General features: G+C 34.3%; 4 protein-coding genes and 1 pseudogene across 6 annotated transcripts in view; 2 read left to right on the forward strand and 3 right to left on the reverse strand.

Annotated features, from left to right (window-relative positions):
* Positions 1-10,342: 10,342 nt before the first annotated feature.
* Positions 10,343-22,810, forward strand: KLRF1 (killer cell lectin like receptor F1). 2 transcript variants are annotated; one of them, XM_066361192.1, is made up of 6 exons: positions 10,343-10,421; positions 12,925-13,023; positions 18,183-18,338; positions 19,960-20,099; positions 20,476-20,588; positions 22,654-22,810. In XM_066361192.1, the coding sequence occupies exons 1-6, from the start codon at positions 10,343-10,345 to the stop codon at positions 22,760-22,762; spliced, it is 696 nt and encodes a 231-aa protein (XP_066217289.1). In that variant the 3' UTR covers positions 22,763-22,810. The 2 variants fall into 2 exon arrangements, with proteins under 2 accessions (XP_066217289.1, XP_066217290.1); XM_066361193.1 differs by lacking the exon at positions 18,183-18,338.
* A 5,934-nt stretch (positions 22,811-28,744) lies between these two features.
* CLEC2B (C-type lectin domain family 2 member B) lies at positions 28,745-43,581 on the reverse strand. 2 transcript variants are annotated; one of them, XM_066361195.1, is made up of 7 exons: positions 43,539-43,581; positions 43,311-43,428; positions 39,337-39,408; positions 35,620-35,783; positions 31,928-32,031; positions 29,971-30,112; positions 28,745-28,873 (listed from the first exon to the last, which is right to left on the reverse strand). In XM_066361195.1, exons 2-6 carry the CDS (start codon positions 43,396-43,398, stop codon positions 29,977-29,979), a joined length of 564 nt encoding a protein of 187 aa, XP_066217292.1. In that variant the 5' UTR covers positions 43,399-43,428; positions 43,539-43,581; the 3' UTR covers positions 28,745-28,873; positions 29,971-29,976. The 2 variants fall into 2 exon arrangements, with proteins under 2 accessions (XP_066217292.1, XP_066217291.1); XM_066361194.1 differs by having other exon boundaries at positions 43,311-43,561.
* Positions 43,582-43,830: 249 nt separating this feature from the next.
* Positions 43,831-45,125, reverse strand: LOC136389391 (ATP synthase subunit O, mitochondrial-like; annotated as a pseudogene).
* A 2,243-nt stretch (positions 45,126-47,368) lies between these two features.
* On the forward strand, positions 47,369-62,866 carry KLRF2 (killer cell lectin like receptor F2). Its single transcript, XM_066360259.1, is given in 7 exon segments — positions 47,369-47,404; positions 47,406-47,460; positions 52,613-52,711; positions 55,358-55,405; positions 60,183-60,331; positions 60,962-61,077; positions 62,725-62,866. Coding segments are annotated over 7 exon segments (645 nt in total).
* A 3,588-nt stretch (positions 62,867-66,454) lies between these two features.
* The window catches only part of CLEC2A (C-type lectin domain family 2 member A), an 8,664-nt gene continuing 3,029 nt past the window's right edge, over positions 66,455-72,089 (reverse strand). The window contains 3 exon segments of the mRNA XM_066360260.1: positions 66,455-66,557; positions 67,993-68,084; positions 69,450-69,625. Of these exon segments, the coding sequence (XP_066216357.1) occupies positions 66,455-66,557; positions 67,993-68,084; positions 69,450-69,625 (371 nt within the window).

The following is a 72,089-nucleotide window of genomic DNA, read 5'->3' on the forward strand; positions in this document are numbered from 1 at the left end:
CTTGGAGGAAACTCTCACTCACTATCTGCACGCGCAGACCAGGATGTTAGACCGGAAGTCTCGCCCTCTGAGTGAAACCCCCCGCCCGCACTGAAAAGTTTCAGTGTTGGAATCGGCTCTCGCTCCGTCCCCGTGTGCGGCATTTTCAAGGCGCTGGGGCGGCCTGTGACTATGCCCTCAGCCCACACAAAGGCCCCCGACTCTGCCCCTCCATGGGACAACACGGGCTCCCACTCTCGAGGTGCTGGGAGGAGTCTCCTGCCCACTCTCCGTGCGCGCAGACCAGGATGTGAGGCCGTAGACTTGCCCTCTGAGTGAAACCTCCTGCCCGCACTGAAAAGTTCCAGTGTTGGAATTAGCTCTTGCTCCCTCCCCGTGTGCGGCTCTCCCAGGTTGCTGGGTCAGCCCGGAGACTTTCGGCCCACACAAAGGCCTCTGACTCTGCCTCTCTGTGGAGTAACACGGGCGCACCCTCCAGGGGCTTTGGAAGGAATCTCTTGCCCACTATGCACCGACCAGGGGATCAGGTAAAATGGCTGCCCCGCTTGTCTTTCTTTGTCTGGGTTTGGCGCGAGTGTTAGCTGTATTGCCCGGGTTGTCACAGGAACAGTTTTTCCTCGGCTTGGATCTCCAAGCCACAGCTTGGTTCGGCCGTTTATGCTGCGGCCTGGATCTATTCACCCCCTTTGCCAGCCTTAGTTTCTATATTCTCAGTTTCCAGTGAAAATCACCCTGTTTAGGTTAGTGAGGAAGGCGGAGCATTTCTTACTCCCTATTTCCTTCGGGGTTTGGTTATATATTTAGCCAATTTTTCACTTGATCATACCTTTGGGTGTATTGCAAAACATCTGGAGGCTCCAAGGATAGGTTTTTCTGTTTCTGGTTGAAGATCTTGTTGAGGTTTGGGGGAGATTTATCGGTATCGCTTCCTATCCTGCCATTACTCTGACGTCATCTATATGTCCTCTTTTAAGAAGTGTCTATTCATTTCTTTTGCCTATTTTTTGACTGGATTGTTTATCTTCCTGCTGTTGAGTTTTTCAAGTTCTTATATATCATATTTTGGTTAATAACCCCTTATCAGACGTAATGTCAAATATGTTCTCCAATTGTGTGGCTTCTCTTTTTATTTTGTTATTGTCTTTAGCTGTGCAAACGTTTTTTAGTGTGATATAGTCCTACTTGTTCATCCTGTCCTTTGTTTCCCTTGCCCATGAGATAAATCAGCAAATATATTGCTCCGAGAGATGTCAGAGACCTTACTGCCTATGTTTCTTCCAAGATGATTATGGTCTCATGACTTACATTTAAGTCTTTTATCCATTTTTGTTTATTTTTGTGAATGGTGTAAGTTGGTGGTCTAGTTTCATTTTTTTGCAGGTAGCTGTCCAATTTTCCCAATATCATTTGGTAAAGAGACTGTCTTTACTCCAGTGTATGCTCTTATCTCCACTGTCAAGTATCAATTGTCCATAAAGATGTAGATTTATTTCTGGGTTATCTGTTCTGTTCAATTGATCTATATTTCTGATCTTATGCCAGTACAAAGCTGTTTTGAGTACAATGGCCTTGTAGTATAACTTGATATCAGGAAGTGTGATACCTCCCACTTTATCCTTTATTTTCAAGATTGCAGAGGATATATGTGTTCTTTTTTGGTTCCATATAAGTTTTTGGAATATTAGTTCTATATTTTTGAAGTATACCATTGGTATTTTAATAGGAATTACATTGAATTTATAAATTTCTTTGGGTAATATAGACATTTTAATGATGTTTATTATTCCTATCCATGAACATGGTATATGCTTCCACTTGTATGTATCTTCCTTGATTTCTTTTATCAGTATTTTATAATTTTCCAAGTACAGGTCTTTAACCTCCATGGTTAAATTTACTCCTAGGTACTTTATTTTTCTGTTGCAATGGTGAAGGTGATTGTTTTCTAAATTTCTCTTTCAGACAGTTCATTGTTGGTATATAACAATGCCTCTGATTTCTGAATATTACTTTTATATTTTGCCACCTAGCTGAATTGATTTATCAGGTCCAGTAATTTTTTAACTGAGACTTTAGGGTTTTCTATATACAGTATTCTATCATCTGCAAATAATGATAGGTTTACTTCTTCTTTTCCAATTTGGATGCCTTTTATTTCTTCTTGTCTGATTGCTATAGCTAGGACTTCCAGAACTATGTTGAATAAGAGCAGTAAAAGGGGGCACCCCTGCCTTGTTCCTGATCTTAAGGGGATTGCTTTTATTTTTTGTTCATTGCTTATGATGTTGGCTGTGGATTTGTCATAGGTGACCTTTGTCATGTTAATGTACGTTCCCTCTATTCCCACTTTGTTAAGAGTTTTGATCATAAATGGGTGCTGGATTTAATCAAATGTTTTTTCTGCATCTATTGATGTAATTATGTAATTTTTCTCCATCCTTTTGATTATTTAATGAACCACATTAATTGATTTACAAATGTTGTACCAGCCTTGCCTCCCCAGAATAAATCCCACTTGATCATGATGTATAACTTTTTTCATGTATTGCTGGATCTGGTTTGCTAATATTTTGTTGAGAATTTTAGCATCTAAGTTCATCAGGGATATTGGCCTATAGTTTTTTCTATTTATTGTCTTTGCCTAGTTTTGGAATGAAGATTATGGTCACCTCATAAAAGAAGCTTGGAAGTCTTCCCTCTTCTTAAATTTTTTGAAATAGCTTGAGAAGGATAAAAGTTAGTTCTCTTTGAATATTTTGTAGAATTCACCTGTGAAGTCATCTGGCCCAGGGCTTTTGTTTGTTGGAAATATTTTGATAACTGTTTTGATGTCATGTGTTGTAATTGGTCTCTTTAGGTTTTCTGATTCTTCCAGATTGATTTTTGAGAAATTATATGTTTAAGGAATTTTTTCATTTCACCTAGGTTGTCTAATTTTTTGGCATACAGTTCTTCATATATTTTCTTACAATCATTTCTATTTCTGCTGTGTCAGTTGTTACTTCTTCACTCTCGTTTTTGATTTTATTTATTTGAATCCTCTCTTTTTTAAAGGTTTATGAATCTTGTTTACCTTTTCAAAGAACCAGCTCTTGGTTTCATTGATTTTATGCAATATTTTTTATCCTTTATGTCATTTATTTCCACTCTGATTTTTATTATTTTCTTTCTTCTATTTTCTCTGGCTTTACTTGCTGTTCTTTTTCTAGTTCTTTTAGATACGGGGTTAAGTTGTTTATTTGAACTTTTTCTTTGTTCTTAAGGTATGCCTGTAATGCTATTAACTTCCCTCTCAGGACTGCTTTTGCTGTGTCCCATAAATTTTGAATTGTTGTATGCTCACTGTCATTCGTTTCTAGGAATTTTTTTATTTCTTTCTTGATCTCATTGTTAACCCATTCATTATTTAATAACATGCTTTTTAATTTCCAAGTGTTTGAGTGTTTTTCAGTTTTTCTAGTAGAGTTGATTTCTAGATTCATGCCATTATGATCCAAGAAGATGCTTGATATGATTTCAATCTTCTTAAATTTATTGAGACTCATTTTGTGTCCTAACATGTGGTCTATCCTACAGAATGTACCATGAGCACTTGAAAAGAATGTATATTCTGCTGCTTTAGGGTGAAAGGTTCTGAAGATATCTGTTAAATCCAGTTGATCTAGTGTGTTTTTTAAGGCTGCTGTTTCTTTGTCAATTTTCTTACTTGAGGATTGATGTCAGTGGGGTTTTGAAATCCTCTACTATTATAGTATTGCTATTAATCTGTCCCTTTATGTTCATCAAAATATTCTTTGTATATTTAGGTGCTCCTATATTAGGTGCATAGATATTTATAATGGTTATATCTTCCTGTTGGATTGTTCCCTTTATCATTATTTACTGAACTTCTTTATCCCTTACTATATATAGCCTTCATTTTAAAGTTTATTTTGTCAGATATAAATATTGCTACCCCAGTTTTTTTTTATTTCTATTTGCATGATATATTTTTTCCATTCTTTCATTTTCTGTCTATATGTATCTTTTGTATTGAGGTGGGTCTCTTGTAGACAACATATGTATGGGTCCTGTTTTCTTATCCATGCAGCTACCCTATGTCCTTTGATTGGAGCATTTAATCCTTTTACATTTAAGGTTATTATTGATATGTAGTTGTTTATTGCAATTTTTTTTCTATAAATCTACATTCCTTTTATTAGATTTTCCCCCCTTTGTTCTGTTTACAACAGGTTCCTTAACATTTCTTGCAGCATTGGTTTGGTGTAATGAATTCCTTGAGGTTTGGGGGGTTTTTTTTTGTTTTTTGTTTTTTTTTTTGGTCTTGGAAGCTTTTTATTTCTTCTTTAATTTTAAATGATAGCCTTGCTGAATAAAGAAGTCTTTGTTGTAGGCTCTTGTTTTGCATTACTTTGAATATTTCTTGCCATTCCCTTCTGGCCTCAAGTGTTTCTGTTGAAAAGTTGGATGTCATCCTTATGGGACTCTTTTGTAGGTGATTGACTTCTTTTCTCTTCCAGCTTTTAGTATTCTTTCTTTATCTCTTAGCTTTGGTATTTTAATTATGATGGTTCTTGGTGTAAGTGTCTTTGGGTTCCTCTTTAATGGGATTCTTTGTGCTTTTTGAACTTGTGTGACTTTTTCCTTCATCAATTTAGGGAAGTTTTCAGCTATGATTTCTTCAAACAGGTTCTCCATCCCTTCTTCTTTCTCTTCTTCAGGAATTTCTATTATGTGGATGTTGTTTCTCTTCATGTTGTCATAGAGTTTCCTCAAACTTTTTGATCCTGTTTTCTTTTTGTTGTTCTGCTTCTGTGCTTTTGTTTAATTTGTCTTCTAAATCTCTGATTCATTTAACCTGTTTTTATTTCCTTCTAGTATAATCTTCATTTCTGATATTGTATTTGTCATTTCTGACTGGTTCTTTTTTATAATTTTAATGTCCTTGTTGATGCTTGCTATCTCTTTATTTAGGTGCTCATTATGTCCATCCATTGTTGCTCTAAGATCCTTGAGCATCCTAACAATCATTATTCTAAACTCTGCCTCTGGTATCTTGGTTATTTCCATCTTATTTAGTTCTTTTTCTGGGATTTTTCTTGTTGATTCATTTGGATTGCATTTCTCTGTCTTCCCATTTTGTCTCTGTATAGGATGCTACTTTGGATGTGCTGTCTGTGTAGCTAGCTGAGTATGGGGTTGGTGTTGTCTGCCTCCAGCTTTCAGTTTTGTTCTTTCTAGATCTTCTTGGGTTTGTCTCAGCTGTTGCTTGTAACTTGTGTGGGCTACTTGTCTGCTGCTACTGCTTTTTTTGCTACTGTGTCAGAATTTTCTATGCCTTAGCTGGGTCAGGTGTGAGGAGCCCTTTCTTAAGATAACACTCTAACTAGGGTTGTTAGGTCTTGAGCTAATGCTCTTTATATCTGGCCACTGGATATACCAGCCCTGGATCTCTCTGGCTGGAACCTGGCACAGGCAAGTGGGGTTACTTCTTATTACTTGCCCTTAGCAACCTTCTAGGAGCTGCAGGTGATCCAGAATTTGTGGCTGCCTCTGCTGGGCCCAGATGCCATTGTAAATATCAGCTGCACTCCTATGCTGGCTTTTATCTACTCTTGGCTTTTATCTAGTCTCTATTCTTGAGGTGTGGTCTGTCCGCCAGCCTGCCACTGCCACTTCCGCCTCCTTGGGCAATCGGTCACTGGCACTGCCAGGAACATGGACTCATGGTCTGCAGGTTGGGCTGCTCCATGGGTGCACAGGACACCTCACCAGGCTCCACCCCCTTTGGGCGTGGGGGGCACCTTGCCATGCCAGGCTCCACCTCTCACAGGCTCTAAGTTACCTCACTGAGCTCCGCCTCTCACTGTTGCCACACTGGCAAAGTGCCAGGGCCACCGCCTTCTACCCTTTGGATGGTGTTCAGCAATTTGGGGGGCAGTGTAGGCCAGACCTCAGCACTCAAAACCTGTGTCCTTGATGTGCCCCCTACTTCTAAGTGACTCTTTGCACTGACTAGAGCAGGAGAGCCTCCGGTGGACAGGGTAATTGCTTCCTTTTGCTGGCTTGGTTCTCCCAGGAAATATGGCCACTTTAAGTGTGGGGAGTGAACCAGTACAGGGGTCAGGGTAGCTTTCCCCCACAGTATCTCCCTGTGCCCCCGAGACTACATTTTCCTCTTGCAACTCCAGTCTCCCGGCTCTTCTCTCAGCTACATACTCTCCATACACCTTTTCTAGGCTCTGGGGCTCTAGGATGGGGTTCTGGTCCTGGAGCTGAGGACCCACAATTCTCTGGAAAACCCATCTCGCTGTGAGAGAACCGCCAGGCTGCCTCTTGCTCCTGAGAGTGGGGCAGCCATCTCTGCCCTTCCTATCAGTTTATGTGGTTTCTTTGGTGATGCTTGGTTATAGATTCCTCTCAATTTAGTCCAAAGTTGGTTTTTCAAGATGATTGTTCCTAGGTTAAGTTGTAATCTACTTTGATTCTGGAAGGTGGGAGTTGTAATGTCCGCCTACTCCATCTCCATCTTTTCTTCTCAAAGTGTACCACTAAGTATTCCGCTCAGCTATACTTTCTGATTATATCCCTGACTCTTTTCAAAGTCAGTGCTTTCAAGATTTTTCTTATCTTTGCCATAGAAGAATGATGAAATCTCAAGAAGCAGTAGCATGCAGACTGCTGTCACTGTGACGATGAACATGTTGGTTTTTACATGGGTTTTAAACACATCCACCTCATCCACAATGATGGTCTTCATATCCAGTGAAACTATTGAAAACTTTAAAATTGAGCTGAAACCTAGATGGTGACTGCTCTTTAGTTTGGGAAGACATTAATATTTTTATTGTTGCTTTTTTAAAATTTAATATCTGATAGTTGAAGACACCACAGTATTTTTTCTTTAGAGGGAAAGAAATCTTGGTTCTTCTGCTGTATTCTGAATAAATATTAAAATCTTTTTTTTGGCATTGTCAAGGTCAATATTGCCCTATTGCTATATTCCATATTCAGTACTCAATTTTCTTTTCAATGGACGTCTAAGAAGAATTTTACACAATTGATATTTTTGCTTTCCTTTATAACCCTTCTTCTTTTGGCTGTTAGAACAACAGTATGAGTAATACAGTTAATATTGAAATTACCATCTTCACTACACGACTCTAGCACTTCCACTGACTCTACAACTTATAAATCTTCTCCTGTGAATTATACAGAAAGGTGTTCTTTGTTTCATATTAACTCTCATGGGTGTTTATTTAAAATTAACCATATTTGTAACTATAATATGTAGTTTCTTATGTGATCTAATTTGACAGTGGGGGATTTACGTAAAATGTTATTTTCATACTGACTGGTGAAATTTCTTTTGTTAATTTTCTGCCATAAATGTGTGTGTGTGTGTATGTGTGTGCGTGTGCATGTGCACACACACACACACACATATATATATGTATACTAAATATATATATTTAGTATATTGCCAGAATTATGTCTTCATTCACTGGGATAGTCTTAATTTTATTTCTTTTTAAACAAGAGATGAAAATTTCAAATTCCATGATACTCAGTAAATTAGAGCTAGACATAAATTAGTTTTATTTTTTCACTGTTCCTTTTAGTTTAATTCAAAGCAATATAAAACATTCAGATATTACCTGGACTGGTTAATGTTATACTTTGTTTTCTCTGTGAAATATGAAATATGAAGTCAGCATCATTTAGGACAATGACTTCTCAGAAATAAAGAAAATATCACATGTTTTTATTTGTTGTAATTTTGAAATGTACTTTTAAACAAAGCTTTATACAGATCTTAGTGTGACTTACTTTGACAAAATACCTAACACATAATTCATTAATTCCATTTTTAACTTCTCAAAAAAAATCACTGTACTCCCCCATGAATAAGATGCACATTTTTTCAAAAAATTTGGGGTCTAAAAACTGGGTGCATCTTACACAGTGGTTGTCAAGTCATTTAAGAAGTGTTGCATTTCAAATGCCATAGATGAAACTGAAGACAAGGCAATATATGAAGACAGTGATTTGTCATCAGACACAGTTGAGGACAAGCTAATGGATGAGAGTTTTGACAATGATGAGTTATATGAATTTTATGAGAAATAAAACTTTAGTTAAATAACTTTATGTAATACATATTTTGTCAAATTTCAGGTCCCAAAGATAAGATGTGTCTTAAACATGGAAGTATTTTACACATGGGGAAATATGGTAATTTTACAGTAATATTAGAGTGTTCAGGCCTGTTAAAAGTTATTTGACATAGGGTCTTCAGAACACATTGGCACTGAGAGTATTTCAACCTAAACCTTTAAAGTTATTTTAGCTTAGAATTCTTATGAGGAAGTATGTTTATAAAGTAATAAAATTTGTTAATTTTTGTCATATGTATTTTTCATATAGCAACATTAAAAATACTTTAGTTTTATTATTAGTTTCGGGGGAGTTGACTTTACTTTACTACAATGAAATTACAAATCAATAGCATAAATGTTTATTACTTTTGGCCATAAGCATGAAATAAGTATTCCATTATCCATATAATATTTAATAATACAGAAAATTTCTAAACCTAAATTATGTAGTTGAATTTATTTTACTTTAAGAATTTAAATTTTTTGGGGGGGAATTTATCAATATCTAAACTTTAAAAGATTGATTCATACATTATCCCTGCAAAACAGCCTTAGTGGGTAAAGGCAGATATGATATTAAGAGGTAGCATGCGTTAGTACTGAGCACAATGACCAGATCAGTGTAGATGATTACTAAACATTTAACAAACACAACTAGATTAATTGTTTTTGCATGTTTCATGAAAAAAATTTGATTGATTCCTAGCTGCCATGGAGTCAGTGAGTTAAAGCACACCACTTGATGATTTTGTGTTCGAATACTGGCTAACGTAAGTGAAACTGGCAGGCTGATTTCTGACACAAGGCTGCCTTTCAGCCTGCTTTTTCTGCATTACAGCAAGGACTCCCACAGGCACACCTTGTTTCGCTTGTGAACTGGTGCACTCTAGCGGTAGTGAGGGGCATTAAAGAAACAGCTGGCTGATATGTGATTGTGAGATGGACAAATCTCTGCAGAGAATAAAATGCGAGACTCTCCTGCTGCTCTCCCTGCAGGCATCTTCGTTTCCCAACTGAATACCTTCACCAGATTTTCCTTCATACTCAGTTTTTAGCCAAACACTAGTGACCACTCATGGCTATGGTCTTTGGGGTTCCATTCTAGACTTGTTACAATTACCAGAGATTTGGGATCTAGTTGCCTAAATTTTAAACTACTTTATCTCAAAATATAAAGTTAATATTTCTAGAACTGTGTTACCTTTTTTCATTTGGGCCTAAGGGAACTTTTTACAGCTATAGAAAAGTTCTAAACTAGATTTGGTGATGATTGCACACTATATACATTTGCTAAAATTCATCCAGTCATAAATATGCGAGAAGTGAACATGACTTGTAAGTTAGACCTCACTAATGCTAAAAGAAAAAAAAAAAAACACCACAAATTTTTTCTCTGCATGATGAACATTGGGCAATCTCTTCAAATATCTGAAAAAAATTATTGGCAGTATGGTTTATTTACCAAATTCTTTCTAATTTTTAAAATACAGAGGTGGGCAAATGTAGGTTTACAGTTGTTTATATGAAAAAGGATACAATAGTTAACAAGTAATAACGCAAGAATAAATTGTTTTTATACTCACAACTGTGAGCCTACTTTTGCCCACCCTTGTATATTTAGGATGTCTTTAGAATGCCAAAAATTGCCAGTATATTTTTTCAAATTATATAAATATATCATTGGTACAATTTACAATGTGTTTTAGGGTTGGAAATTAATTTTACTGTTAGATAATTGCAAACTATTATATTAAATTATATATTAATGTATTAGGGACTGTAAAACTGAAAATTTACATGTTTAGGCTAAAAAAGGCAGCTATATATATCAACAATTCAACTCTGAAAGAAGTATAATTTGCTGTGTTATCAAAAAAAATTAAAAAAACAAATATGATATTAAATTCGATGTGTGGTTGGAAGTTGAGAAATTGTTGTATGTAGGTCATGGGAAAAATAAAACAAAGCATTTCCTCTGAGGTTTTCACCAACGATCAAACTGTGAATGCTTGTATGTGCCCTGAGTGGACAATTTGAAGACAAATTAGTAGTTTGAGGACCAACCTCTGATTAGCATCAAGTTTATTATTTTCTTATTACATATCATCCTTAGAGAGAAAAAACATACACATACATATCATCTTTAGAAAGACAAAACATATACATATATACTCACCTTAAAGATGTATGAGGAAGAAAGATACATGAAATTGAATATGCAGTTGAAGAAAAGGAGTTCTACCCAAACATCCCAACCTCAAGGTACAGAATTCACTTTTTTTTTCAAATGGTGTGGATCAATATGGGTATGGATTTAACAGGGGTTAATATGAACATAAATATTAATGTGAATAGTAATTCTAATATTCTGTTCTTTTCTGTTCTTGAACTGTTATTATTTGGTGCTTCTCTTTGTCTTTTGGTCTCTGTTCCTGTCTTCTCTCTCTCTAATTTGTCAATGTAATACAGTTATTTGCTTTTAAAATAATATTTTGTCTCATAATTTCTGAAGATACACAACAAATATATACATCAAACTAAAATTAATAATTAAAAAATGAATATTTGTTGTCAGTCATCACCTCTTTATTATTCATAAATTATGGTATTTTTACCACCAAATTTTAATTCAGTTTGTCAAAACTTAAAATATGTTTTTCACCAGGTGAAAACTTTTGTTTTGGCAAATAGAGATATTAACCTTAAAGATCACAAAATATTGTGACTCCTCTGAGCAAACTCTTTCCGCATTCATTTTGTAGATGTCGCTCGGAAACCCAAATGTGTTTTGGTGTAAAAAAGAAACTCAGGAAGCCGCAAATAACAAGTTTGCAACTTTTAGTTAATTAAGAAATATATGCTAATATTTATATATTCTACTATGGATCTTTTGCTAATATTTAGTAAAGATTGTTAAAATTGAATATAGCTTAGGGCAAAACAGTACATTTAAATCTAATTGACAATTTAAGACTTACTATACACAAGGTTTTTCTTAACTTTGTGATGTGAATTTGTATACCTTTTCTCATATCTTGGCACTAATGATAATAAGAAATTCCATTTTTTCCATATATATAAAGTTTCAGAATCATTATTGATAGTATTACTAATAATATAATTGCTTAAAACAGATGAAAATGTTTTAGAGTGATTTGTTTTGTTTTGTTTTTTTGTCCTCAGTGTATACTCCATTGGACTTGCACAGTTAAATTATATTTTAGAATTACTTGAAATAATTTCTTTCCCTCCAGTTAAACTACTAATTTAATAACTAGTTAGGGTCTTTTACTTCATATTCTGTTTTATTGGTAGGAATCATTTTTAAAAATTTTTCACTTATCTTATTTTGTAATTATGTATGAATAAACATTGTGCAAATATAATTATGGAATACATGTTACACAATAAATTATAATTATTTTACAATTATGTAAAACATTTATATATTTCAAAGTTAAATCTATATAGAAAGATAATTCCAGAAATTTCCAACTCCTATAAATTCATCTCCTATCTTGTACCTTTCATCCTATTCAACTAGTCTCTCTACTTTTGAACATTTATAATATTTATATTCTTTTTTTATTTGATTCCTATTGTAAGGCTTCTCATATATATGTCTTTTCATACTTTTTCAAAATGTCACTTTGATTTCTAGATAAGAGATTGTTGGGTGACAAAGTAAATGGCTATAGAATTTTTCTAGTTTTTTTCTAAATATCTCTCCCCCACATACACATTTATTCACTGCAATATTACTCCACTGTGAAAAAAGAAGGAAATGTCATCTTTTGCGACAGCATGGGTGGACCTAGGCAGTATTATTACCAGAGGGAAAAAGGTGGAGTAAGGTAGAAGAAGGTAAAGGGAAGATAAATAAAGATGGAAGGAGACTTGACTCTTGGTGGTGAACACACAATATAATATACAGATGATTTTGTACACTTGAAACCTATATAATTTATTTACCAATGTCACCCTAATAAATTCAATAAAAATTAAAAAAAAATTAATACACAGAGGTTATATATATTGTACTTTAAAGTCAGCTTCCCCCTAAGGAATCTTCTTGCAACAATATAGTTCAATATCACCAAGATATATGGATCAAGTCAAGATACATAACATTCCCCATCCTTCATGTTGCCCTTTTAAAGTCACATCCCGTTCCCTCTTACCCTCACACTGTCTTTAATCACTGGCAATCACTCTGGCCATCTGTTCTACACTTTTGTAGTTCTGTCGTTTCAAGAATGTTGTATCGATATAAATGGAATCATATAGTATATTGTTACCTTTGAAATTTGGCCTTTTTTTTATTCAGCACAATGTTCTTAAGATTCAGCTATATTGTTGCATGAATCAGTAGTAATATTCCACGGTATGGGTCCACAGTTTGCATAATCATTTATTGAAGGACATTGGGATTATTTCCAGTTTATGGTTATTATAAATAAGGCTGCTATGTTTATTAAAGAAAGCAAATAATTAATTAGAAAAATTTTATTTGTGTGCAATTGTAAATTATGCAAAATATTAGAAATCATTAAAGATTTTAAATAACATATATCACAGCTTCTGATCATTCAGAATATTATTGTTATTAAATAAAGATATTTCTATTTACTTAGGTTTTATGTTTTTGATTATTTAATATCCTTTGAAATTCAAAGTCAGTATTATGTACAATTCTATGATAACAATTACTAGCACTTCTTGGAAATGTACTTTTCTAAACTAATTCATGTGATTAATCTCTCAGATTGTTCTGTGATGTTGCACCGGTATAAAATTTTATTGGGAATATCTGGAACAGTAAATGGTATTCTGGTATTGATGCTTATCTCCCTTAGTCTGCTGAGTAAGTTAAAAGTTCTTTAATTAAATAAATATCAGAAAATGTGTACTTTTTATGTCTCTTCATATTGTCTCAATTCATATTTATTCTTTCTGACATTAACTAAGATTTCATAAAGAGTTACTATGTATAAAGAAGTATAATATACTCCATAATAATGTATTTGATATGTAGTCAAATCAGATAAGCATTTGTCCTCAAATGGCATACAGTCTAATGAGAGAAATGTGTAGGCGTGTTTGTGTGCGTGTATGTGTCTGTGTCTGTGTGTTATGTTTAAGGTGAATATTTGGAAACCACATATTTTTAATTTTTTAGCTTTTTATAAATATAATTCCCTAATTTTCTTATACATTTTATGTAATATTGTATTTAGTGGTCTCTTGTTTTTTTTTCCAACAGATATTTATTGAGGAACTACTATACCACAAATATTACTACCAATTCTCAAAGTTAAAGAAAAGAATAATCATGTTGAGAAACCTCATCTAGGAAAAATATAAATTTTAGATTAATAATTATGGTAGAATAGGTTAAACACTGTTTCCTAAGTGTCAGCAAACATAAGAAAGCATGAAAAGAGCATGTGTATTCTCTATAGCAAGAAGTTTGTTTTATTTACTACTGTATCACCAATTTTTAGAACAATGCCTAGCACAGAATAAATCTTCAACAACTATATGTTGTATAAATAAATTAATTGTATAATATTTGAAATAATTTTTCATAAGACGTGAAAATAATTTTTTTATTTATCCCTTAAGTGATATCTTATTCTGATCTTCAGAATTATTCTAAAGAATTTGCATCTGAGATATTACCCAGAGAAGATATTTAACAAACCTAAAAATAAAACTGTTTTCTTTTAAAAAAAAAACAACTTATGAATTGTTTATTTCTGAAATTTTTAGACCATGGTTGATTGCAATAACTGAAACTGAAAGTGAAACAATGAATAAGTGGGGACTCAATATATAGGTTTCCTTTGAACTTTATTTTGAAGATAGACGTGTTAACTTAAATGGAAAATTCTTCATCAAATGTATTTATCATGTTGCCCAGAGGCATGTGGGTAAAATCTACCCAGTAGTAAGCATCACAGATTGTATCAGTCAGTCCTCTCTATTGTCATCTTTGAGACCGATGCTACAACATGAATGCCAATTCATTTTTAAAATTATTTATTGAATTTATTGGAATGACATTGGTTACTAAAATTATACACGCTTCCAATGCACAATTTTTCAGTACATCATCTGTGTATTATATTGTGTCTTCACCACCCCAAGTCAAGTCTTCCTCTATCACCATCTATCCCCCTCACCTTTCTCCACTTCCCCTCACTTCCCTTTCCTTTCTTGCAATCCCTGCACTTGTTGTCTGTGTCTATAAGATTTTTCCCCTTTTTAAATGTTTTTTTCTTTGCTTAATCCATTCACCTTTTTTCACCTAGTCCTCCAGCCCCCATCCCCTCTGACAGCTGTCAGTCTGTTCTATCTATGAGTCTCTTTCTTTTTTGTTACTTTATTTTGTTCATTAGATTCCACATGTAAGTGAAATCATATGATACTTGTCTTTTCCCGACTGGCTTATTTCACTTAACATAACACTGTCCAAGTCCATCTGTGCTGTCATAAAAGGAAAGATTTATTTTATTTTATTTATTTTTTTGCTATGGTCAAGTAGTATTCCATTGTATAAATGTACTACAGCATTTTCTATCCACTCATTCACTGATGGGCACTTACGCTGCTTTCAAATCTTGGCTATTGTAAATAATGCTGCAATGAATATAGAGGTGCATATATTCTTCAGAACTTCTGTTTTGGGTTTCCTTGGATATATTTTCAGAAGTAGAATTGCTGAGTCATAAGGAAGTTCATTTTTAATTTTTTGAGGTAATTATTTACTGCCTTCTACAGTGGCCACACCAATCTGCATTCCCACCAACAGTTCAGGAGGGTTTTCTTTTCTCACATTCTTGCCAACACTCACTGCTTGTTGCTTTATTGATAATAGCCATTCTGACAAATGTGAGGTAATAACTCATTGTGGTCCTAATTTGCATTTTCTGATGACTAGTGATGTTGAACATTTTTTCATATGTCTATGGGCTATCTGTATGTCCTCTTTAAAAAAGTATTTATTCAGGTCTTTTACCCATTTCTTAATTGGATTTTTTGTTTCTTTGGTGTTGAGTTTTATAAGTTTCTTGTAAATTTTGGGTATAAGCCCTTATCAGATATATGTTCTGCAAATATGTTCTGCCATTCAGTGGGTTATCTTTGTAGTTTGATGTAGTCCCATTTTTTTTACATCCCTTGTTCAAGGTAATATATCAGAAACAATATTGCTACAAGACATATGTGAAACTTGACTGCCTGTTTCCTTCTAGAATTTTTATGATTTCAAGTCTCACATTTAAATCTTTAATCTATTTTGAGTTTATTCCTGTGTATGATGTAGAAGGTGGTTTTGCACATATCTGCCTGTTTTCTCAACACCAGTTATTGAATAGATTATCTTTACCCCATTGTGTGTTCTCATGTCTTTTGTCAAATATTAATTGACCATAAAGGTATGGGTTTATTCCTGGACTCTATATTCTGTTCCATTGATGTATATGTCTATTGTTTTATTTTTATGCCAGTACCATGCTGTTTTGACTGTTTTGATGGTCTTGTAGTATAGTTTGATATCAGGTAGTATAATTCTTTCAAATTTGTTCTTTTTTTCTCAAGATCACTATTGCTATTTAGGGTCTTTTATGGTTCCATATACATTTTTTCATATTTGCTCTAGTTCTGTGAAATATGCTGTTGGTATTTTGATAAGAATTGCATTGAATCTATAGATTTCTCTGGGTAGTATAGCCATTTTAATGATGTAAATTCTTCCTATGAACATGGTGTATATTTCCATTTATTTGTATCTTCTTCAGTTTCTTTATTCAGTGTCTTACAATTTTCTGAGTACAAGTATTTTACATCCTTGTTTAAATTTATTTCTAAGTATTTTATTCTTTTTGCAGCAATTGTGAATGGGCTTGTTTACTTAGTTTCCCTTTCCAATAGTTTATTATTGGTGTTTAAATATGTAACTAATTTCTGAATATTTATTTTGTATCCTGCTACTTTATTGAGTTCATTTATCAGTTCTGGGGTTTTTGTTTTTTGTTTTTTTTTTTTGTTTTTTTTTTGTTTTTTTTTTTGGTGGAGTCTACAGGGTTCTTTATGTACAACATCATGTCATTTGCAAATAATAACAGTTGTATTTATTTATTTCTAATTTAGATGCCTTTTATTTGTTTTTCTTGTCTGGTTTGTGTGGCTAGGACTTCCAGTACTATGGTAAATAAAAGTGGTGAATGTGGGCATCCCTGTCTTGTTCTTGATCTTAAGGGAAGTGCTTGAAATTTTTGCCCATTGAGTATGATGTTGGCTGTGGGTTTGTCATATATGACCTAAATTATATAGAGGCATTTCTCTCTATTCCCACTATGCTAAAAGATTTTATCATAAATGGGTGCTGGATTTTATCAAATACATTTTCTGCATCTATGATATAATTATCTGGCATATATCCTTCATTTTGTTTTTGTGATATATCACATAATTGATTTGCAGATTTGTACCAATCTTGCATCCCAGGAATAATTTTGAGTTGATCATGGTGTATGAACTTTTTAATATATTCCTGGATCTGGTTTGTTAAAATTTTGTTTAGGATTTTGCATCTATATCGGCTTATACTTTCTTTTTTATCTGGTTTTGGAATTAAGATAATTTTGGTTTCATAAAATTAGCTTGGGAGTTTTGTTTCTCTAAATTTTTTTAGAAAAGTTTAAAAAGGACTGATGATAGTTCTTCTTTGAATGCTTTGTAAAATTCACCTGTGAAACTGGTCCAGAACTTTTGTTTGTTGGGAAACTTTTGATTACTGCTTCAGTATCACTGGTTGTAGTTTGTCTATTCAGAATCTCTGATATTTTCTGATTTGGGTTTGGAAGATTGTATGTTTCTAGGAATTTATCCATTTCTTCCAGATTTTCCAATTCATTGGCAAATAGTCATTCATAATTTTTTATTTATAATTTTTTGTATTTCTTTAAAATCAGTTGTTACTTCTCTATTTCATTTCTGATTTTATTTAGTTAAGTCCTCTCTCTTTCATTTTTGATGAGTTTGGTTAAAGGTTTGTCACTTTTGTTTATCTTTTCGAAGAACCAGCTCTTGGTTTCATTGATCTTTTGTATTTTTTATTTTATTTTACTTTATTTTAATTTTTTATTTTGTTTTTGCTTATTTTTTCTCTATCTTTATAGTTTCTTACCTCCTGCTCACTTTAGACTTTTTTTTTTTTTAACTTTTGTCCATGTTACTTTAAGTTTAAATTGTTTATTTGAGATTTTTCTTGTATCTTGAGGTAGGCCTGTAATACTATGAATTTCCCTCTTAGGGCTGCTTTTACTGTGTCTCATAGACTTTTTCATTGCTGTGTTCTCACTTTCATTTGTTTTAAGGTATATTTTTTTATTTGTTCCTTGATCTGTTTTTTAATTCATTCATTGTTCAGTAACATGTAATTTAGCCTCCATATCTTTGTGTTTTGAGGGTTTTTATTTTTGTGATTGATTTTTAGTTTCATACCATTATGAACAGAGAAGATGCTTGATATGATTTCAATTTTCTTAAATTTCTTGTCTTGTTTTTGTGTCCTAATATGTGGTCTGTCCTAGAAAATGTTGCAGTGCACTTTAAAACAATGTATATTCTGCTTTGTGGTGAAATGCTTTGAAAATGTCAATTAAATCCAGCTGATTTAGCATGTCATTTAAGGTTGCCATTTTGTTGTTGTTGGTTTTCTGTCTATAAGATTATTCCATTGATGTTAATAGGGTGTTAAAATCTCCTACTATTACTGTATTGCTGTCAATCTCTCCCTTTATGTCCATAAAGCTTTTTTTTTACATATTTAGGTGTTCCTATGTTGGGCACATAAATGTTAACAAGGGTTATAGCCTTTTGTTGGATTGCTCCCTTTATCATTATGTAGTGTCCTTTGTTCTTATTATAGCCTTTGTTTTAAAATCTATTTTGTCAGATATAAGTATTGCTACTCCAACATTTTTCAATTTCCATTAAATTAATTCTGTTTTCAAGTTTCTCAAGGAGTGTTGCTAAAATACCAGAATAGAAATAATGCAAATATCACTCAACATGATGATATTGGAAACTTGAAAATGACAAGTGACACAAGAGGAAATATAAGTAATAAAGGCGTGGATCACTTTGTTTCAAGTGCTACAGACCATAGAGGTATTTTTCAAGGCTTTGGCTTATGTTTGTTTTAATCTTTTGGACCTTCTAAGTTTGAAAACTTTTTGAACACATATATAACAAACTAAATAAAGATTTAGTATAAATCTACTTTTCAGTCAAAACTTTATTCATATATATATATATATATATATATATATATATATATATATATATATATGTATGTACAGACACATACATTTTTTGCAATGGAAAGAGAGCTGTAAAATAAAATTTTAAAAAATAGGCTCTTTCCTCTAAAATTTAAAATCAAGTTTAGGTCCTGGTCAGGTATTTCAGTTAAAGCACTGACCCAATATGCCAAAGTTGAGGGTTTGATCCTGGACAAGACACACACAAAAAGCAACTAAAGAATATACAACTAAGTCAAACAACAAATCAATTTTTTTATTTCTCTCAATCTTTCTTTCAAATTAATAAATAAACTTGAAATATAAAATAAAATCAAGTTGAGACATATAAATATGAAAACTTTTTTATAATAAGGTTATATATAAATGATTACTTTTATTGCTTATTCTTTTTTGAAATTCAAAATAGATAAGAGCTGTTATAGCTAATAAATTATTCATTATGATAAGCTTAGAACTTCAATTATTCAGAATTTTAGAAAATTTTTCTACTTTTAATTTTTTAATTTAATTTTTAACACAACTTTTTGAACCTTGGACATTTATTTTATAATATATGTGATAAGCTACAGATTAATTTATTTTATAACTATTTATCAAAGGATTTTTTTCTTATCCCTTCATTTGTGTAGTTCTATTTATCACATATCACATGTAAAATATCATGGTTTACTCTTTTCCTTTGAATTATCTGTATGTTTCTTATTTACATGTCCCAAACCAATTAAAATATTGTAACTCTACTACGTATTTCACACCCTGATTAGCTAATTTCTCATTGTGTTGGGTATTATAATGGAATATTTTCAAAGGTAAGGAACCTTTGATAGGTAAATATAGAATCATGTAACCACCATTACAGATTCATTAAAGTCAGTCTAAATACTATGTATTACCTTAAGATAGCAATTTCCTATTATATATACTTTATGGCCTATCATTATTATGCTAAAATGTCTCAGATATTTTCAATTTCAGACTTCAATATAATTTTAATTTAAGAAAATCAAAGGACTTCATGAAGTTATAATTACAGAGGTTGAAAATTGATCTCAATGTTATTTAATGTCAAAAGGAAGAAATTGCACACATTAAATAAGGATAGAGTTTCTAAAACTTTATATGGATAAATTCTAAAAGAATGGTATAGATTATTATATTATATCTTATATCTCAAATAGCATTAATATAATATGTATTATAATTCATTCCTGTTATTTTAATAATTATATTAGATCATAGTATTAAAAAATCTTTTATATATAGGTTTTGCTTTATTTTACTAAAATAATGTTCTTAAATTCAAGAATTATTAGTTGTATTTTGACACTGTAAGTCTGAACACAGTGATGAGTGATTTTATAATAGCTTCAATCTTATTCATATTACACTCTTATTTATGTAAGTATTCTTGCTGCAAAAGATACACATGATTTTAATTTTTCTTTGTTTTTCCCATTTCTTTATAGGATTATGCCCATCAGAATGGCTCAAATATCAAGAAAAGTGTTATTGGTTCTCTAATGAGTTAAAAAGTTGGAATGACAGTTATGGGTACTGTTCTGGAAGAAAATCTCACCTACTAATCATTCAGGACCAACTTGAAATGGTAAATGGTCTAGCATCATGGTTATAGCATTAACTTCTTTACAGTTCAAAATGGCTTTCTTCAAATTTCTTCCCAACTTTCCATTAAACTATCATTTATCTTGATTACTGAATTTTTGGGAGCCCTCTTAAATTTTGTGCTCAAAGCAAGTGCCTCACTTTCACTTATGCTTGTCCCGATGTGAATCCTTGTATTAAAGTTGCAAGTAGAATATGTGTACGTATATATTATGTGACGTGTATAAATAAGAAGTAAATTAGTTAAGCTAAGAAACCTCATGCCAAGTGTTAGTAGTTTAATAAAATTCTAAAGTATTTAGTATGTCTGAATTATTAAAATATTCTGTTCATTTAGTTATTCATTACTTGCTTTTTAGGATTTTATACAGAAAAACCTAAAACAATCAAACTATGTGTGGATTGGGCTGAACTTTACCTCCCAGAAAAGGACGTGGAAATGGGTAGATGGTTCTCCATTAGCTTCAGAGATGTGAGTCTTTATTAAAACACAGTTTGATTTATTGTCTTTTGTAAAAATTATCTTTATAAAACATTTCTAAGTCCATCATAATTCTGAAATAATTCTTGATACTAAAAATTTGAAATGATAAAAATAATGTTTACTGGAACAATGATAAACATTTTAGTTTTCAAAGCAAAAGTACTGAAAAAAATAATGTTTGCACATTTGTTGTTTTAAAAACTACTCATAATTTATATGGATAGATGGACTAAACCAGTGATAAGCAAACTTTTGAGCTTAGTGTGTAAAACTTTGCCAAAAAACCGAACATAACTTGAGTGGTGTGTCACTTTGAGAAAAAACTCATAATTTTGTGATATTTATAGTTTACATAACAAAAATGTATAATTGTAATATATAACTGTATTTAATAAACCAAAACCTAATTATTTAACTTACCTGCTTAGTGACTTCTTTGTTCATCTGTCAGTCAGTTTCTTTTGTTGGTCTTGATATTATTTAACTTGTGTGGGGTGCTGTGAACTAAGATAAGTGAGGGGGAGGGGTAATTCTTTAACTAATCTGCTATTAGTGACTTTTTTGTTGCTGAATTTCACTGGCTAAATCTTTAACTGAAGGTTGGTATTTTGTACACTTCAAGCCTAAGCAAGTGCTACTAACTTCATCTGTTAATCCGTTTCTTTGTTGGCTTTGATATTATTTAACGCTGAGAATAAGGTCTCACAAAACTACATAGAAGGAAAAATTGTGAGTAAAGCCATTGCTATATTATTTAGGGTGCTAAAAGTGTCTGGTAATCAGTTCCAGGCACTCCAAATTTCCTGTTTGTAGTGGCACTCCTCTTGATTCTCCAAGTGGTACCTTTCCAGATTCTCAAGTTTTGACCTCAAGTCGACAAACACCTAAACCCAGATGCTGTCTTGAAATTCTGCAAGTTGCATCTTATGTAAATTAAGATGGCTGCCGCTATTTCTAGTGGTGGGAAACAGCACCCATAGCACAGGCCCTCGACTCTCCCAGCCTCCCCTTCACATATCTCAGTAATGATGGTCAATTAGAAATCCACAACACCCCAGAACAGTAGATTGGATGATGGTTGCTGTGGTTATGTAGTTGCTGGTAATGGCAATCACAGGGTCCCCAGAGATGTGTCTCCTGCGGCATTCCACTCCTTCCTGCTCCACCGGCCAGAATGTGAGGTCAAAGATCCCCTAACGACCTAACCAGAAGTCCCAGAACTAGATGCTCTGTGCTGGAGTTCTGTTGTTTTGGTCTATAGACCTCCGGCACAGAGTGTCTACACCACAGCAAATATTTCATCCTCAGCTACTGCACCTGGTTGTGCAGTAGCTGAGGTTGAAATGTCCTTCTCAGCATGCGGCCCCATACTTCTCTGGTAAGCGGCCGCGTGTCATCGAAAATGGCTGACTACGCATGTCAGTGCTGACACGCATGTCATAGGTTTACCATCACGGGACTAAACCAAAGTACTCCTATTTTCAAAATTCTCAGTGTTTACTTCAGCCATCTTTACTAATTAAAAAAATTGTACATTTTTTGTATTATTTTTGGATTATAGTGATTATAACAAAATTAAGACATGAGAAATACAAGGCAGAACAAAACAATACAATTTTTTCAGCAATTGTATGAAATTATTGAGGTTTTTAAAAAACTGTATCAACATTTTTGTGTGCTTATATTAATTTTATAACACAATATTTAATTAGAGATATAAATAGTAAAATCAGTAAATTAAAATCTTATCCCTATGTTGGTAAACAGAGTAATGGTTCCAAAGATTTCCATATTGTAATTTTTAAATTCTATGAATGTATTACCTTGCATGGCAATAAAGACTTCAAAGGTGTGGTTCAATTAATAATCTTGGGATAAGGTCATTACCCTGGATTATTCAGGTGGGAGAAAATAAGGGTAGAGCCAAAGAAGAAGCTGTAAAGATAAACACAGAGTTCCAAATGATATAATCATGACAGCCTCTAGCTACAAATACAAATAGATTTCTTCAACAACAGTGATTAACAATGAGTTTATATTCTCTCTTCTGTAGATTCTCTATAAAAGGACCAGCCAAAGAAAACAGCTGTGCTGCCATCAAAGGAAATAAAATTTACTCTGAAACCTGCAGTGGTGTTCTGAAATGGATTTGCCAATGTTAGAATTTTAAAAAAATTAATAGTGGAATAATCAATGATTACAATTTTTGGCTTATTGTATTCTAATATTAATCTTCAAGAATAAAAATTTAAAGCTGCAATTAAAGACCATTTTCCCTCATTTTTCTTTCATCATCTATATTGATCCTTGTCTCAGAATAATTCCTGTTAACAATCTAAGATACGCCTTCTCAATATTTTAATGCGATAATAAAATCTAGTGTAAATCCATGTGTTTATATTCAGGATTTTCAATTTTTTCACTTATAGAAAATGATATTAAGTTATGTTGGCTTTTCTGTATTTTGCTTTATTATTATTAAGATTTGACAAAGGAGGTAAGAGCATACAATGGAGTAAAAACAGTCTCTTTAATAAATAATGTTGGAAAAATTGGACAGGTACATGCAAAAAAAATGAAACTAGATCACCCACTTACACCATTCACAAAAATAAACTCAAAGTGAATAAAAGACTTAAATATAAATCATGAAACCATAAACATATTGGAAGAAAACATAGGCAGTAAACTTGCTGATATCTCTCATAGCAATATTTTTGCCAATTTATCTTCATGCGCAAGTGAAATAAAGGACAAAATAAACAAATGGGACTATATCAAACTAAATAGCTTTTGCACAGCAAAAGACACCATGAACAAAATAAAAGGACAACCCACACAATGGGAGAACATATTCACCAATACGATAAGGGGTTAATAACCAAAATTTATAAAGAACTTCTAACACTCAACACCAAGAAGGTAAACAATCCAATTAAAAAATGGGCAAAGGAACTGAATAGACCCTTCTCCAAAGAGGACATACAGATGGCCAACAGGCATATGAAAAAATGTTTAATGTCACTAATCATCAGAGAAATGCAAATTAAAACCACAATAAGATACCACCTCATACCTGTCAGAATGGTGCTCATTAACAAAACAGCACAAAATAAGTGTTGGCGAGGTGTGGAGAAAAAGGAAACCTCTTGCATTGCTGGTGAGAATGCAGACTGGTACAGCCACTGTGGAAAACAGTATAGAGATTCCTCAAAAAACTAAAAATGAAACTGCCTTTTGACCCAGCTATCTCACTTTTAGGAACATATATTAAGAATACCAAGTCACTGATTCAAAAGAAGATATGCATGCCCATGTTTATTGCAGCATTGTTTACAATAGCCAAGATTTTGAAACAGCCCAAGTGTCCATCAGTGGATGAATGGATTAAAAAGCAGCGGTACATATATACATGATGGAATACTATGCAGTCGTGAAAAAGAAGGAACTCTTACCTTTAGTGATGACATGGATGGACCTAGAGATTATTATGCTAAGTGAAGTAAGCCAGGCAGAGAAAGACAAATATCATATGATCTCACATATATGTGGAATGTACTGAACAAAATGAACTGAGGAACAAAATAGAGGCAGAGGCAGGGTCACAGGGAGCAGAGGGACAGCTGTCAGAGGGAAAGGGGATGAGGGAATGGGATCAGAAAAGGTAAAGGAATTAATGAAATTATATATACATAACACAGAGATACAGATAACAGGACCACAAATCCCAGAAGGAAGGGGGGAGGGCATAAGGGAGAAGGGCACAAAAGGTGTATAAATAGGAACACAAGAGTGGGGGGTGAGGGTGTTATATTCAGTGGGACATGAATCTATGTAAATACAATAAATTAAAATTAATAAAAATAAAAAAATAATATCCTATACAAATTTTATGTAATTCTGAGTTGCTTTATAGTGTGGATTTATAGATTTTTTTTGTTTCTTTGTTGATAAGTATTAACTTTGTTTCTAGGATTTTGCTTCTATGAATTTGCTTCAATAAACATTCCAAATATTTTCTTAAATACTAACACTTTATTTCTATGATATAAACCTTAAAATTGGAAATTCCTGGTAAAAGTGTTAAACATGTTGATTGTTTACTTTAGATTTTATAAAATTTTATCTAAACTTAGAAACTATTACAGACTTTTAAGATTATGGGTACAGAAAAAGAACTTAAACTTTTTTCCTGAACTCTTAAGAATTAGTTGCCAAATTGATATATTTCATTATAAAATTTCAAGTATCATTAAATAATGTGCACATTTCCTACAATAATATGCTATTTAATTACAATACAATGGTCAAAATCAATATTCCCATTGCCACAATACTGCCAATTAATTCTCATTATCTTCAGGGTTTGCCACTTATCAAAATAATGTTCTTTAGAGTAAAACTTCCAGTTCAGATGTCTATTGAATCTCCCTCCAGCTAAAAGAAGAGTTCCTTAGCCTTCGTTAACATTCATGACCTTGACATTTTAAATACCACAAGCTGGTTATTCTGTAAAATGTTCTTCAATTGAATCTCTCTGATTATTTCTCATGGTTATATTCAAGTTATATCTTCTTGGCAGAAAGAGCAGGAAAGGGATGTAGTGAAACTGTGTTCTTCTTATTGCATCCTTTCAGATAGTACTCACTTTGGTTTGTTCCATTATTGATCATACTTATTTTATTTACATAATTAATGTGGTGTCTACTACACTTCACTGTAAAATCACTCTATTCCCTTTGTGATTAATATCTTGTAGGGAATGACCAAGATAGCCTTAACATTCCCCTCAGCTTGACTAAACCTTAGACAAGTTTCATTCTACCTGACTCCTGGCCTTCCTCTCTTAAGAGCACTTACTTTAGAAACTTATAATTGAAATTTTTATCTTTGCCCCTGTAAAAACATTTGAAAACCTTTTGAAGGTCTTACAATGCAGAAATATCTTTCTCAAGGGCCTGGGAATCATTCCTTTGAAATGTAATCATCAAGCATGCATATTGCTTATTTCTCACTTTCTGGGAGGGTAGGAGCCTAATTTCAGTAGGTGCCTAGCTCTTATCCTTCATAATATGGTACCTCCTATTATGATCTGAAAAAGTTCAATTTTCCTTTGGGTAAAACCATGTAACAGATACAGATGGTGTATGATCTCCCCCTCAGCCCAGCTCTTAAAAATCCTTTGGTTCAGCAAATTTTAGTTCAGACTGAGTTCTATCCTATCTCTTCTATTGCAATAACTTTGAAAAAGTCTTTCTTTCTTGTGTAAGATTGTTCCATGCAATTTTTGCTTTGACAGGAGCTATTTCTAAATTTTGTAATTATTCCATTTATCATTAAAATTTCAACTTATTCATTTTTGTATTTGTACCTTTGTGGACTTACATTTTCACATTTTGTACAATGGATCATAATCTCCTATTTTCATCATCAAATTGCTCCAAACATAATCATGACATTAACTCTTCAAGGTGACATCTGTGTCCCTGATCTCCACAATCCTTTGCTGGAATGTAGTTTTGTTTGTTGGTTTTGTTTTGTTTTTAAATGGTGATAACTTCAGCAGAATACCAGTAATCATTTTTGACAATGTTTGAACTGGCCTTTATGTTCTAACCAAGCCATGTTTAACTGGTATGCTATGAGAATTTTTAAAACATTCAGGACTTGACTATTTAGTCAGAGGAACTGACAACTTTTTTTTTAACTTGTATGTTGCCATGTGTTCCTTCTCTCTGAGTCTGAAATGACTGTTATAAACTTTGAGTGTATATTAAGAAAATTAAAAGGAGTCCTTATCAAGACCTAGGACTCATGAGGGTTCACAGCCTTTTTCCCATGATTCTGGTCATGCCACAACACCCTTAGGAAGAGACAGCCTGGTTCTCTTTTCTCCCTTGAGACTTTGTCTCAATTCTCCTCTCTGAAGGTGCCCACCCCCAAAACCCCAGAGTCAGGGGCACTAACTTCTTTTCCCTTAGATCATCAAATTAAAAAATAACAACAGCCAACATAACAATAGCCATCCAGTGTGAATGAAATAAAATTATACCTATTTTTTGTCAGATCAGCAAAAATATAAAAATTTTATGATGTCCCACAAAATTTTAGTGATTAGTTTATGTGTTCCATGAGATGAAAAAGGTTGAAAATTACTGTTTTAACCTGATTCATAAACATTAATAAACTAATTAGCCAGATAAATAAAAATAAAGCTTTCTTTTTCTAAATAATTTGGTTTTCTTTGTATCTTTAAAATATTATATTTTATTATGTCACCTTATCTAGAATGAAAGCTCCATGTGGGCAAAGGTTTTATCCTGTTTAGATACCTGTTGTAACATTATTATTTAAAGCAATACCTGGCACATGATAAGTGTTTAATAATTGGTTGAATCAATTTTGATAAATGCTATAAATAAAAATTGTATGATATGAAAATATAAAGTAGAAAGATCTGATGTTGTCACTGAATTCAGCTAATGCTTTATTAAATACATGATCAATAAACTCATATCTGGAGTGAGTAGAATTAAGTAGAAGAAGGGGGAATCCTTCTGAGAAACTTTATATAAAGCACCAATAGGTTAAAAAAGAAAAAAAATCTTTTGAGTTTAGTAAGTATGTTATGCTTTTAACAAAAGGCAAAGAGGCTCTGAAAGATTTGCTCAGTAGTAGAGCATTGACCCAGAGAGTGGATGTCTCAGGTTTGATTCCAGTCAAGACACACAGGAGAAGCAACCATCTGATTCTCCACCCTTCCCCCACTCCTTTTTTCTCTCGCTCTCTCTTCACCTCCTGCAGCCATGGCTTGATTGATTCAAGCACATTGGCCCTGGGTGCTGAGGATGGCTTCATGGAATTTCTGCCTCAGGTGCTAAAAATAGCTAGGTTGCAAGCATAGCCCCAGATGGGAAAAGCCTCGGCCCCAGACAAGGGTTGCCGGTGGATCTCAATCAAGGCATATGTGGTAGTCTGTCTCTCTATCTCTCCTTCTCTCACCTGGAAATGAAGAAAGGAAAAAAAAAGGTAAATAAAGTTACTATTAGTAAAGGTCAAAAAAGTATATGCTGGGTATAAAATATGGGTGGGAAATATGAAGTATCAAACATGCCATGTAAATATTTTAACTTTTATTTAAACAGCAATTGGAAGCCAATTAGCAGAGTACTCTGGTCAGTTTTGAGTTTTGAAACCATTGCTCTGGCTACAGTATGGGAAAAGGAATATGAGAAGGTGGATACCTAGAGCACCCACTGTTAGGCAAGTGATGATGTACTGGCATAACAACCTTGAAGATAAAGAGAACTACATTAAAATATAAATATTAATAGGTCTTATTGATTGAAATGTCAGCTGAGGGAAAAAGCAATGTTAAGGAAAATACCAAGTTTCTGTTTTTATGCAACTAGTTGGATAATGGTTCCATTTAATGCACTGATGAGGGCCTTATCTTGTGAATGATTATAAATTAAATTTTAGGCATTCAGGTTAAGATATAATTGAAACACTGAAGTGGAGTAGGCAGTTATATTTTGAATCTGAAACTCAAAGGAAGTTTCCTTGTTAAAATGTAAGTTTGGGATCCATTAGAGTAGATATTGAGCCCACCCGTAGAAAGCAGATTGCCTAGGAAAGAGTACACAGGGACAAGAGAAGAAGTCCTAAAACAATAAGCAGGCTAATGTGTATGGCGGAGACAAATGAAAAAAAGTGTCCTAAAATCACAAAGAACAGAGAAGTCAGGGAGTAAGGAGGAATCTCAGGGAATACAGTGTCACAGAATTCTTGGAAGACAGTATTTAAAGAAGAAGGAAATAGATAAATGTTAAATCCTGCTTGAGAGGACACAAGGGCTAGTAAATGAAGCAGTCCACTGGATACAGCTATACTGATTGGGGGTGGCAGGTCAGCACTGTCTTTGTGCACTTCTGTGGCTTGATAAGTAAAACTAGATTGCACTAGACTGAGACGCCTGCAGGATATATTTTCCTAAAATTAAAGAAGAATCTTGAAACAAGAAAGGGACACTCTAGCTCAAACTTGTATCTGAGAAAGATAAAACACAGAAATAAAAATAAACTGATCTTGATGATACAATGTCTTAGTTTGTTAGTAATACAGTAAAAAAGTATCACAAATCAGGCAGTTTAGAATCCAAATTTATTGTCCACTTTCTGGAAACTGGTCACAATGAAGTCACAATGAAGCTCTCTGCTGGGTCATGTTCTTTCAAATGGCTCAAGAGGACAATCTTTCCTCGTTTTTTTAAGCTGACAAGAAAGAAAAACATAGCTAACAAGAATATAAAGAAATAATTTAAATTATATTTAAAATAAACTAAAACATTATTAATGTTGATATGTTAGAAACATTTTCTTTAAAATGTGAAACAAGTCAAGAATATTAACCATCAATATTTTCTTGGCAATCTTACCCTTTTTAATTAGATAAGAAATAAGCAATAGTTATGAAACAAGAAAAAAATAAAACATTATTAGATGCTATATTTGCAGCATTAAAAATAATACACAGATTATTAGAAATTATGAGAGCTTCCAGCATGGATGTTGAACAGAAGAATAACCAAAAGCAGTCACATTTCTATAAAGAAACAACTATTTTTAAAGATAAAATGGGCCCTGGCCGGTTGGCTCAGCGGTAGAGCGTCGGCCTAGCGTGCGGAGGACCCGGGTTCGATTCCCGACCAGGTCACATAGGAGAAGCGCCCATTTGCTTCTCCACCCCTCCGCCGCGCTTTCCTCTCTGTCTCTCTCTTCCCCTCCCGCAGCCAAGGCTCCATTGGAGCAAAGATGGCCCGGGCGCTGGGCATGGCTCTGTGGCCTCTGCCTCAGGCGCTAGAGTGGCTCTGGTCGCAATATGGCGACGCCCAGGATGGGCAGAGCATCGCCCCCTGGGGGGCAGAGCACAGCCCCTGGTGGGCGTGCCGGGTGGATCCCCGTTGGGCGCATGCGGGAGTCTGTCTGACTGTCTCGCCCTGTTTCCAGCTTCAGAAAAAAGAAAAAAAAAAAAAAAAAAAAAAGATAAAATGACACAACTCCAATAGCAAACAAACTAGATACATATAATAAGGATACATATAGTAAATAATTTTCAGTAACTGTTAACAAAATTACAAGTTACATAAGAAGACAAAAATCAGTACAAGTATAAATTAATAAGAAAATAATGTTATAAAGACAACGCTCCTAATACTGACTTATAGATTCTGTGAAATTACAAGATTCTTTTAAAATTGATATAGAAAAGCAAAGATCCAGGCCATTTAAAAAGTGAAAAAAAATTATTTTAACAAATGACAAGTTATATAGAGGGGAAAAAATGATTACAAATATTAAAACTATATTACCTATGGTTAGTAGTCCCTCAGCAGAAAATTTATGCGTTTTTTTTTCTTCCTGCAAACCCATTTTCTTTCTGTGTAGCATCTAGCTGTTGCTGTACCATCATCACTGAGGTAAGTGCATTTTTCATTTCCTTTCACAGTAAACCTACAATAGTGAGAGATTATACACTATGTACTAGGGAGTCCTGTCATTTCTCCTTTGCCTAATAACACCTTTTTAAAAAAATCTGTACAGAGTAGTCTTAAAAAGGAATGCTATAACAGAGTATTCTCTTGAAAAGGTTAAGCTATCTGTGCCAAAATAGACTATAAGAGTCTGCCTTCCAAGAATTTGTATTTGTTAAAATGACATTAAGTTAGTTACATGTAATCATTAGAATTACCAGTTTATATAAATCAATGGCTCTAAACCTAAGTCGATTTGCCTACCTCCTGCTCCCCACAAAAGACACTTGGCAATAACTGGAGACATTTTTGGTTGTCACAAACGAAGTCAGTAAATGCCAGCTAACACCCTACAATGCACAAGAAATGGCCTCCTTCCCACAACAAAAAATTATTCAGTCCAATTTGTCAGTTGTGTTACTGAGAAATTCTAACATAAACTAAGTGGTAAAGTGACTGGCAGTTATCATTTAGCGTGGTTATACTGAGATCATGTGTGCAGTGAACTCAGGCCTTTGTTTGTTTGTTTGTTTTTATTCAGTGAGAGAGGGGAAGGCAGAGGCAGACTTGCATGTGCACCCTGATTGGGATCCACTTGAAAAGCCCATTAGGTGGGCGATGTTCTGCCCATCTGGGGCATTGCACCATTGCTCAGCAACCAAGCTCTTGTTAGCACCTGAGGAGAGGCCATAGAGCCATCCTCAGCACTCAGGTCAACTTGCTCCAATTGAGCCATGACTGCTGGAGGGGAAGAGAGAGGGAGAGAGAGAGAGTGAAAGAGAGAGAGAAGCTAGAGGGGGAGGGGTAGAGAAGCAGATGATTGCTTCTCCTGTGTACCCTGACCAGGAATCAAATCCAGGACATACACACACCGGATCAAAGCTCTACCACTGAGCAAACTGGCCAGGGCCAAACTCAGGTCTTTAGATTCCATTTTTCTTCTTGTAAAATGAAAGATAAAAAGCCCAGGATAAATTGTGTTATTAATACAAACAAAATCAGGTTAAAATAAACAACAAATTTATCATGAACTACAAAAGATGTCAGCAAACAGCATAAAGATTGAATAAAGGGCCCTGGCCGGTTGGCTCAGCGGTAGAGCGTCGGCCTAGCATGCGGAGGTCCCGGGTTCAATTCCCGGCCAGGGCACACAGGAGAAGCGCCCATTTGCTTCTCCACCCCTCCGCCGTGCTTTCCTCTCTGTCTCTCTCTTCCCCTCCTGCTGCCAAGGCTCCATTGGAGCAAAGATGGCCCGGGCGCTGGGCATGGCTCTGTGGCCTCTGCCTCAGGTGCTAGAGTGGCTCTGGTCGCAACATGGCGACGCCCAGGATGGGCAGAGCACTGCCCCCTGGTGGGCAGAGCGTCGCCCCTGGTGGGCGTGCCGGGTGGATCCCGGTCGGGCGCATGTGGGAGTCTGTCTGACTATCTCTCCCTGTTTCCAGCTTCAGAAAAATGAAAAAAAAAAAAAAAAACCAAAAAAAAAAAAGATTGAATAAAGGATATAGAATTGGAGAAAATAAGATAGAATCAGACAAATGTTTAATTTTCGGAAGGGGGCTGTGTTTATGAATCTTAGGTGTTTATTTTCAGAATAACCAACTAGGAGAAATCTTCCCTTATATCTTGATTCCCAATCTGTCTGGTTGACTCTTGGAACTAATCCCATATTATTTTCCTCATTCCATCTTTTCATCATGTGCTCAAGTCATTGGGCTCTAAAGAAATGTAGCTAGTGCATGGGTTCTTTTGGTTGCATTATCTAAATTTAAATAATCCCAGGAAGAAAGAAACTTACCATTTGTTAAATATGTTTCCATTTACCCATTTTCCTGTTTGATTTTCTGTCATCTGCAAACCAATCCAGTGATCAGAATTGCACTTGTGTTGTCTTAGAAAATCCTTTAGAGATAAAATAGATTTCATAATTTTACTTCTCCCTTTTTAGTGCAACCTATTGTGAAAGAGAAAGGTGATAAATGTCCAAGTCCTGGCTACACAGAGAATAGCTACAGCATGTTTTACTTTCTGACCCTCAGTGTTCTTATTTGTGAAACAAAAACATGAGATAATAGTTCTTTAAGATACTTTTTTATTACAAATTGATAAATATTCAATATAAAAATCTATTCCTCTAGGTTTTTAAACATTTAAAATTTGGCCTGACCTATGGTGGCGCAGTGAATAAAGTGTTGGCCTGGAACGCTGAGGTCACCAGTTTGAAACCCTGAGCTTGCCTGATCAAGACACATATGCAAGTTGATGCTTCCTGCTCCTTCCCCCGTCTCTCTCTCCTCTCTCTCTAAAAAGCAACAAATTTTTAAAAATCTAAAACAAACAAAATAAAAAACTTAAAACTTATGGAAAGCCAGAGTTTGTCATGAAGCTCTTTTTTAATCACCAGATATTTACTATAATGGTTTTCCTATCCTTACTAATTACTACTAGATTGAGTTCAATTTTATATTTTACTTCAACTTCTTTCCAAAAATTATCACATATGCACACAATCCACACACATGCTCACAAGCCACTAATATGCTAGTTCTTTCAGAATCTAACTACCAAATTGTATTTTCTGCAAATATTTCAATTTTTAAAGGCATCATTCAGAAGAAACTATAATCTTCCCTGAAATTTCTCCTTTTCTCTTTCTTATTTTTCAATGTTGAAATTTCTTGCTAACTTAGAGCTCGTTCTTCCCACAGAATTATGTTATATGTAGAAAGTCAGTGAGTCTCCTTTGCTACTAAATACCTGGAAAACCATAAGCTTTATAGTATATATAACTCTATGTTTCAATTTTATGATAAATATAAAGAAATCATAACAGATCATAACACTTATGGTCCATTTTTATCTAATAACAATGACACTAGTAACCTTTGGCATTTTAATATATCATCTTCTGCAGGAATTTATGAGTTCATTTTTTAAAATTTTAATTCATTGAGATAAGCTTTGGGATTACAAGGGAACTGATTAAGAAAATATTCTCCCTGGATTCAAAGGGTTTTATTTAGTGAGAAAAATTATGTAAATATAGAGTTAGAAAATATCCTACTACCTAAGGAGAAGATAATGAATATAATAAATACAAATTGAAATTTGAATTTATAAGAAGTATCTGGTCTTTATGGGAGTCTAAGAGGTAGATCAGGAATGGAAGATTCTATAATAAATATAGAGGACAAGGGAAAAAAGGACATTCATAGTCTTGACCTAGCAAGAAGCTTGTTTGAAGGCAAAAATATATATATAAGAAAAGGTAAATATATTAGAAACTGGCAGGATATTATATATACATACATTTATGTTATTGGACAATAGGGAAAACTGGATAATGTTCAGTAGCTGGGGTCTTGGTGGCAGGCAGCTAGAAGGTGCATTTTCTAGAACCTGTCTTATGAAAAATATTAATTTCTACTTTTTCAACAAAGGAATGTCCATGTAACCCTTTGTTAAATGCAAGATCTTTTTTTTTTTTAGAGAGAGATGCATCAACTCATAGTTGCATCACTTTAGTTGTTCACTGATTGCTTCTCATACGTGCCTTGACTGGGGACTCCAACTGAGACAGTGACCCCTTGCTCAAGCCAATGACCTTGTGCTCAAGCCAGCGACCTTTGAGCTCAAGACAGTTACCTGGGGATCATGTGGATAATCCCGTGTTCAAACCAGTGACCACATGCTCAAACTAGTGAGCTTGTGCTCAAGCAGGACAAGCTTGCTTTCAAACCCAGCAAATTTCGGGTTTTAAACCTGAGACCTCAGCATCCCAGCATCCCAAGTCAATGTTCTATCTACTGTGCCATCACTGGTCAGGCAAAAATGCAAGATAATTTAAAGAAGGTAGAAATAAATACAAAACATATCTCATGAAGCATGTTATATCTCATTTTAACTAAGAAAACACTTTATAATTTAAGTAAATATATATATATTTCAAATATACAGTCTTTTAAAATTCTTGTATACTTTTATCACTTCTTCACTGACAACTTTACTTTATTCTGTTTGTTACCTAGATTTTTCCCAGATTGTGTAGTACATAATATTCATCTACAAACTTCAAAATGCATCAAGATATTACATGACCAATCTTTTTCTTAACCAAACAATAAAATCATTCTTAGATGATATGTTTAATGACTTCTTTTAAGCTCAAAATTAATTATTTTTGTGTATTTCTGTTCTTTGAGTCCCATGATATTCACTCTTTTTTTCAGCTTTTGCCATCATGTTTTTTGCAAGTGAAGAGTTTAAAAATGGTTTGTCTTGTTATCTCTTTATTTCCCCCAAATTTTATTAATGTTTATTATTTTTTCATCTTACTCCTAATTTATATTTTTTTTCCCCAAGAGGAACTGTAAAAGGCAGTTTAAAGAGTCATCAGAATAACTGCAAAAGTCTTGCAAAATTCAGGGGTGAAACTGATGACCACAGAAGCTTTTCCCATTTAAATGAGGTTGCACATTTGGTTGTGTCTGCTCTTAACAATATCTAGTTTTTCACATTTTATTCAGATTTCCAATACCTTTATTTGCTTCCAAAATAATTTACTTTCCTTGCGCTGAACTACAAATTGTCCTAGCCTGTTTCACATCCATTTAAATTTAAACCAATCTTCAGGGAGATTACATAAATACACTTTGTTCACCACAGAAATAACACAATTTTAACAATGTTTACTGCTGTGCTGTACTTTTTACATTTCAATTACTTCTTAATTGTACATTATCCATAAAGTTACATTATCTTTTATATTGACCTTTTTAAAGATATTTTTAAACAAAAGCAAAAACATGCTTACCACAGAAGTGACAAAGGGAAATAACAGATTTCATAAGTACAAAGCTACAGAGTTTCATAATCTCTTTTTAAAGTTCTTGGAAATTCTCTTTATTCATAAAATTTTAGCCATGTAAATTAATACTTATTCAACAAAGATCCATTAAGCTTTTATTTCTATCTGCCTTTATGTTACAACAAAAAATACAATTTTGAATAAAACATAGCATCTGTTCACTGGAATTTCATACTCCAGGCTGGGTGAAAACATTCAACTGCACACCCATTGCATTATTGGTAGTGAGTGCTGAGATGGAAGATGCCACGGGACCTCAGACATGGCTGGCAAAGCAAGACTGAGAAGTCAGAAGAAGGTGGAATGAAGAATCTCATCCTTCCTAAGGCATTTCTCTTTGTGGACCATTGGCTTTTAAAAGGTTTTCAAATAATATCAAGCTCTTCTATTTATAATCCTTAAAATATAAAGATAACTATCAAATCTACTACTTGATGTGTTACACTATACAAACAAAACACCAGCAGGTACCATCCAAGGTATGTTATGAACACCTTCAATATTCTGTAAACAGAAGTTTTAAAAACTCTGTGCAGAAGTTTTAAAAATCATAACGAAATTCAAATATTTCCAATGCCCCCACACAATAAAAATTCATAAGGAATGTGTATTAGATTACTTACCATTTCTTCTTTAGTGTCAATCACAGTGAGGTCAGCATGTTGAGTCAAACAGTTTTTTCTACTTGAATTCCAATCCCCTTCATCATTAGAAAAATTATAGCAATTATCTTGAAAACCAATCCAATAATCTGGACAATAATATTGAGTAGGTAAAAGTCCTATAACTGGAAATGAAACAAATGCATATTTTCAGAACCAGATAAAATAATATGCTTTTGTATTTGACATTATTAAGGTAAGACAAGACTGTGATGTAAAAGATTATGATCCTGATTAGAATTTCATATCTATCACATAACAAATTTTTTTTTAAAATGTATGTTATCTTAAGTGACAGTAGTTCAGTGTTTTACAGGACACTCATATTCCTTCAACTCTAATGTCAGTGATACACAGGCATTCCATAGTAACAGTGTTACCTGTCTTAATTTCACTTGTGTTAAGTCAACTTTGGCATTTCTGAGCAAATGAAATATAATAAAATATTAACATTTTTTGCAAGTAATAAAAATACTAATTTATATGAGACTGTTAAAAATCTAGGAAATGTGTTAAAGTTAAACTATAGGGAAGCATTGGAAATAACAAATAGAATATAAAACTAATAAAGTATGTGTTGGATTGCCTGTGGTCAAGTAGGTACTACCATTTTTGTATGGTTCTGGGTTAACTAATGAAAAGAACCCACATGAGATTTAGAAGGTGAAAGTGAAGCAGATGCCATTATTCTTAAAGAACTTGGGCATCAGAAGTTCACAGGCCTTTTCATGTGTGTCCCTTATGTAGTTTGGCACATAGATGTGTTTACTTTTTAGACTTTCATCTAACCTTTGAGTTCTCCAAACACATTAGTGCTGTAAGCCAAAATTATTAGTGACTATTTCCTCTTCAATAATAGAGCTTCCAGATGGTCACTCTCCAGCTCCTCCTGCAATCATGTTATCTCTAATTCCTTTATTAAGGTCCTGGTCTTGAAACATTTATAATTTCTGCTTTTCTGAACACACACAGACTGAATCAAATTTTTGCACCAAAAGTGGTTCTAAAGAAACAGAACCTTAAGGATGAAATATCATCATATTGATTTTCCAATGTCATTAGCTTTAAAGGCATTAATCTAATCACCAGTGGTGAATGGGATGCTAGTGGTTAAAGATGCACCGAAGTAAAACAATTGGCTAAATTATCAGCTATAGTCGCTTGATGTCAAGTGCTCATAACACCCCTCTCAGTGAGTATAACCACTGATAAACAATGTGCAAAAACTTTAAGTACAATGATATCTGACAACCATAATTACCCAAACTAAGTCAGTTGACATACATAGAGAACTACATGCAACAACATAATGTACATTCTTTAAGTGTACATAAAACATTTACCAAAATGCAAAACAATAAAGTGGTAATAACAGATTTTTAAAAATTGAAGACATTTACAGTATGTCACCTGATTGCAGTAAAATTGAACCATTTATCAATACCAAAAATAAAAATTAAATATCAACAAGTTATAAATTTAGTAAAACAAGGCTAAATAGCTTATGAATCAAAGAAGAAACAAGAGAACTGAAAAATATTTTGAACTAAAAAATGTTGCATATATTTTCATACATGTAATATGTACATAATATCAAAACTTATAAGCTACAATTAAACTTACAGAACATAGAACATTCTCTTAAAAGGTTAGAGAAAATTTTTATTTAAATTTATGTTTTAAAAAAGAAGGAAAACTTTTTAGAAAGAGAATGATCTACCTCAAATGTTAGTAGGAGTGGGGAATTAAAAGCAAAGTAGAAAGACACAATTAAGCCTGACCAGGTGGTGGTACAGTGAATAGAGCATCAACCCAGGTTCGAAACTCTGAGGACATCGGTTTGAGCAGAGGCTTGCTGGCTTGAGCGTGGGATTATACATATGACTCCATGGTAGTTGGCTTGAGCCCAAAAGCCACTGGTTTGAGCCCAAGGCCACTCACCTGAGCAATGGGTCACTGGCTTGGCTGCAGACCCCTCGGTCAAGGCACATATGAGAAAGCAATCAATGAACAACTAAAGTGCTGCAATTATGAGTTGATGCTTCTCATCTCTCTCCCTTCCTGTCTATCTCTCTCTCTCTCTCTCTCTCTCTCTCTCTCTCTCTCTCTATATATATATATATATATATATGCAAAGTATTTAAACATGAACATCACAAAATATTGTGGCTATATGTGCAATAAATATGAAAAAGAAGTTTAATAGTATTAGACATCAGAAAAATTCTAATTAAGATCACAATAAGTTACCACAATATTCATCAGAATAACAAAAATAAACAAAACTGACAATAAAGTTTTGACAAGTATGATCAGCAACTCACATTTTCAAAAACTTTGAGTTGGATTATCTACTATCTTTGCATTTTCTAGTAAATCTGACTAATGTATACCTTAAAGCTTAATTATCCCTTTTATAAGTATATTTCAAATAATATCAACTATATACTAAGAGACCAAAATTATAAAAATATTCAGAGCAACACAATTTGCAGTAGTCAAAATGTGGCATAATCTAAATATTCATCAAAAGTAAAATTAGTAATGATATATAGCATAAAATACTCTACATAAAGAATTTGCAAATTACAACCTGAGACCAAATTCAGAGCTAAAAATCTTATCACATTTTAAAATAATAAAAACAATCAAAAGTATTAGTCAAAATAATCAAGAGGAATAATATTTTGTGACACATAAAATTTATATGACATTCAAATTTCCAGGTTCAATTGTGTTACAACACAGAGGAAAGCCTGAATTATTGACTATGTAACCCTTTGTATAAAAAATTTTCCAGTCCCCTTCTACAACAATGAATCAATGAAATTCCACAGTATAACTAGAAGAATAACACGGCATAATGTGAAACAAAAAAATGAGATGCAAAAGATTCATGCAAATTACACAATTTTATTTATGTGATTTATTTATTTATTTATTTACTATTTATTAATCTATCATGACAGAGACAGAGAGAGGGACAGATAAGGACAGACAGACAGGAAGGGAGAGAGATGAGAAGCATCAATTCTTCGTTGCAGCCCCTTAGTTGTTCATTGACTGCTTTCTCATATGTGCCCTGATTCTTGGGGGCAGGGGGGTTCCAGCAGAGTGAGTGACCCCTTGCTTAAGCCAGTGACCTTGGGCTCAAGCCAGTGACCTTGAGCTTCAAGCCAACAACCTTTGGAATCAAGTCAGCCACCATGAGGTCATGTCTATGATCCCAAGTGAAAGCCAGCGACCTCGCACTCAATCTGTTGAGCTCACGCTCAAGCCGGATCAACCCGCACTCAAGCAGGTGATCATAGGGTTTCCAACCTGAGTCCTCTGCATCCCAGTCTGATGCTCTATCCACTGTGCCACCACCTGGTCAGGCTTACATAAATTATTTGAACGAACAAAACTAACCTATACAACAGAATTTAAAATAGTGTTTTCCATTATCAGTGTGAACAATTTTGTCTTAATCTTTGCATCTCCCAATGCCTCACATAGGTCACATATTTCATAATAATTTATTTTTTAATGTCCCTTAACTATATATTGTAACTAATAGGAAAGGAGTGAGAATAATAAGAAAAGATCATGATTGAGACTGAAAGAAAAAGAATCATACAACAGGAAACTCTGAGCAGGGGAAAAAAAGAGAAGAAATAAAGTATGTAATTTACTTACCTAACAGAACTAATAAAACAATAAATACAGATAGTGCTATTAATATAATAGACATCTTACACTTGTCAATACCTGAAAAACAAAAAAACGAATACAGTTAGATTAAGAAAAGCTAAAATTCGCATCCATAACTGTATCTAACAAACTTCATTAGGCAATTTTATTCTGGTATTTCACAGGAGATGACACACAAAAAAAATTGTCTGTTGGTTAAAATTTCTCAGGACATTCTTATATCCAATCCTAGTGTTACTATGGATTTTACTGTCACATTCTAAGGATTCAAATATGTATGAATAGTTAGGGTAGAATTTACTCAGGCTTTAAGCCACCACCGACCTTCACTACTCTTCCTTTCTGATGAAATATGAGCACATCCTAATAGTCTTTGAGTGTTTCTAAGAAAATCTACTTTCTAAAAATAAAAAGTTTATTTTAAATGATAGATGGTATAGTATATTTGAAAAGTCATAGAATAATCAATCAAAAGATTTGGGATTAAGATTTTTGTCACAAACCAGCAATAGTCCTTCAATAGTCCTTTTTTTTTTTTTTTCCTGGTCCTGTTATTTCCTTGTCTGCAAATTCAGTAGAACAGAATTCATCTCTAGCTGGAAATTTTTTTTCTTTTATCAGTGCTCATTTTGGGGAAAAATAGTACATAAGTTTTCTGAAATAAAAGATTTTTATTTTATGTTATTTTAAATAATTTATCCTTAAAAAATTTTAAGAAATTATAAAAGTTATTTTAAAGTAGACTATGAACTTATTGAGACTGTTTATCATTCTTATCTTTTTCATGTAGTAAAGGACTATTCTTTTGTTAAATACATTTGTTCATACTATATGTATTAAAGAAACAATATTTAAAATGCATCCAAATTTACTCTACTTAGAGATAAACAGCATTCGCATTTGGGTTAACATCCTTCCATCTATGTATCTCTTGAATCCTATTTTCACATATATAACTTCTATCCTAAATACACATAATTTTAAATTATCATGTACCCATTGTTCTGTAGTCTAATGTTTACAGCTACCAGATTGGTCTTCCCATGTTCGGCACACTGTGAAAGGTTGCTCCCAGTGAATTATGCCTTCCCTGTGTCTACTGTGCCTCATACACAGGATCTTGCTACTCCTCCCATTTGGAGGTACACTGTATTTCTGGACACTTGAATATGAATTGGCCTTATGCCTTGTATGGCTGGTGGCCATAGCCGTGCAGGTTCACATTGCATTCAGGCAGATGGTAAAGGAACTGTGGAGCCAGAGGATGATAAGCCATTCTGTTTATTAAAGTCTCACAATGGTGTACAAGAAAGCAAGCAGGGAAAACCGCTTCTCTCTCTCAGGGTTGATGAGCATACAGATTGGGGGAAAATCTGTTCTCCAGCAAGTAATGGCCCCTCCCAATGGTTGCAGGCAATCCTCAATCTACAATCTGTCGCCCTGAGGGTAAGCACCTGCAGCCTTACATAGACTATACATATGTGGTGCTGCCACATGCTTATGCACCAGACAAAGCACAAGCAAGCAAGCCTAACATACTCATTTGCCCAACATGCCTTGATTTGACCAATGAATATGGTAGAAGTAACTGTCTGGGACTTTAGAGCCCAGGCTTGAATAGATGCAATTTCTACTTTCACTCATTTGGAGTGAAGCCATCACCTAAAGAAGTAGAGAGAGGAGGAGTGAGAGAGAAAATATAGAGGATAAACAGTTGAATCTAACCGCTAAAGTTTAAATCTGTGAGAGATGACATGTGGATCCTCAGTCCCTGCCCAAGTGTACCAGCTGGCATCACACGGAGGAAAAGAACAACTCCCAATGAATCTTGTCCACAGTCCTAACCCATAGAACCACCAGCAATATCATAATTTGTTGTGTTATGCCATGAAAACTTTGGGGTAGCTGTTCATCCAGAGCAAGAGATAAGTTTATCCTTCATGTAAATGTGTAACTTCATATCACAATTTAATGGCTGATACTTGTCTTTTATATGGCCATACCATTAAAATAAACATGTAGCAAATTATAACCAGTGTGACTAGATAAGAGGTAGTACAGGAGCAAAATGATGCTAAGCTTTCTAAAAAAAAAACAACTTTATTTTCTTGTAAGTATAATGGGAAGCCTTTGGATATTTTTTTAGTGGGTGTTTGGCATTACCAGATCCATGTTTTTAACAATTTGCTACAGGCTTTGGCTGGGTAGCTCTACTGGTAAAACATTGTCCCTATCTACTAAGGTTGAAGGTTTGATCCTCTGTTAAGGCACATGCAAGAATCAACCTATAAATGCATAAATAAGTGGAACAACAAATCAGTGCTTCTCCCTTTCACTCTAAAAAAAAATTATGACTATGGGGTGGAGAGACTATTTACAAGGTTATAATGTTAAACAATCAAAATATAGTGTTGTGCTAAACAAGAATATTATAATAGCAGTGGAGATAAAATAAATCCAATGGAGGTCATTCGTGTTTTGCTGGAGTGGTTTTACAGAGTAATGTGAGAGGAAGTTAGATTGCTAGAGGTAAGAAAGCAAAATTCTCCAGTGGTCTCTCAGAGAACCTTTGCTATGTGAATGGAAAAGAGTTAGGAAGAGTTAGGAAATGAGATGAATGGTTATAATAGGATTTTGTAAAAAGATATAGCAAATAATCCTGGCCAGATAGATTGGCTGGTTAAAGCATCATCCTAAATCACAGAAGTTACCGGTGTGATCCCTGGTCAAGGCACATAAGGGAACATATAGATGATCCTCTCTCTCACTCTTTCTCTCTTTCTCCCCCTCCTTTCTGCTTTTCCTAAAAAATCAATAAAATTTTTTAAAAATTTAATGATAAAGGCCACATTAGGGAAAACAGACATAGCAAATAATATTTCTATGCATTTGAGGATAATTTCATGTAAAAGGGATGGATTGCTGACACAGGTAGAAGAGAGATAGAATCGTTAAATTAAAAAGAATTTTTTTTAAAAAAAGAACTCTTGCACAGACTAGACTAAAAAGGTTGTAGTCTGAAGTACAAATAGAAAGATTGTTCCTAGGTAAGACCCTGCCTCCACTGTAGCAAAGATTTAAAAAGAGAGAGAGAGAAACAAATCATACAATTGTGTACTGATATGAACTTCATCATAATTTTTGATTTACATGTGCTGGTAGTTTGAAATAAAATTAAATGGCGAATGTTTAAAACTCACTATAGTTCCTAAACCATGGGTTGTTGTATTTAATGCATTTTAGCTTCATTACCTCCCATTCATTCCCTCCTTCCTTCACCATAGTTTGACAATAAAGAACCCTGTTGAAATAACTTTAAAAGATTTTCCTGTTAGATTTAGAACTGGGATCTTTTATACTCAGAGTTTGTTATTTAATACATCCAGTAATACCAAGTTGTTTTTCAAGCTTCTTGTTTGTTTTTTTAAGTACACTTTCTTCAGGGTTCCCGTAATTACTTAGATAAGAGTGAGATAGGGAGATCATCTTTCTGTTATTAAGTAACTCTAAAGTTTAGTTATCTTGACTTTTTTACAACCCATAAACAATATTTTTAAATGACACAAATATGGATCAATTTTTTCATATCTTGTGCATATTCTGGGCATTGAAAAAGTATGTAGATTATATGTAACATCTTCTCTAGTAAAGCTATCATCAAATACTAAGTTAAAGTGAAACAATCTTGAACAGTTTTAAGCTATGGTTAATCCTTCTCTATTATTAATTAAGATAAGACAAAATGAATCTGAATTGAAAGAACAAAATAGTTTATTATAAATCTGAATTTTGTTTTAATTTTCATTTATGGAGATGTTAAAAAAAATCATATTTTTCTGCCTTAAAAAAAACTACAAAACCCATTTCATGTCTTCTAAGATTTTTGTTTAACATTATGCTTCATCATTTCACTAAATAGTCTTCATTAAAAGACTATTAACAATTAAAAGTGGTCTTACCATTATTTTCTGAATCAGTATTTTGGTTGTTATTATTGGTTCTTGGCACCACTTCAGACAAGGCTGCTGAGACGGTGTTTTGTGGCATATCTTCCAAAACTTCTCTTCCAAGTTTTTACTGTAAAACAAAAATGTTATTACTATTTCCACAACAGTTTTAAACCATGGTATGCTACTTTTGTAAAAGAAAATAAACTAGTAAGTAGTATTTTTCAAAACGAAAGTAACCATATGATTATGAAGAGTCAGACTTCGCCTTGCTGTGAAAAAAAAAAAAAAAAAAAGCAGAAAGGAAGTCAGTAACAAAAAAAAAGTAGAAAGGAAGTGAGTAACAGCAACAACAGAAAAATATATATAAAGGAAGTTCAGTAAAACAAAAACTCGTAAAGCAAATAATAAGGTGCTCATATATTCTTTATTTTTCTTGTTCAAGAAGCATTTAATTGCTGCTTCAAATTTAAGAGTTTTCACTGAAAGAAAATCAACACTTTCAGAAAGCCTCCCACATAAACTTGTTCAACTACTGAATCTTGATTTTTGCAGATATATCAACATATTTCTCTTCAATATAGACCATCATTCCTCCCATGATTGACAGATCAAGCTTAACTTCCAATTTCAATATTTGGCTTTTACTTAGGAAGCTCTTCAAGACCATCTTTAATTCAGAAAAAATGCCTTCATCTAAAAGAGATGCAGTAAGCCTGACCGGGCGGTGGCGCAGTGGATAGAGCGTCAGACTGGGATGATGAAGACCCAGGTTCGAGACCCTGAACTCGCCAGCTTGAGTGAGGGCTCATCTGGTTTGAACAAAAGCTCACTAGCTTGAGCCCAAGATCTCTGGCTCGAGCAAGGGGTTACTCGGTCTGCTGAAGGCCTGCGGTCAAGGCACGTATGAGAAGGCAATCAAATGAACAATTAAGGTGTCACTGTGCAACGAAAAACAAATGATTGATGCTTCTCATCTCTCCATTCCTGTCTGTCTGTCCCTGTCTATCCCTCTCTCTGACTCTCTCTCTGTCTCTGTAGAAAAAAAAAAAAAGAGATGCAGTAATAACTGTAGAAGGCACTTTTCCTTGGTATACACTCATTTTAGTAGAAAAAGCAGAAATCACTCCAAAGCTACTACTGTTCAAGTGACAATTTTCAGCAAGCAAATTGAACAGATGAGACATGATGAAGAAAATCTCTCTTTGGTGGTCATGTTTTCATCACAGAATCCCAAGTCCAAGGGGACTTCTCCTTCCTCGGTTCTTGTCATGCTCATGAAAAAGAATTCAAGTAAGAGGCAGGGTGCAGTGTGGAAGCAAAACAAGCAGTTTATTAATCAAAGCTATACACTTGGCACAAGACACAGTGAGCAACTCAGCTAGCCTGAGCACTTCACCTGTTGGGGGCTTAGCAGTGATATACTTTAGTTTCAAGGCTTCCTTTCTCTGATATTGGGACTAAGATACAGTGTTTCAAGGCCGTTTGAACATCTAGTGCTTTTGTTTTGGCAGACCCTAGGACTGCTGACTCCCTCTTCAGTGGGTGAGATAAACCCTGATTTTGCCCCTCCCCTGATAGCTATCTATATTACCTAACAATGTCACTTAAGTTTTTCACTTTAATGGAATGCTTTGCATAGGGATTCATAACTGAAGCAGCTATATTAGATTTCTTCAAGATTTGTGCTACTTTCAACAATTCCTTTTTCATCTATCTGTTCCAGTATATGAACAGGTACCTCAGAAACTTAAAAAACAGCCTGACCACAAATGTACTGAAGCCTCCCACTTGCCAGGAGAGCCCAGACACTTCTGGGGTGGTCATCTTCTCCTGGGTGGCTGTTAGATCTCATATATTCTTATCTCTCAATAGAGAATACACGTCTGAAAATATACTCAAGTGGAAAGTCTTCCAATTCTCCCAAGGGTGGTACTCAACTAATGTCCTTCCAGACCATAGGAGATAAAAATGCTAATTAATTAAAAGGCACAGTTAAGGATGTTATCACTTAATTATCATGTGTTAAAGTCCACCTTAAAGGTGTTAAAAGCAAAAAACAAAAAGCTATGCTTTAAACTGATTACTGAAACAAGAGCAAAAATCACTTCCTCTTTCAAATGCAAACATCATGTAAAGAAGAACATGCTCACACACACACATATGTAAAGAAAAAACAGAGAAAAAGAAAAAGGTAGTTAAAAAGTACTGAGAATATCATCATGAATATTCAGGATGTTATGTTATCAGAACACAGTTTTCATTATTTTAAAATTTATATTTATTGATTTTAGAGTAAGAGGAAGGGGAGAGAGAGAGCAAGAGAGAGAGAGAGAGAGAGAGAGAGAGAGAGAGAAACATCGTTGTGTTTCTGTATGTGCCCTGACCGGGGATCTGGAAACTCTGCATATCTGGAGAATGCTCTAAATGGCCGGCGCCAGGACACAATTTTTTTTAATTTGCCCTCATCTGATTTTCCAAATTATTTCATATCCCCCTAAATATTATATATACACATATGTAAAAAAAAAAAGGAAACTAAAGAAAAATAGTTGATGTCCCATCAGCTGCTTCTTGACTAATATAGCAGTTGTTCTGACTGGGACACTCTGAGGAGAAAGGAAATGAGAACAGAGGAAGGTAGAGCACAAGAGTAAAAAGAAAATGTGAAGAGACTAAGAAGTGCAGGATTAAACTCTTCTGAGTGGCTCCAAATATCTAGCTCTAGTCATTTCTGTTAGTTGATAAAAGTATCTGTTACCTTGGTTGTGGTGTTGGTATCGAGGATGTTTGCATATGTCTAGATCATCAAATGGCACACATCAAATATGATGTGCAGTGTTTTGTATATAAAGTATATTTAAATAAAGCTGTGATAATATCTAAATGTAGTTTTAATTTGCACATTTCTAATGATCTGTTTGGGCTTTTTCTTATATGCTTATGGCAATTAATATGTGTATTTTTGTAAACTCTATTTAAATATTTTGCCCATTTTTATAGGACTGTTTTCTTGAGTTATAAGATATATATAAATATATCTATATAATGAGTTGTAACATAATGTATAAATAATATGGAAACAATCCTTTTTTCAGATATACATATTAAAAATACATTTCACCATTTGCAGAATATTTTTTAATAAAATTTCATAAAAATATTTTTTTACTGTCTTGCCCAGGTACGTGTCAGTTCTCCTGATCTCTGCCATAAGATACCTTAAGGAGAACTAGATCATCTTAACATGTCTTAGAATAGCTTAGACTCTATTATATAAAATAGATTCCTTGCATTGATGATATTATGTTAATTGTATCTGGTGAAGAAAAGCAATAAATATTTCATAACTTTAGTATGATATTTCTTCATGTTGGGCAAATAAGTTTGTAAAATTTGTGGTATTTGAGTTTTCTTACTTTTATTGTTAAAAATGGCACTGCCCATGTGAAACTGCTAATTACCTTCCTGCTTGGGAAGGACCATTGTTATGCTAATGCATGCTGGAGGAGAGGTCTTTGTGGGTGGGCCCAGGTAGTTTTTTAGAAGGAGGAAGAAGGAGAAGGAAAAGAAGCCAAGATGGAAGGGAAAGAGAAAGAAGCCAGTTTTGCAGAGTAAAAAGCCATGTTGGCAGATAAGGAACCAGAAGAGACTTAGACTGGTAGGGGCCTTTGATTCTAGGAATAACTGAAAAAGATTCTCCTGGTTATGGAACCAGAAAATGTGTGAGTGGGTTTTGGTGCCCTGTGTATTTTTACTTACTGGCCATTGCAAGGAATTTTTTGGCTCTGTTGTTTCTTTACCATCAGCCAGAATCTAATGGGAACCTCACCTGCCTGGCAGCAATGACAGCGGCGACTGTGGGCCATACTGTTCACCAACAAGAACCTATCTTATGTGACTAATTTGACCCAATGGATCCTAAAATGTGAAATATGCCACAGCATTCTATCATAAACTCAAAAGGGGGAGGAAGGTCAGGGGCCACCGCCATCGTGGCCATTCACATGTAGGTATCGAAGGCTAAAACTGTTTTCCATTTTCTTTTACTCTTTTTGGGGTACTATCACATGGAAACATTTGAGGAGATGGAGGCTGAAGACGGACAGCTACATGATGCTGAAGGGCAAGAATCCTTTCAAATCCCATCAGAGATCTAATGGTAAGAGTATTGTTATTCTTCACTCAGACTCCAGTTTTAAATTTTTATTTTTATTTTTTTAATTTTTATTTTATTTATTCATTTCAGAGAGGAGAGAGAGAGGGAGAGAGAGAGAGAGAGAGAGACAGAGAGAGAGACAGGGGGGAGGAGCTGGAAGCATCAACTCCCATATGTGCCTTGACCAGGCAAGCCCAGGGTTTCGAACCGGCGACCTCAGCATTTCCATGTCGACACTTTATCCACTGCGCCACCACAGGTCAGGCAGACTCCAGTTTTAAATTATATTATTCTCTTAAGAAGGCTATTCTCTTTGAATAAATTTAAAGTGTTAAAATTATATTCTGGAATTTTTAAAAAATGGTTATAAGTTGTCTATAGTAGGTTATTTAGACCCCTGTAAGCTTCCACAATAAAAACAAAACAAAACACACACAAAAAACATATTTTTTGCAACCTTGGGCAAGATAAATGTTAATAGGATAATATATAATCTCTTCAATGTGGTAATAAGAATATGAAAGTAAAAACAACTATTTGGTGATGGTTTCTGTATGAATATGCCTATTATACCAGAGGGAAAGCTCTAGTCTTAACGGTGGGAGTAGCAGTGCTCCTATAGTGTTTTATACTTTAAAACAAGCACTTTTGTGTTTACATATGGTAGTTTATTAATCAGCCACAAAGGGCCATGGGAGTGGCAGAATAGCCCATTGGGGAAAAGAGAGGGCAAAATAAAACATGAAGCTTTGCTATTTAAGTCTGCTGTATCTGGTCAAGGTTGTTTCATTTTCAGATATGTTACAGGTTTTATTGATAAGTTTACTATACAATGTACAATGACTAAATTCAGTAAGTGTAAAATAAACTTTTAAAATAATCTTGTTGAAATAGTCGGGATCGAAGCTGGGATGCCATGGGTCAACAATTTAGAATTGCTGGAAAAAAAATACAGCTCTCCATATGTATTCTTGTTGAATATCCTCATGTACTATGCCAGTTTTCATCTAGCAAATGCAAAAATAATTTTTTTAAAAACATGATATTTTGGCCCTGGCTGGTTGGCTCAGTGGTAGAGCGTCAGCCTGGAGTGCAGGAGTCCCAGGTTCAATCCCTGGCCAGGGCACACAGGAGAAATGCCCATCTGCTTCTCCACGCCTCTCCCTCTCCTTCCTCTCTGTCTCTCTCTTCCCCTCCCGCAGCCAAGGCTCCATTGGAGCAAAGGTGGCCCGGGCGCTGAAGATGGCTCTGTGGCCTCTGCCTCAGGTGCTAGAATGGCTCTGGTTGCAACAGAGCGACGCCCCAGATGGGCAGAGCATCGCCCCCTGGTGGGCGTGCCGGGTGGATCCCGGTTGGGCGCATGTGGGAGTCTGTCTGACTGCCTCCCCATTTCCAACTTCAGAAATACAAAAAATAAAAAAATAAAAATAAAAACATGATATTTTCTCATCCTCTCAGGCTCAAGGTCGTTTACATGGTCTCAATATCAGGAAACAAACACTTCCTTTTTCATTAGTACCTTCTTTCGTTATAGTAAAAACTAGGATCGTTGGAGTTAAATTGACTGAATTGGACTCTGAACTCACAGACGTAGTGACTAAATTATTAACTATTTTTTCTGCAATTTATAAACCACCTTATAGAAATATATAAAATTTGAGGTAGGTACATAAAATACAAGATAACATTACATTAGGAGTAAAAGAAGAATAGGGCTAGAAACATAAATTAAGCCCATGATTAAGCAAAAATCACATACTGTAAATATTTTTTTGCCTGTCACAAATCTGTTTCTAAGCTTCTTTGTAACTGATGAGTAAAGGTAACCCAAACCAGTTATTTGACACACATTGTAGGACAGTTAGACCAATTCCTTAAAACAGCTATAATCATACCTACCATGGGAGGAGACTAAAAGTATTAACAGAACAAGATCTGAAGTGAAACAAGATTAGAAAAGCCTAAGAACTGAATAAAACCCAAAGTCAAGATCAGGAAAAAGGTCAGCGGTTAAAGTTGAGGACAGAGAAAAGAGGAGAAAAACACTTACAGCTTTCAGTGAACATGGAAGTTCTCGAATGGATGTAAGTGGTTGCTCGTGGTAGACTTTACAAAAATACTTTTGGCATTAATGATATATCTAAAAAGAGATGGTCATAGAAAGAGCTGAAGTTGAAAAGACAGCTGGTAGTTTAGGGATGAAATTGGAGATTTGATCTATATAAAACACATTTAACCATTAGGACAAATTAACAACTTGAACATTATTTAGAGAGCAACATAAGGATTGCTGTTCTCACAGTTCCTGTTATTTCCTCACTAGTGCTTATCACAATTATATATTTTCTCAATACAAAAAAAAAAAATACAATTATGGAAAAAAGGTTGATGTAATTAATCTTGTTCCTAAATCCAGAGAGAAAAAGTTTCTATCACAAAGCAGATAAAATAATACAATTAGTGTTCTTACCGTAGTGATAATACATAACAGGTTTCATAGAACAATTTTTTTTATTATTGTCCCATGGATACCAATGCCATCCCGTTGAGCAATTATGAAATGGGTCAATACTCAGCTTTCTATTCACCTGGTTTGACATAGTATGTACATTGTAGCTTAGATTAAAAAAATATTCATTTTTAATTTATAGCTATAATATGATTTAGCAATGAGTTTAAATTTTTCTTTTCTGGTAAGTATGGAACCAGTTAACTGCAGATAAATATGCCTAAGATAGGTAGTCCCTCATTACTAGCAGAAATACATTTTGAGTGTTTGTAGCTAAGTAGAAGTCTTTCTACTTTTGCTTGAGTAAAGAAATACCCACAGACAAGAAAAAAATATAGGAACTTACTTTGGATTTATTTTGTAACAGACTGTTACCGTATTTTACCATATATAACGCACTCTACTGTATAAGACATACCTTAATTTGGGGGCCAGAAATTTGAAAAAATATGTATTTTATAAAATTATTGAACTCAAGTTTTATTCATCATAAAATTCATACAACTCCTCATCACTGTCAAAACTACCATCCATTAGCTTGTCATCCTCTGTGTCAATGACGAATCACTGTCTTCATATATTGCCTCTCCTCAGTTCCATCTGTGGCATTTGAAATGCCACACTTCTATAACCACCGTATAAGACGCACCTAATTTTTAGACCCCCAATTTTTTTAAAAAAAAACAGTGTTTTATACATGAGGAAATACAGCAGGTAGTAAATTTCAAAAGTTTTACAACACACAGCACATTCTATTATATAACCATGTATTATAGAAATAAAGAGGTGCACTAAGTCCATAAAGCAATTGAAATAAAACATCCAGACACTATCCATATCTGAGAAAAAGAACTTTTTATTTTGTCATGACTTACAGACAGTAATTTTCAACCTTTTTCATCTCATGGCACACACGCACTAATACTTTCTCCAGCATACTTAAAAAAAAATTTTCCCCCCTGATATGGCAAAATAAAAGTGGTATAATTTTGACTCTTTCACACCGAATGGCTCTTGTTGTTTGGCTGTTGTCATTTTTTTATTTGACAGTCTAAGAGAAAACAGGTGAGTGTCCCTGACTAAATAGTCAGGTATAGCATACTTAAAAAGTTCTTGAGGCACACTTGTTGAAAATTGTTGACTTAGAATTATTTGTGAAATGTATCACTATGTTGATGAAATTAAGTATATGCCTATTTATAAGCCAATAAAAACAAGAGAATAATTATCTGAGTATCAAATTACTTGACTTTGTCTTTGGCTCTATCAAGGCTAATTGGCTAGAATGCTTCTAGATTGAAATAATATTTCTATGAACATATTAAATAATATTTCTGTATCTCTGAAGGTTCTCCATTTATTCCTCTTTAAAGAAACCATTCCTACCAGCTCTGATCCAAAGTAGTACTGTGGCAAAAGTTCCATATAAGCAGCATTAATTGGAGATCTATGTTGCATAAGCTGACACTGATTTCTGTCCAAACTGTCAAAGCCAAGGATAGATAGAGTAGGATAAAAGTAGCTTTATAGTTGTAAATATGCAAAACAGTATATTCTTGTAATATTATTTAAAATTATTATATTATTTCCATATGAACAACTGTAAACCTACTTTTTTTCACCCCATATAACATACCAAATGATATGTCAATATTCCTAGTATAGTGACTGGCATATAATAAAACTTCAGCCCTGGCCGGTTGGCTCAGTGGTAGAGCGTCGGCCTGGCGTGCAGAAGTCCCGGTTTCTATTTCCGGCCAGGGCACACAGGAGAAGCACCCATCTGCTTCTCCACCCTTCCCCCTCTCCTTCCTCTCTGTCTTTCTCTTCCCCTCCCGCAGCAAGGCTCGATTGGAGCAAAGATGGCCCAGGCGCTGGGGATGGCTCCTTGGCCTCTGCCCCAAGCACTGGAATGGCTCTGGTTGCTGCAGAGCGACGCCCCGGAGGGGCAGAGCATCGCCCCCTGGTGGGCAGAGCGTCGCCCCCTGGTGGGCGGGCCGGGTGGATCCTGGTCGGGCGCATGCGGGAGTCTGACTGTCTCTCCCCGTTTCTAGCTTCAGAAAAATACACACACACACAAAAAAAATCTTCAATAAATGTTCCTTTCCATATTTTATTTCTTACAGTGAATCATTAAAATAAATAATACATATAATATGTATACACTTGGCATTGAACAATCTAAAAATTGAATTAAGAATTCCCTTTATAATAACACTATACAGCATGTATCACATACTATATATAATTTCTATTTTTCTATATATGTAGTATATATAGAATATATATTACATATTTATATATTATATAGTATTATTTATTTTTTCTATATATTAAATATATAATATAGAACATAATGTAAATTTAATATAATTACATTATTTATATATTAATATATAATATATAGCTATACATGATAAATTATATGTATACTGCTCAGAAAACTTAGGGGATATTTTATAGCTTCATAATCATTTTGAAATATCTCCTAATTTTTGTAAGCAGTATATTTATATAATGCATATTTTAATAAGTAATTTTATTATAAAAAACATAACCAAATAATTATCAAACAAGACAGGAAAATGTACTCAAAGTGAATAATCACAACATTTCTAAAATTCATAAAAAAACTAAACATTTCAGATTTCTCCTTGTGTCCACATGATTATTGCATTTTTCTAGTATTTGAATGCATTGGGGTTCTTATTTTCATGATAACAATGATTATTCTGAACTTTTCAGGTGAGTATGGAGTTTTTATTTATTTTTGCACTTTCAGAAAATCAATTGATTTCAGTTCTTCTTAATATCAAGATCAGCTCCACAATGTAGTCCAAAAAATTAAACTTCCCAGCTATATGTCATGGTAGAAAATTATTTAAATTTAAGAAAAATTAAGAAACACTCAAATATAAAATAAACATTTACTCTGTATCTTTTCTTTTGAAAAACTTTCAGTAAAAGGTTGATTATTTTATTAAAAATTAGTGATGTATATTTGCAGAATATTATGTACTCATTAGTATCACTTGGAAAGGTAATAATTTGAATGAAAGAATGTGCTAGTTTAAAAAAAGGGCCTGTTTCAAAACATTTTAGGTGAATTCTGTACCTTTCTTTTGCTGAAGTGGTATTCAATGTGTGTATTCTGTGTTCATTTTTTTTATATATAACCAGACCAATGCATGGATCCATTCTACAGTTTTCTGTATTTCTCCTGAAACTGTGATTCTTGAAAACGTGGGGTTAAAATAGGTACTGTCATACATAATGCTGACATCAAAACATAAACAATGAGGGCCTTTGCAATGAGATATTTAGATACAGATGAGCAACTTCTCTAAGAGACACAACTAAAAAGTCTATTTTTTATTGAGCAATTATATATTTTTGTTTTTTTCTAATACAATGGAATGTCAAACTTGTTTAAGACCAAATAAATGTTCTTCTTAAGATAATTGTTCTGTGCTTTGAACAACATTTTGTCTGAGAAGTTGTCAACCAATCATATCCCTCAGATATGTTTAACCCTTACATTGAAATAAATTACTGAAAATATAAAATTCTCCACCTCTTTAGTATTCAATATTAGTTGACTATTAATTTTTGTGAGTTTATGTGGCCACCATTTAGCCAGTAATTCTAGGAAATTGACTATATTGTAACATTAAAACTTTTTTGAAAAGCTCCTAACATTTAGGAGCAAATGACTTCTTGTTAGTTTAAATACTACATTTTTAAAAGTATATAAAAAGATATCATTGTAGTAATGCCTTCAAAGTTTCAAACTTGATTTAACTTAATTTCAAAACAAGAGTAATCAAGCAATAATTTTTTTCATATACTCATTTGGAACAAACAAAGGCGTAGGGGTGCTGCTCTGTGTTTCTAGAAAGCATTAATTCAGTCTGTATGAAAACAGTCTATTAATAATACAGCTAAGCTGAAGACACTTGATATAGTAAAAAGAAGTTGTTTTGGGAGGTATCTGAAAAACAAGAAGAAATAACAGATTTAAAAGTTTAGTTGGATTTGCTAATAAGAGCCATTCTGACAGGTGTGAGGTAGTATCTCATGGTTTTAATTTGCATTTCTCTGATGATTAGTGATGTTTAACATTTTTTCAAATACCTATTGGCCATCTATATGTCTTCTTTGGAGAAGTGTCTATTCAATTCCTCTGCCCATTTTTAATTGAATTATTTGCCTCCCTGGTGTTGAGTTTTAGAAGTTTTTTTATAAATTTTGGTTATTAACCCTTTATCTGACATATTGGTGAATATGTTCTCCCATTGTGTGGGTTGTCTTTTTATTTTGTTCGCGGTGTCTTTTGCCATGCAAAAACTTGTTAGTTTGATATAGTCTCATTTGTTTATTTTGCCCTTTATTTCACTTGCCCATGGATATAAATCGGCAAAAATATTGCTATGAGAGATATCAGAGAGTTTATTACTGCCTATGTTTTCTTCCAAGATGTTTATGGTTTCATGACTTACATTTAAGTATTTTATTAATTTTTCAGTTTATTTTTGTAAATGGTGTAAGTTGGTGGTATAGTTTTATTTTATTTTTATTTTTTGCATATACCTGTCCAATTTTCCCAACAGCATTTATTAAAGAGACTGTCTTTACTCCATTGTATGCTCTTACCTCCTTTGTCAAATATTAATTGACCATAAAGGCAATTGATTCTTTCTGGTTTATTTCTGGGTTTATTTCTGGGTTCTTTGTTCTGTTCCATTATAGTTAAATTATAATATATACATAACACAGAAATGCGGATAACAAGACAGCAAATCCCAGAGGGAAAGAGGAGGGAGTTAGGGAGAGGGAGGCAAAGGGGGGACATGGGGATGGGGGTGAGAGTGTTATATTGAGTGGGACACTTGAATCCATGTTAACACAATCAATTAAAATTAATAAAAATTTAAAAAATATATTCATGGGGATGTAGAGTACAGCATAAGAAATATGGTCAATAATATTGCAATAACTCTATATGGTGCAAAATGGTATTTGAAATATAAGGGTATCACATAATAAAGAATATGTTTGTCTAACCAGTATGTGGTGCACTTGAGAATGAATAAACAAACAAAAAAGTTTAGTTGAAAAAAGAAAATATACAAAAAAGTAATAGTATAAAGTTTAAGAATGCATTACAATCAATATTTAAATTATGGTTAACACTCAAAGGAATAAAAATAAATATGATAAAAAGTGTCTAATTCTGGGTAAGTAAAGGAGTAGAAGCCTAGTAGAAAAGAAATATTTTCAGTTTTTATTTGTATATCTTTATTTTGTAATAGTATTTTTTATTCTCATATACCTAAATTGCTATTTATTTTTAAATGTTATCATTAAATTTTTTCTTTGCACTGAGTACAGTTAAAAAAATGGATTTCTCACAGAAAGTAAATGTCAGCAGACTAGCAGGTAATGTATTTTTGTTTTTGTTTTTATCTGTAATATGCTATTTTATGTTTGAAGCAAGATATTTCAACCTACTGTTCCCATAAATTTAGGCAAATTAAATATCAGTTTTTTAAAACTTTCAAATTGGGATATAATAACTGCATCATGGAACATTTAGTGCAGTTTAAACCAGCAGTGATGGTTAATTTTATGTGTCAACTTGGCTATGAGTCAACCTGGGTTGGAATTTTAGCTCTAATATTTACCTGTTATATGACTTTAAAAAAAATTATACAATATATGACTTCATTTGTCATCTATAAATTGTGATGATAATACAATTTATTTCTGAAGATTTTATTCTATTATATTCTTAGATTTTTATTATGAAAACTAGAAGTAAAAGTAGTTACCTTTTAAACAACATCAAAAATTGTTAGTACAGGCCCTGGCGGGTTGGCTCCCCGGTAGAGCGTCGGCCTGGCGTGCTGGGGACCCAGGTTCGATTCCCGGCCAGGGCACATAGAAGAAGCGTCCATTTGCTTCTCCACCCCTCCCCCCTTCCTTCCTCTCTGTCTCTCTCTTCCCCTCGGGCGCTGGGGATGGCTCCTTGGCCTCTGCCCCAGGCGCTAGAGCGAAGCCCCGGAGGGGCAGAGCATCGCCCCCTGGTGGGCAGAGCATCACCCCTGGTGGGTGTGCCAGGTGGATCCCGGTCGGGCGCATGCGGGAGTCTGTCTGACTGTCTCTCCCCATTTCCAGCTTCAGGAAAAAAAAAAAATTGTTAGTACACAATCAATATTATTTCATCTATATTTCTACCATTAGCACTCTCTCAACCTATTAAAGCAATTATCAGATATCATGCCATTTAATATTTAAATACTTCAGTACGGGGGGGGGGGGGTCTTCGGGTTACGACAGGGGGGGGGGGTCTTCGGGTTACGACAGTCTCAACATATGACGTTTCGAGTTTACGATGCTAACTCTCTTAAAACTTTTAAAAATTGAGGCCTGACCTGTGATGGCGCAGTGGATAAAGCGTTGACCTGGAAATGCTGAGGTCACCGGTTCAAAACCCTGGGCTTGCCTGGTCAAGGCACATATGGGAGTTCCAGCTCCTCCTCCCCTCTCTCTCTGTCTCTCCCTCTCCTCTCTAAAATGAATAAATAAAAAACTTTTAAAAATTGAGACATGAGTGTTTTGGCTTACACTGTTAGCATTGTACTTATGGACTATGTGGGCAAACTAATTTGTTTGCCATGGTTGAGAATACACAGTGTTGTGGTTGGCATTCCCCAGTACACTTACCTATGCCAGTTTGGACTATTAAAAGCTCGCGTGTTCCATTTGTGTTAGGCTAAGATGTGTTTCAGCTTACACCAAAATTTGAGTTATGTCACTGTCATAGGAACAGAACTGTGTCATAACCTGAGGATCCCCTGTGAATGACTCTTACAGTTAAGGGCTCTTCTTGCTTAACACAATCTCAACATTATTATAACTCCTGTGTTAGATTTCTCTTGATATGTAACAGACTTAGTAGTTTAAACCAACAATTATTTAATACTCAACCTCTGTGGTTTGGGAGCCTGGGCACAGCCTAACTAGGTCTTCTGTTCATGGTTTCATGGAATGTAGTTTAGGTGTTTGCCAGACCACACACCTTTCTGGAGCTAAGGTTTCTCCTACACACTTATGTAGTTGTTAGTATAATACAGTTCTTGTGGTTGTAGGACCAAGATCATTATCTTTTTTTGCTGGCTTTCATCTAAGGCTGCTTTAAGCTCCTGCATTGTCTTGCCATCTGTACTCTTACACAGCTCTAAGACATGGAAGTTAAATTTTTCAAAAGCCAATAGAAATTCTCTTTCTCTTCAAGAAAGGCCCAGTCCCCCTTTTAAGGTCGTGTACCTGACTAAGTCAAACCCTTTTGGGATAATATCCCTTCATTAACTCAAAATCAACTGACTGGGAATTTTTCTTTTTTCTTCAAAATCCTTTCCCTTGCCATATAATAAAATTTAACCATGGAAGTGATAGCCCATCATTTTCACAGGTCTGACTCACACTTGTGGAAAAGGAATTACACAGATCATGTACACAGCGGGCAGGAATCTTGGAGGTCATTTTTAGAGTTCTACCCACCACAATCCCTAACAAAATTAACAATAACTTTTTAAATATTATCTAATATCTAATCAGCATTAAAAATATTTTCTTCCTTTGATTTGTTAGAGTCAGAATCAGAAAAAAAACCACAATTGTATTTGGTTAAAATATCTCAATGTCTCTTGAATCTCTTAATGTTTAGATCCTCTTTATTTCATTTATTTCCTCTTTACCATGTATTTGTTGGGGGGGGGGGAAATGGGTCATGCTTTTGTATATCTCATATTCTGGATATTTTTCTGTTTATATTTTCATCATGTCATCTAACATGTTCTACTATTTTATAAAGTTATTTTAAAAACTAAATATATGGTAGATGCTTAGAAACCTGCCTTGCCCACAATAATGGCTGTATGTTTGTTATTATTATGTAAAACATAATCCCCATAATATTTCTTCTTCTTATAGAAGATAGCACTTGAAGCTGTAATAACTCTTTGGACAATTGCTGTTTACATTTTGCATCATGTTTTGGTATTTTAATTTATTACACTGATTATTTGGACTATTTTTAATGTGTTTTACAGCTCTTAGCTATACTTTATTGACCCTGTTTATCAATATTCACTTAATGGAATCACTTGGTCCATATGACTCTTTCTCACTAATAATAGTAAATAAATAGCTCTTCTCATTTTAAATTGGGAAAGATATTGGAGGCCATTTTATACCTTTTAACACACAATTGTGTACATGTACAGCTAAAATTAAAATTCAGTGATCTTGAGTCTTTAAATATTTTTTTGCAAAATTATAACTATTCAAGATTGACAACTCTTGATCTGGTACAAAGTATATTAATAAAGTAAGGATAGACATACATTAAGTTTTATGTATTGAAAATTAGTTTATGGTAGTCTTTTTCAAGTGATATCTGCTGATGTTACTTTTTTCTCCCATCTTAGGTAACATATATATTCATTTTCTTATCATAATTTTAAACATAGAGATGACAGATGAAATATTAGCAATGAAAATTTTGACATCTTTTAATTTATGGATATTTATTTCAATCATTAACACTGTAATCAAAGTGTTACATAATAAGAGATTCAAAGATGAATATGGCAGTCACTTGACGAACCATCTAGTCGAGTAAAAGACATGGAGATAATTGTAAATGACTAGGATATAGACAATCAATCCTTTGCTAAATCATACTTAAATGTTATGAGTCTTAGAGGCAGCAGAAATTACGACTGGTTAAAGGCTTTTTAAAAAATTATTTTAAGCCTGACCTGTGGTGGTGCAGTGGATAAAGCGTCGACCTGGAAATGCTGAGGTCGCCGGTTCGAAACCCTGGGCTTGCCTGGTCAAGGCACGTATGGGAGTTGATACTTCCAGCTCCTCCCCCCCTTCTCTCTCTCTCTCTCTCTCTCTCTCTCTGTCTCTCCCTCTCCTCTCTAAAATGAATAAATAAAAATAAATTAATTAATTAAAAAATTATTTTTATTTAAGTGTAGTTGGTATACAACCCTTTATTGGTCATATTAGTTTCAGGTGTACAATATAGTGATTTAACACTTTTGTACCTTACAATGTGGGCACACTACTAATTCTAGTAATCATTGGTCACCTTGTAAACTTATCACAATATTATTAACTAAATTCCTTTTATACTTTTCAATTATCCTCCCACACTCTTTCTTTTGGTAATCATTCCTTTAGTCTCTGTTTCTATGTTTTTGTTTTGTTTTGTTTTTTAGATTCCACATATAAGTGAAATCACACAATGTTTGTCTTTCTCTGCATGACTTATTTAACTTGACATAATACCCTTAGATCCATACATGTTGTTGTAAATGGCAAGATTTCATTCTTTGTTATCATTGCTTAATATTCTATTCTGTATATATACATCTTGGGATGAGAGTCAATGTGATATACAATATATACATATAAAGGCTTATTTTATGAAGTGAATATATGATTGAACATTAAAAAATAAGTATAATTTAGAGGATACAAAAGGAAAGGAAGGCCACTTAAGGCTAAAGGAACTGTGCAAAGGAAAAACACTAAGAAGATGAAAGTATCCAGTGCAATGAAATAAGTAATGGTAGTGGTAAGTAATCTCAAAGAAATGAAGTGCCCATTGTAAAGACAACCTTGAAAAAAAGGAATTAGAACCAGATAGTGGAGAAACATAAACAACAGGCTTTTACTTTTTCATTTAGTAAGAAACAATGAAAATATTATATATTTATTTGCTTTAATTATGGAAGTCAAAATTCAAAACATTTGTTCTCCAATCCATCACCCAAAACCCTGCTCTTAGTTCAGGGGTCTCAAACTCGCGGCCCGCGGGCCGCATGCGGCCCACCGAACAATTTTGTACTGATTTTTTTTTTGTTTTCAACTTCAGTGAGAAAAGTGTTGCATAACAGTTGCCTTTTGTAGACCTAGTGCAGCCCGCTGAACGGCTGTGATCTTGCTCTGCGGCCCACATGCTGAGTTGAGTTTGAGACCCCTGGAATGCACAAATAAATGAATTAATTTCATTAAGCTGCTTTTTAATCACAAAAAAATTGAGTTGGCAAGGGCCTATTAACCAGTCAATCATATCTGATACTATTCACACTTTCTCTATTGACTGTAGAGTTTAACTTTTTTCTACATTTTTTTTCAGAAAATAATTCTGTGTGCCCAAATAGCTGGCTATTAAACCAAGAAAAGTGTTACTAGTTTTCAACTTCTTCTAAAACTTGGGATGAGAGTCAATGTGATTATACTAAGTTCCAGGCACATTTGCCAGTGATTCACAATTTGAAAGAGCTGGTGAGTACTCGAAACCAGGATGTAAGTGCCCAAGGGGGCCCTGGCTGGTTGACTCAATGGTAGAGTGTAGATGTCCTGGGTTTGATATCTGGTCGAGACACACAGGAGAGGCACCCATCTGCTTCTCCACCATTCCCCCTCCTCTTTCTCTCTCTCTCATTCTCACTCTTCACCTTCTGCAGTCATGGCTCAATTGGTTCAAGTACATTGGTTGAGGATGGCTCCATGGAGCCTCTGCCTTGGGTGCTAAAAATAGCTCGATTGCCAGCATGGCCCAGGTTGGGCAGAGCATCGGCTCCAGAAGGGGGTTTCTGGGTGGATCACACTCCAGGAGCATGTTGGAGTCTGTCTCTCTGTCTCCCCTCCTCTCACCTGGAAAAGAAGAAAAGAGAAAGAGTCCAAGGGAAAACTGCTAGGTACAATTCTAAAAAGTGTAGATGGTTTATAGTCATTGATTTGAACATTCATTAGCCCTAATACATATAACTAATATTGTTTATGGTAAAAAAAAATATATCATTTGTGAAAGCAATAATTATTTATTTCTTCATCAATGCCTGGCACAGTGCCTTACTCTATTGAAGGTGTTGACATATTTTTGAATAAATGAATATACTATTTCATCTATAGGAATTTATACAGAAGAATTTAAAACCCAGACACCTTAGTTGGACTGGACTATACATTATATCCCCAAGAAAGCAATGGATATGGATAGATGAACACCCTTTTGTGGAACAAAAAATGTGAGCAGTTATTTGAGGGAGAGAATGATGGTATAATGATTTTGTTTTATTTATAGAAAACTACATTTTTAATTAAGCTCCCTTGATTTCCTACTTTTTTAATCTTTCTTCTTTCTTATCTCCTTTTTTTAAAAATTATATTTCTCTTTTTTTTCTTTTTATCCATTTTTTACTTCTGTTATTTCTTCCTCTTCTTCTTGCTTATTTTTCTTTTCTTTTTTTTAACATTTAGTAATGTTGAGAAATAGGGTTAGAAAGTGTTTATTATGGCATTTGGAAATTATTGTTAAAAACTGATTATTTTAAATATATATAAGCTGACTTGAAGCTCATTTCTAATAGTTTTAAACAAATATTTCCTTTATAATAATGCAAAAATAAAATTCACTTATAAATAATAGTGTAAAATTGTGTTTTGAGCTGATATCAGAAAGTATGAATTTAAAGTTTGCCCTTAGAAAATTCTCCCAAACTTGTTGCTATCAATTGGTTCATTTGTTTGAAAAGAAGAATGAAACTTTCCACAAAGTGTTCTTGTGTGAATAACATAAGGTAATGCCTGAAAGAGTCTTTTAAAATTCTTAACTGTCATATATACGTTTTCCTGTTCTCCTCTGGGCCTCTCATTTCTTTACACACTAGAGCTCCTGAGAAGTTAGGGCAAAGGCCACAGAGTGGTAGTTCATTTCAGTCTGGATATTTATATAAAATTTTTTGTTGTCTTTCATGAATATAGAACTAATGTAGGAAGTACTATTAAATTTTTGAACCAATTTTTTTAAAGATTATAATCCTTAAAAAAATTAGTATGAAATATGTAGGCTCTTCCATTGTATTTGAAGACCAACATGTTAGGGCAACACATCTATTAGAAGTTTTTATTTAATTATTTTTTTAAAAAATATGTGCAGATGGTTATAATCGTGTTTAGTTTTGGTATTTTAAACAATAATCAGCAACTAAAATAATACTTAAGAAAATAGCTTTCTCCAAAAATATTCTATCCACATATTCCCTAACCCTATCATACCATGGAAGTTAAACAAGGAAGTGAATAGTAAGCTAAACAGTTTTTACTTTAACTTTAAATAGAAATTCTTTTCTTTTCTGGTTTTGTAGCTTCCATTGAAATATTCATCATCAACATGCAGTCTATACCAAAACTTTAATTTTAACATCTAATTACTCTTTAAGAAAAATCTTTATGTTAATATATGGAAAATTAATATATAGGAAGCAAAATTGAAATTAAAGTTTGGTTAGCAGACAATGACTAAAGATAAGAGAGAAGTACCAGTAGCCTGAGCTAGAAATGAATGAATATGAGGACTTACTTGGGGATAGAATACCTAGGACTTGCTGGTATATGTGAAGCAAGAATTGAGAGTAAAGGAAGAGACAGGGATGCCTCTATTCTTGCTTCTATGATGTTACTCAAATAAGGGAGACTTTCAAAAGTTTGAGGGGAGGGCTTAAAGGGCAAGCAAATCAAGAGTGCCCAAATATAGTCATTGGCAAGAATAGAAGGGTCCATTTGAAAACCTTGCAATATGTTGGCTGCTGAGGATTTACTTATAGCTGGAGAAATCTTTAATAAATGCTACTATTATAAGATAAATTTTCAAAGATTTGTCTTTTATTTCCTAGTTTTTCGATTATTGGACCAACTGATAGCATGAGCTGTGCTGCCATAACAGGAAATCAAGTGTATTCTGAAGTCTGTAACTCCAGATTTAATGGCATTTGACAGAGAGATTGTCTGAACAATAAAAGCAAATCTGTGCATTAAAATTAAAAAGTGGAAGACAGGTGTATGGATGTTAATAGTGGCTATTCATTTTCTTTGGAGGAATACAAATTTTTTCTTTTTATTCAAATATAAAATTTTAAATATTTTATACAGAAATAAGTCTTCAAAATAAAAATTTATAATTTATTTTTAAACCAGAGAACATAATTCCTTATTGTTTTAATGTCTAAAAAAAAATTAAATTTAATTTTTTCTTAATCTTGCCTATTCCCCATGTATGTTCCATTCCTTGGTCCCTAACTCTTTCTGAGCATTTGGTGAGTAACAGCCCAGGCACATAAATGCAGATATGCCATTTTTTCCTTCATAGTGGGCTTTTACTCCAAGTTGATTGCTTTTAATTTTTATCAAAAAGAAATCAAATTCTCAAGTTATAATAAAAGTATTCAGATGCCGTAAGTGTAAGATGTCTATTTCAAGTAATATACAATCTTGTTTTTAATGTGATTTCACAATTTATTCTCCTTTAATAAAATTTATTTTATTTATTTATTTTTTAATTTATATAGAGAGAGATAGATAGGGACAGACAGACAGGAACAGAGAGAGATGAGAAGCATCATCATTGATTGCTTTCTCATATGTGCCTTGACCACGGGCCTTCAGCAGACCAAGTAACCCCTTGCTCGAGCCAATGACCTTGGGTCCAAGCTGGTGAACTTTTTGCTCAAGCCAGATGAGCCCGCGCTCAAGCTGGCGACCTGGAGGTCTCGAACCTGGGTCCTTCCGCATTCCAGTCCAACGCTCTATCCACTGTGCCACCGCCTGGTCAGGCAAAATTTATTTTAAATACTATACTGAGAACTGTCCTACTCCCTTAGTTTTTTAATTGAAATTCTATAAAAAGTAGTTTTTTAATTTTTCCTCATTTATTAAAAACAAATATATATTTCAAAATAAATATAGCAGTTTTGTATCCACCATATAACTGAGGTAGTTATTTAACTTAAGGAAGTTGCATGTAATTCATTCTAAATCATCAAGAATTTTTACCCTAGTAATTGTGAATGAAAGACAACAAAAGTGGTTGAATTATTTTAAATTGCAAAGCAATTCATGGTTAATAATAAAATTAACTTGTAACCATGAACCAACAATAAAAATAAAACATATTATGAACCAAATTTTAATACATCTAACTATAATATACATGATGTCTAGAAATGATAATTTTCAAGTTTTTTTGGTTACAAAATGATGCAAAGATGTTATATGTCCATACTTGATTATATGCTGACATTTACCAGTATTACTAAAAATGCTTTGCATGCACATAACGTAGCAAGTAAAAACATTGATGAGTGGGGCTCAAAAAATCTTCAATCATTTATCAGAAGACTTCAGGTGCAGTTAAGGAATTGAACTTCCATTAAAGATATAAAAGAAGGGCTTATTTTTATGTGTTTGCCCTGTAACCTAAAAACTCTTTTTTCCCAGATTACCCTGACCAGTATCTATCTCTTCCTTACACTCACATTCCTTCTTGCACTCATAAATTACAATTACCTAGGCAAAAAATAAACTCAAGCTAATGTAACAAATGCAGATTTGATGTAATTGTTTACATGATCTGCAGAGTTAGAATTTTATGATACAACCATATAAGTGTCATACTTTGTATCATCCTATAAAAAGAAAGTAGCTCATCCTACTTTAATGTTCTTAGTTGTAAAATTATATTTTTACAAAAGTTTATTGTTTTTCCTGACCAGGCGGTGGCGCAGTGGATAGAGCGTCGGACTGGGATGCAGAAGACCCAGATTCGAGACCCCGTGGTCACCAGCTTGAGCGCGGGCTCATCTGGTTTGAGCAAAAGCTCACCAGCTTGAACCCAAGGTCGCTGGCTCCAGCAAGGGGTTACTCAGTCTGCTTAAGGCCCGCGGTCAAGGCACATATGAGAAAGCAATCAATGAACAACTAAGGTGTTGCAATGCGCAATGAAAAAAACTAATGATTGATGCTTCTCATCTCTCTTTGTTCATGTCTGTCTGTCCCTGTCTACCCCTCTCTCTGACTCACTCTGTCTCTGTAAAAAAAAAAAAAAAATTATTGTTTTGTCCACTATTGATGTTAATATTCTAGTTTATGGTCTACAGCAGGGGTCTCAAACTCAACTCAGCATGTGGGCCGCAGAGCAAGATCACAGCCATTCGGTGGGCTGCACTAGGTCTACAAAAGGCAACTGTTACACAACACTTTTCTCACTGCAGTTGAAAACAAAAAAAAAATCAGTACAACAAGCACAATCGTACATGCAGTTTACTCAGTGTCACAAAACGACCAGAAACTGTAGTTCGCATCGCAACTGCTGTTAGCTAAGCTAATATCTAGCTAGGATGCTAGAGAAATGAAAAATACAAGTAGGCCCCTAGGCTTACTTAATTTTATCCAAAACATTTTGAACTTTGTGAATTAGTCTGCGGGCCACACAAAATTGTTCAGCGGGCCGCGAGTTTGAGACCCCTGGTCTACAGTATAAACTTTGTAATTTTAAAGTGTAATGCTAATTATTTATTAGTGATTAGAATCCTTCCTGCTTGGTTTTCCCTTGTTTTTAGGATAAAGTCAAAGTTGTTGTTTTTATAATATTTACACATATAAAACACTTATATTTTTCTAACTTTAAAGTTATAAGTGTTAGCTGACCTGTCAATACAGATTGATTTCAATTTGCTTTTTATAACCATCGTCACAGTCACAGGTCATCTAATAGTTTATTGTTACTTTGTTTGGTCCTGCTTGTTAGAAGTTTCCTGACTTGTGCTCATAATGGCAGTTATGTGTTTTGAATTGATGAGATTTTGCCATAATCAATCATTCATTCATTCATTCAAATTTTTAGTTCCTTTTGTCACCAGTTCTGAGGTAGCCTGCACCCACACAGTCCAGGACCTCCAGGCTCTTAACTCAAAAAGCAAGTTCTATTCAGGTAGTTTTCATTATCATGATAATATAAAGAACTTTTAGGATCATTCTCTGGTCAATTTTTCTTTAATCTGAAATTGATCTGGTTGTAACTATCTTTATTGTTGTTGACTTCTGTGACCACCAGCAAACTCCTGCCACAAACTGTTTCCTTTTAATCATACCTGGAGGTCAGATCTGATGAGGGCACCTAGGAGCTTATGGGCTTTTAATGGCTCCAACATCCTCATCCCACTTGTTGGGTGTTTTTCCTAACTTCTTCCTATCTTGTCTCATTTTCACAGCCAAAAGAATGAAAAACAAACTTTAAAAGACTTCAGTCTTTTAATTAATTTATTTTTTTACTTTTTTTTTCAGTGAGAGACAGGCAGGGGGAGAGATGAGAAGCATCAACTTGTAGTTGTGGCACTTTAGTTGTTCACTTACTGCTTCTCATACAGGCCTTGGCTCCAGCCAAGCCAGTGACCCCTTGCTCAAGCCAGTGACCTTTGGGCTAGAGCCAGCAACCATAATCCCATGCTCAAGCCTGTGACCTCCAGGTTTTGACCTGAGACCTGGGACCTGGGGTGCTTTATCCACTGAGCCAGCACCAGTCAGGCTTTTAATTTATTTTTAATTATCTTTTCCCAGTCTTTTGCTCTGTTAAAATCTAGGTTTGCTGCAAATCCACTTGATATCAACAAATCCCCTGGAGACTCCATCAGCATTCAGAAAAGCAAAGACTTCATTCCCCTTAATTTCAAACCTAAAAAATGAACCACCAAAATCAGTTTAGAAACCACTTATAGCTGTAATCAAACATAAAATTAAGAATAGAGTGATTTGAAACAGTTCGTACAAAACAGTGAGCTCCATCCTCATCCATTACCATTTGCTACACAAAAATATATAGTACACATTAAAGAAATATAAGGCTGAATGTAAGTATGTGTTATTAGTGTAATCTCTAACCTTATTTAGAATAATAGGGAGAACGACAAATATAGACAGACATGAATAAGTCAATGATACAGTTATATTGTTATATTTATCCATATCTATCTGTCATCTAGCTATCTATTATCTATCATCTATCTACCTATCCATTTATCAGTCGAGAGTTGGACCCAAAGATCTCTAGAATATTTTTAAAAAGCAGTGTCCTCAGACTCATAGACAATCAGAGAACAGATGGAAGATTGACAGGGGAGAGAGGGGGTGGGGAGAGTGGGTGAAAAGGCTCAGGGATTGAGAAGTACAAATTGGGACCTATAAAATAGTCACAGAAATGTGAATCACAGCATAAAGAATATAGTTAATAGTGTAGTAATAACTATGTGTAGAGGCAAGTGGGTACTGGAAATACCGGGGGGAATGCTCTGAAAAGTACATGGTTGTCTAACCACTATACTGTGTATCTAAAACTAATACAGAATCATGTTGAATAGAAACTGTACTTGAAAACTATAAGTAAGTAAGTAAGTAAGTAAATAAATAAATAAATAAGCAGTTTCTTGGCATATTTTTAGCCAATGTTCCTTTTTGAGAAAAATATTTATTTGGTAGTTTTACAGCATACTGACATAAAAACCAGAAACTAATTATAATATTGTTTTTATTAATTTGCTCTATTGATGGCCAAAATGTCCCTTTTTTAGTAATAAATATAATTTATCTTATTGCACATATTTCAATATTTATTTAATTTTTATCTAACACTTAATGAAATATTAAGGCAGGAATACATGCATACAAAGGAAAAGTAGTACAGTTCTTATAGGTGAAATGGTATATAAGTGAGGAAACAACACTCACTCAAGACATGCTTATATAAATAAATAATATTGCTTATGATGGACATTTGGAAAGTCAAAGACAACTATATAGTCTCTATTTCAAGAAGAAAGACCTTGCATAAACTTAAGTAGTTGGAAAAAGGTTCAAGAAATACACATGCTTTGGCTTGGAATTTGAAAAATAGTTGAATTTGAATTAGCAGTAAGAGGGCTGATTAGCAAGAGTTTGTGAAAAAATAAAATAAGAAACAAAAATAAAATTGAAAATTTCACTGTCATTTAATGAGGTAGAAAAAAGACGGGTTTCTCCAGGTATGTTTCAGTGCGAAAAGCATGTGTCACAACTCAAACTGATTTTTTTTTGAGTCACAACCAGAATAAAATCCTTCTTACTAAATTTAAAACTCACCAAGCATTGTCCATTTCCAACACCCTCCTTGTTTTCTGCTCAACCCAATTCACTGCATAAACGTTCCTGTGTGCTTCTTCAAAAATTCCTTTCACAAAAACCAAGGCATTATCGACTTAATATTTTAAAGCACATTGCTAAACATGCTTCTCATCCCTGCCAGATTTTATGACTTACATCCTAATTTGCAGGCCTTAATTCTTCTAAAGCCAAACAAACAAACAAACAAACAAAAAACACAAAAAAACAGCACAGATGCTTAGTTTAGTTTTACCAGAAAGATTTTCACTTTACTCTTTTACCTCTTAAATGTCTCTAAGGAGTAGAGTGATTTTCATTAAGTCATTGAAACTCTCTGACTGCCCTGACTTGAATTGTCTTCAAAGATAACTTTTATGTCTCACCGGAAATGCATTTGACTTCCATGCCTCTGGTTCTAATGCATAAACTATGTTTTAGTCACAGAGTGGATGAAAAAGACTATAAACTGATTATATCTGTCTGGATAACAAAATCAGTAGTAGCTAAGCAGTTTTTATAGAAACTACTACAGCATGTTCTTTAAAGGAAACAGAAGACTAAGGCTTACATTTTGTTTTGTGCCTATCTTTGTTCTCAAAAATAATAAAAGAAGAATTTAAGGGGGAAAAGGGTTTGATTGAAAGTATAAGTACTGTTAAACTAGTAAAATTCAGTGATAAACTACTTTGACTAGATACAGAATAAGAATGTCATTGCTGTTGTGGTTTTTCATAGAATCATAAATCAAACTAACTACTTCTAAACACCATTTATTGCAATACAGCCCTCTTTTACTTATTCCATTCACTGTCTCGTTCTTCAAACTGTATGGATTTTCTTTACATCTTCATTTCTAAATTCCAAGAGCCATATCTTTTGTTTGTTTCCATTTACTCAGGCTGTTCTTGAGAAAATATAATTGTAAAGGTATTAAAAGCAATCTATTTAATAATCTGAGAACATTGAACCCTGGCTGGATAACTCAGTTGGTTAGAACATTATTCTGTTATACAAAGGTTGCTGGTTTGATTCCTACTCAGGGCACAAACAGAAACAGGTCCATATTTCTGTCTCTCTCTCTCCCTTCCTTTCACTCTGAAATCAATCAAAAATATTTAATAAAAAAATTTAAAAACATTAAATAAAGACATTTAGCTATATGAATAATGTGCATTGCAATTAAGGACATAATATCACTCGCTAACTTGCTTGTGTTCAAATCCCACTTCAACAAGTTATGGTTGTGTGACAATGACTAGGTTACAGAACATTTCTGTGCTTCACTTTTTTCACTTTTAAAAGAGAGGTAGTTGAATATTTACTTCATAAGCATTTGTTGAAGATTATGTTATTAACTATTAATTTTTCCCATTTTTACTCTCTTTTTATACAAACTTAAGCTGTATGATTGAAAACTTTTCCCTTTTCTTACCATATCTTTATGTGTAACAATTTGAGCAAGTTCTGATCCCTGTGAAACGCAAAATCTTTTACTGGCTGTTCAGTTTCTGGTATCATCAGAGAAACAAAAACACTTCTGTCTTACTCCAATCCATTCTTTTGTACAGTTCATAATGCGAGGATATGTTACAGTTATTGCAGTTAATCCTGAAATAAAATAAATAAACAGCCTGACCAGGCGGTGGCACAGTGGATAGAGCGTTGGACTGGGATGTGGAAGGACCCAGGTTCGAGACCCCGAGGTCGCCAGCTTGAGCACGGGTTCATCTGGCTTGAGCAAAAGCTCACCAGCTTGGACCCAGGGTCGCTGGCTCCAGCAAGGGGTTACTCAGTCTGCTGAAGGCCTGCGGTCAAGGCACATATTAGAAAGCAATCAACAAACAGCTAAGAAGTTGCAACGCGCAATGAAAAACTGATGACTGATGCTTCTCATCTCTCCGTTCCTGTCTGTCTGTCCCTGTCTATCCCTCTCTCTGACTCTCTCTCTGTCTCTGTAAAAAAAAAAAAAGAAAGAAAGAAAGAAAAGAAATAATCAAATAAAAAGAAAAGTTAAAACATGTTTCTACTCATTCTAGTGAATCAACTTTACCTTTTTACTCCCATGGTTTGAAACCTGTAAAATTAACTTGATTCACGGGATGGTGAATGAATTCAATTCCTCTGTCTGTAAAAAAAGACCATTTGGTGGTTGTATGGCCAGTGGCTGCCACCGTCATAGCCATGCAGGTTCTCATTGGATTCAGGCGGATGGTAAAGAAACAGTGGAGCCAAAAAGTGGTGGGCCATTCCTTTTATTAATGTCTCACAGCCGATGAGCAAAGAGGCAGGAAAAACACTTCCTTTTCATTCAGGGCTCCCAAAGCCCTGATTCATTCTCCAGTACCACAACCAGAAGAATCTTCTCTGGTTCTTCCTAGAATCAAGGGCCCCACCAGTCTCAGTGGAGCTCAAAAAGCCCCTCAGCTCTGGTTCCACCTCTGCACTCCTCTCTGCAAAACTGGCTTCTTCTTCAGCACCCTGCATTCTCTCCACTCTCCCTGCAAAACTGGCTGAGCCCACAAAGACTGCTCCTCCAGCAAACAATAGCAAAACAGTGGCCCTTCCCAAGCAGGAATGCAATCCACAATTTGCAATCAAAGGCCCTGCTCTGAGGGCAACCACACACATGGCTTCCCAGAGCCATTTTTTAACAGTAAAAGTGAGCAAACTCAAAAAAGAAAAATTTTACAAACTCATTTACCCTACAATGGTTGAGTAGTCCATACTCAGCAGGTTGGGAGAGCCCTGTTGTGAAGACCTCAGAACTCAAATCCTGTGTTCCTAATACGCTCCCTGCTTCTAAGTGTTTCTGCACTGACTGGAGTGGAAGAGCCTCTGGTGGGTGGGGTAATTGCTTCCCTTTGCTGGCTTGGTTCTCCCAAGAAAAATAGGCACTTTAGGTTTGGGGAGTGACCCAGTACAGGGGTCAGGGTGGCTGCACCCCACAGCCTCTCCCTGTGCCTCCAAGACTGTACTGTCTTCTCACAACTCCAGTCTTCTTGGCTCTCCCTGCTCCCAGAGCCCCAGGTAAGTGGCTGTGAACAAGGTTTTCTGCATGGTCCCTTTAAGATGGAGCCTGGGTCTGAGAGTTTTGTCTCCCTCTTGCAAACAGTAACCTGGCTCTTCTTTCAACTAAATATTGTCCGTACACCTCTTCTAGTCTCTGGGGCTCTAGGCTGGGGCTCCGGTCCTAGGGATGAGGGTCCACAACTCTCCTGGAAACCCACCCTGTGGTGAGAGAACCTCTCGGCTGCTGCTTACTCCTGGGAGTGGGGCAGCTCTTTCTGCATCTCTGCCTTTCCTAGCAGCTCGGTGTGGTTCCTTCAGTGATGCTTGGTTACAGATCCCTTTTAGTTTAGTCCAAAGTTGGTTTTTCAAGGTGATTGTTTCTAAGTTAAGTTATAATCCATTTTGGTTCTGGGAGGTGGGAGTTGTAATGTCCACCTACTCTGTCACCATTTTTGCCCTCACCTTGACTGCTGAATTTTAAGCACTGTTTTTGGTAGAATGTGTATGTAGACCATGGAGGCTAGTAGCTTTATTTCTCAAAATAGAAGCCGGGAAAAAATGAATTTAAAAAAATTCATAAAAATGCCTGCCCTGTGGTGGCACAATGAATAAACATCGACCTGGAACACTGAGGTCACTGGTTCAAAACCCTGGGCTTGCCAGTTCAAGGCACAAATGGGAGTTGATGCTTCCTGCTCCTCCCCCTTCTCTCTCTTTCTCTCTCTCTCCCTGCTTCACTCTCTCCTCTCTAAAAAAAGTAGAATAAATAAAGTCTTTAAAAAAATGAATTAAAGAAAAAAATACTAAAAGCTGCAAGAGAAAAACAGTCAATCACCTACAAAGGAGCCCCTATAAGGATGACATCTGACTTTTCAACAGAAACACTGGAGACCAGAAGGGAATGACAAAAAATATTCAAAGTAATGCAGAACAAGAACCTACAACCTAGATTTCTTTATCCAGCAAGGCTATTGTTTAACATTGAAGGAGCAATAAAAAGCATTCTAGACAAAAAAAAAAAAAAAAGACAAAACCTCAAAGAATTCATTACAATCAAACCAAT

The sequence above is a fragment of the Saccopteryx leptura genome, chromosome 1 (genome assembly GCF_036850995.1).
Source record: "Saccopteryx leptura isolate mSacLep1 chromosome 1, mSacLep1_pri_phased_curated, whole genome shotgun sequence".
In the NCBI taxonomy this organism is placed as follows: domain Eukaryota; kingdom Metazoa; phylum Chordata; class Mammalia; order Chiroptera; family Emballonuridae; genus Saccopteryx; species Saccopteryx leptura.

Coding starts and splice junctions, on each gene's coding strand:
- KLRF1 (XM_066361192.1), top strand. CDS start 10,343: ATGTATGAGGAAGAAAGATACATGAAATTGAATATGCAGTTGAAGAAA. Junction 10,422..12,924: donor CCAAACATCCCAACCTCAAG/GTACAGAATTCA, acceptor TTAATCTCTCAG/ATTGTTCTGTGATGTTGCAC. Junction 18,339..19,959: donor AAGTGCTACAGACCATAGAG/GTATTTTTCAAG, acceptor ATTTCTTTATAG/GATTATGCCCATCAGAATGG.
- CLEC2B (XM_066361195.1), bottom strand. CDS start 43,398: ATGCCACAAAACACCGTCTCAGCAGCCTTGTCTGAAGTGGTGCCAAGA. Junction 39,409..43,310: donor TACTGATTCAGAAAATAATG/GTAAGACCACTT, acceptor TTTGTTTTTCAG/GTATTGACAAGTGTAAGATG. Junction 32,032..35,619: donor TTGACACTAAAGAAGAAATG/GTAAGTAATCTA, acceptor TTATCTCTAAAG/GATTTTCTAAGACAACACAA.